The sequence below is a fragment of the Rutidosis leptorrhynchoides genome, chromosome 8, assembly GCF_046630445.1.
Source record: "Rutidosis leptorrhynchoides isolate AG116_Rl617_1_P2 chromosome 8, CSIRO_AGI_Rlap_v1, whole genome shotgun sequence".
NCBI lineage: Eukaryota > Viridiplantae > Streptophyta > Magnoliopsida > Asterales > Asteraceae > Rutidosis > Rutidosis leptorrhynchoides.
Window position 1 is genome coordinate 36094393 of NC_092340.1, and position 72089 is coordinate 36166481.

Sequence of the window (72089 nt, forward strand, 5' to 3'; positions counted from 1 at the left end):
ACGTCCTCGCGTACAATTTAATATCTTGTACTTTGCGTTTTGAATCTTGTACTCTTGTGATTTCGAGACGTTTCTTATCAATAATTGGAACCTTTTTGATTGTCTTTTGTTCTTTTGAGCTTTTTGGTCGTTTGCGTCTTCAATTCGTCGAATCTGTCTTTTGTCTTCACCTTTTATTATTTAAACGAATATCACTTGTAAATAGAACAATTGCAACTAAAAGCTTGTCTTTCTTGAGGAATAATGCTATGAAATATATGTTCGTTTTTAGCATTATCAACTTCGGATTAAATAAGCATAATAATAACTTAGCTACGAGACATTAAATTAAAAAGGTTGAATATAACTTACAATGATTAAAAATAGCGTAGCGTTACACGGACAGAATTTCAACTTACACCCTTACAACATTTGCTAACATACCCTTATTATTAGGATTTAAAATTAAAATTAAAATTAAAATATAAATTATATATATATATTACGATATAGATAGAGAGATGAAGAAAAAGGATGATAAAAATGATCAGAATTCGGTTGGCTTTATAGGGATTTGAGTTCAGGTATACTCCGCTACTCGCGGCATTTTTTGCCTTCAAACTCCGCGAGTCGCGGAGTTTGAAATTACAGCTCACTCCAATTTGGAGTCTTTCTTGCTGACGGTTTATTTTATTTATATAATATATAAATAATTATAAGAATTATTTAAATATTATATTATATTTATGTGCATAGTTGACTTGTAATTTTTAGTCCGTTGCGTCGAGCGTTGAGAGTTGACTCTGGTCCCGGTTCCGGATTTTTGAACGTCCTTGCGTACAATTTAATATCTTGTACTTTGCGTTTTGAATCTTGTACTCTTGTAATTTCGAGACGTTTCTTATCAATAATTGGAACCTCTTTGATTGTTTTTTGTACTTTTGAGCTTTTTGGTCGTTTGCGTCTTCAATTCGTCGAATCTGTCTTTTGTCTTCACCTTTTATTATTTAAACGAATATCACTTGTAAATAGAACAATTGCAACTAAAAGCTTGTCTTTCTTGAGGAATAATACTATGAAATATATGTTCATTTTTAGCATTATCATTAAGTTTACAAAAGTATAAAGTATAAATGAAATAACTTGCGACATAATAAGTTTAAAATCACGGTTGCTATAAATAGCGTATGTATGTAGACAAAAGTTTGAAACTAAAGGTGCTATCACTAGCTTATGTATGTATGTATGCTTGACCCCAAGCAAGAAATCAGAGTGTATGCAAATATGCTTGACCCCAAGCAAGTATGAGTGTACGCGGAAGCATGTATCAAATAGCCAAGTATGAACCTGAGAAACATATAAAAAACTGTCAACGAAAAATGTGTGAAATCATGGGTGTTTGTAAACGTTGTTTTTGAACCACAAGATTTAGTATTCCCATAACGTTGATTATCAAAATCGTTTGTATTCCAAAAGTATTGTTCGCGAGCACCCAATTATCAAGACTTAACGTTTCCTTCCATAGAACCCCATCATAATAGTGTTAGAACATATACTGTTTCTCGAAAATATATTTCATCCGTAGACGGTAGCGAACCATCCGAAATGAGGGTTTGTCAAACCCGTATGGCCACACAATATAAGTTCTCGCTTACTCCCTGCAAGTGTAACTAATGATAATCGAATTGAGGATTTTTGTTCTAACTCGCCGTGGAATGTTTGTTTCCTTGTACTTGTGTTCAAAGTATCAAAGTAAGTAGTACAAAATTTAACAAAGTATATGTTTCTCAGCCCACGATTTAAAAGTATAAAAAGTTGTTGAAAAGGTGGGACTATGATCTCACCTCGAGTGCACGAGTATAAATGTACTTCACAAAGTAAACGTGTGCATGAAAGTTGCTTAGCCTTGACCTAAACAAGTAAGTTGTATCAATTAACCGGTTACGACACAAGGTCGGGCGAAATGTGTTCGATTAGTCCTATGGCTCGTTACGACTCGATTATGTAGCATGTGAATCATGTTGTCAAGTTTCATGCAAGAATCAAGTATAAAATACGATTAAAACGATTTCATAAGTGTTTGGTTAAGTTTGACTAAAAGTCAAACTTGGTCAAAGTCAACGGGGTCGGGTCGGGTATCCGAAAATTTTTCCATGATGAGAAAGTATATATAAGCATGTTGGCCAAGTTTCATGTTAATCGGAGTTACGAGTAAGTCTGGCCAAGTTTCCATTTATGGCGCGCCACTCCATTTAACTGATCAGTAAGTCTGGCAGTTTTCACACTCAAGCACGAATCCAACTTCAAACAATCATAACTTGTGAACCGTAAACATTCAAAACATGTATCTTATATCGTTGGAAAGGTATTTTGACAAGGAATACAACTAACCACTTTTCATCAAGCAAAAATATCATTTACAATAACCGAAAACTCGTCAAGTGATCATTAAATGTTCAAAATCCTCGTTTCAAGTTTACAAAATGCATTTCTTGACTCGGGAATCCAATTCACACATATGATATGCCGTTTTGAAGGTAATGAAACATACATTACAACTAAACACTTACTAACAACATTTACTAGCATTCAACGCATCAAAAGTTTGTTTTAAGTCTATCAAACCCTAACCCAAAATTCACAAAAATCAATAATCATGTGTTTGAAGTTTTTTTAATCAACCTACGCATCAAAACGAAGCTAGTGATACTAGTAACACATTTAAAACATGAACTTTAACAATTTAACAACATTAACTCATCCAAAATCAAAGATTAAGCACACTCATTTTCAAGTTCATGCTAGTTACTCCAAAACAACAAATCGAGCAAACAAAACATATATTCATGTTATACACGAGCCATAGACACTAACTAACACCATTTCAAGTCAAAAACACGAATTTATAGAAATCTAGAGTTTTAGAAATGTTACCCAAACGAGATAAAATTGGTACCAAAATGCAGAGGATGAAGAGAGGATCACAAATATGTAATTTGTTTTGATGTTTGCTTCTTGATTCGGGTTTAGATGATGATTTTGTGAATTTGGTGTTTGAGTTCCAATAATGGAAGTAGAGAGAAAAAGATAAAGAGAGGTGGGATTGAATGAGTGGTGGTAGTGGTGGGTTGACTAGTTGACCTAGTCAACTAGTTTGCCCACTAGCCAACTGTAGTGACTCGAACTTTTCCATGTTTATATATATTAATTGAGATTGATATTTACATGATTAAATGTTTCCAACATGTTAAGCAATCAAACTTGTTAAGACTTGATTAATTGAAATATGTTTCATATAGACAATTGACCACCCAAGTTGACCGACGATTCACGAACGTTAAAACTTGTAAAAACGACATGACGATATATATATGGGTATACATATGGTTAACATGAGATTATGATAAGTAAGTATCTCCATAAGTATATTAACAATGAGTTATATACATATAAACAAGACTACTAACTTAAGGATTTCGAAACGAGACATATATGTAACGATTATCGTTGTAACGACATTTAAATGTATATATATCATATTAAGATATATTAATATATCATAATATCATGATAATATAATAATTTAACATCTCATTAGATATAATAAACAATGGGTTAACAACATTAATTGAGATCGTTAACTTAAAGGTTTCAAAACAACACTTACATGTAACGACTAACGATGACTTAACGACTCAGTTAAAATGTATATACATGTAGTGTATTTAGATGTATTAAAATACTTTTGGAAGACTTCAAGACATATATCAAAACACTCATACTTAACGAAAATGGTTACAGTTACTTTTCCATTCTTTTCTTTCATCAAGAATTCTAGTCGTATTCTTACCCGTATTATACACAGCTTTAAAACGTACTTACTATGAGTATATACCAATAGGAACTAGCATGGGATTTCACTCTTGATTATGTCATGTATGACTAATCAATTTTAACTTCTACCATGAGCTAGTCAACTAACTAGAACTCCTTTTAACCTCACTCACCACTCACCAATTACCACTCATCATTCACTCCATTTCACTTCAAATTCTCTTTCTAATTCTCTCTCAACACACACACACTATTATGAACGTATTTTTCCAGTAGTTAATCATCATCTTCATCAAAAATCACTTCAAGAATCAAGCTATAATCATCATAGGAAGAACACTTCAAGAACACTTCAAAAATCCCTTCAAGTTTACTAATTTACTTTCAAGCTTTCTAATCCATTCCAAGTAATCATCTAAGATCAAGAAACCTTTGTTATATACAGTAGGTTATCTTTCTTATTCAAGGTAATATTCATATTCAAACTTTGATTCAATTTCTATAACTATAAACTATCTTAATTCGAGTAAAAATCTTACTTGAACTTGTTTTTGTGTCATGATCCTACTTCAAGAACTTTCAAGCCATCCAAGATCCTTTGAAGCTAGATCATTTCTTATCACTTCCAGTAGGTTTACCTACTAAACTTGAGGTAGTAATGATGTTCATAACATCATTCGATTCATATATATAAAACTATCTTATTCGAAGGTTTAAACTCGTAATCACTAGAACATAGTTTAGTTAATTCTAAACTTGTTCGCAAACAAAAGTTAATCCTTCTAACTTGACTTTTAAAATTAACTACACACATGTTCTATATCTATAAGATATGCTAACTTAATTATTTAAAACCTGGAAACACGAAAAACAACGTAAAACCGGATTTACGCCGTCGTAGTAACACCGCGGGCTGTTTTGGGTTAGTTAATTAAAAACTATGATAAACTTTGATTTAAAAGTTGTTATTCTGAGAAAATGATTTTTATTATGAACATAAAACTATATCCAAAAATTATGGTTAAACTCAAAGTGGAAGTATGTTTTCTAAAATGGTCATCTAGACGTCGTTCTTTCAACTGAAATGACTACCTTTACAAAAATGACTTGTAACTTATTTTTCCGACTATAAACCTATACTTTTCTGTTTAGATTCATAAAATAGAGTTCAATATGAAACCATAGCAATTTGATTCACTCAAAACTTATTTAAAATGAAGAAGTTATGGGTAAAACAAGATTGGATAATTTTTCTCATTTTAGCTACGTGAAAATTGGTAACAATTCTATTCCAACCATAACTTAATCAACTTGTATTGTATATTATGTAATCTTGAGATACCATAGACACGTATACAATGTTTTGACCTATCATGTCGACACATCTATATATATTTCGGAACAACCATAGACACTCTATATGTGAATGTTGGAGTTAGCTATACAGGGTTGAGGTTGATTCCAAAATATATATAGTTTGAGTTGTGATCAATACTGAGATACGTATACACTGGGTCGTGGATTGATTCAAGATAATATTTATCGATTTATTTCTGTACATCTAACTGTGGACAACTAGTTGTAGGTTACTAACGAGGACAGCTGACTTAATAAACTTAAAACATCAAAATATATTAAAAGTGTTGTAAATATATTTTAAACATACTTTGATATATATGTATATATTGTTATAGGTTCGTGAATCAACCAGTGGCCAAGTCTTACTTCCCGACGAAGTAAAAATCTGTGAAAGTGAGTTATAGTCCCACTTTTAAAATCTAATATTTTTTGGGATGAGAATACATGCAGGTTTTATAAATGATTTACAAAATAGACACAAGTACGTGAAACTACATTCTATGGTTGAATTATCGAAATCGAATATGCCCCTTTTTATTAAGTCTGGTAATCTAAGAATTAGGGAACAGACACCCTAATTGACGCGAATCCTAAAGATAGATCTATTGGGCCTAACAAACCCCATTCAAAGTACCGGATGCTTTAGTACTTCGAAATTTATATCATTTCCGAAGGGTGTCCCGGAATGATGGGGATATTCTTATATATATGCATCTTGTTAATGTCGGTTACCAGGTGTTCACCATATGAATGATTTTTATCTCTATGTATGGGATGTGTATTGAAATATGAAATCTTGTGGTCTATTGTTACGATTTGATATATATAGGTTAAACCTATAACTCACCAACATTTTTGTTGACGTTTAAAGCATGTTTATTCTCAGGTGAATATTAAGAGCTTCCGCTGTTGCATACTAAAATAAGGACAAGATTTGGAGTCCATGTTTGTATGATATTGTGTAAAAACTGCATTCAAGAAACTGATTTCGATGTAACATATTTGTATTGTAAACCATTATGTAATGGTCGTGTGTAAACAGGATATTTTAGATTATCATTATTTGATAATCTACGTAAAGCTTTTTAAACCTTTATTGATGAAATAAAGGTTATGGTTTGTTTTAAAATGAATGCAGTCTTTGAAAAACGTCTCATATAGAGGTCAAAACCTCGCAACGAAATCAATTAATATGGAACGTTTTTAATCAATAAGAACGGGACATTTCAGTTGGTATCCGAGCGTTGGTCTTAGAGAACCAGAAAATTTGCATTAGTGTGTCTTATCGAGTTTGTTAGGATGCATTAGTGAGTCTGGACTTCGACCGTGTTTTCTTTAAAAATGATTGCTTAACATTTTTGTTGGAAACTATATATTTTTAACATATGAATATTATGTGATATATTAATCTCTTAACGTGTTTGATATTATGTGATAGATGTCTACCTCTAGAACAAGTCCCATTGACTCACCTAATAATAATGAAGAGTCAAATGTAAATTGGAATGATTCGTGGACTGATTCACAAGTTCCCGAAGAGGAACCGGAAGAAGAGTCGGAACCGGAAGAAGAATCGGAACCGGAAGAAGAATCGGAACCGGAAGAAGAAATAGAACCGGTGGGGGAAATAATAAAACGGTTAAGTAAAAGAGAATCCTCAACCAACCGACCAAGGTTAATTATGGTCAATGGTGTTTCCGCCAAGGAAGCAAAATATTGGGAGGATTACCAATTCTCCGATGAATCGGATTCCGACGAGAATTCCGATGATGTTATAGAAATTACCCCAACTGAATTTAAAAAGGCAAAAGAAAATAATAAGGGAAAGGGCATAAAAATAGAGAAATCTAATTCCAACCCCGATGAACTTTATATGTATCGTCAACCCCCGAAGTCCTTAAGTTGTAACAATGACCCGGGAACCTCTAAACCACCAGGTTTTTCTAAACCAATGTGGACAACGACGGCTCGTATTAGGGGAACATCATATATCCCTAGAAACTTGGCAAAAAGAACCAAAACCGAACAAGAAGAAACGAGCGAGTCGGAATAAGATAGTTGTATTCGTGTGGTGTAATATATGTAATATAGTGTGCTTATGTTTTATGATATATGTAAAAATTGCTTGTATTAATAAGAATTTTTTTATGAATCTAACTCTTGTCTATTTTACAGTATAAAAACACAAAATGGATAGACAACCCAATATTTTAAGAGACCTACCCAGAGACATGATTGATGAAATCTTGTCTAGAGTCGGTCAGAATTCCTCGGCACAACTATTTAAGGCGAGATCAGTTTGTAAGACATTCGAAGAACGTTCCAAGAATGCCTTGGTTTATAAAAGGCTTTCGTTCGAAAGATGGGGGATATCACATTGGGAAATCCATAAGTTACGATGTGTTTACTTTGACGCATATATTGCGGGGAACCCAAATGCTATTTTACGCAACGGGTTAAGAAATTATTTTGACTCAGTATATCCGAATATAGGACTTCGTGATTTAGAAAAAGCGGCTAACATGCAACATAAAGAAGCATGTTATGCTTACGGGTTAGTAATGTTCGCTTCTCACCAAAGTGAGAACAAGAACATCGGGCTACAACTATTAAACAAAATGTTCCCACAAGTGACGGAGTCGGTAATTGGGGTAAGAAATGAGGTTTTTAGGTTATTACGAGACTGTTGGTCATTACGTAACCCTCGTCCCTTTGACGACGTTACAACATGCTGTCTTATCAACGGCCATAACGGTTATGTTCCACAAGACCAAGGATGGGAAGTAATCCTAGTAAAACCAGAATGCATGACTTGTTTCTGGACGTATGAATTACGTGTCTTTATTGCCTTTGCTGAACGACTTGTGTACTAGCTAGAATTATCTTCACAACCATCTTGTATCAAATTTATTGTGTGCTATATTTCATGCTATATGTAAAATAAGCGGTATTGTAAGTTTGTAAAATATTGTGTAAAAGTTTGAACGCGAAATATTATTATAATCAGTTTTTCATATAGAATTGTAGTAGTTGAATTGTATATTAGCTACTAAGTATGAACTTAACGAGTAGGTACTACCCGAATTTAAACTTATAAAACGCTAATATGAAGAAAAAGCTTTTATAAAGGAGTTCATATTATGCTACGAAATACTATTAACTACTCTTAATATTCTGTATGATTAACTTGTTCCATTTGACTATTTTGAAGGAAATGGCACCGACTACTCGACACACCGTGAATATGAATGAAGAGGAATTCCGTACTTTTCTAGCTTCAAACATAGCCGCAGTACAGGCTGCGCTACATACCAACAATAACCTTGGATCTAACAGTACATGAAATCGTGTAGGATGCACCTACAAAGAATTCACTGCCTGCAAACCTTTGGAATTTGATGGAACCGAAGGACCGATCGGATTGAAACGGTGGACCGAGAAGGTCGAATCGGTGTTTGCCATAAGTAAGTGTACTGAAGAGGATAAAGTGAAGTACGCTACGCATACCTTCACAGGTTCTGCGTTAACATGGTGGAATACCTATCTAGAGCAAGTGGGACAAGACGATGCGTACGCACTACCGTGGTCAGCATTCAAGCACTTGATGAACGAGAAGTACCGTCCCAGAACCGAGGTCAATAAGCTCAAGACAGAACTTAGAAGGTTACGAACCCAAGGGTTTGATATTACCACGTACGAAAGACGATTCACAGAATTGTGCCTATTGTGTCCGGGAGCATTCGAAGATGAGGAAGAGAAGATCGACGCGTTTGTGAAAGGATTACCGGAAAGAATCCAAGAAGATATAAGTTCACACGAGCCCGCCTCCATACAACAGGCATGTAGAATGGCTCACAAACTAGTGAACCAGATTGAAGAAAGAATTAAAGAACAGACTGCTGAAGAGGCCAATGTGAAGCAAGTCAAAAGAAAGTGGGAGGAAAACGGTGATAAGAATCACCAATACAACAACAACAGCAATTACAACAATAATCGCAACAATTATCCCAACAATCGCAACATCAATCGCAACTACAACAAACGTCCCAACAACAACAACAACAACAACAACAACAACAACAACAACAACAACAACAACAGCAACTACAACAATCATCCCAACAACAATAATAACCGCAACAACAACAACAATCAGAAGCAGCTATGCCAAAGGTGTGAAAAGTATCACTCGGGGTTCTGCACCAAATTTTGCAACAAGTGTAAAAGAAATGGTCATAGCGCGGCGAAGTGTGAGGTCTACGGACCAGGGGTTAATAGAACGAAAGGAACAAATGGTGTCGGAACGAGTAATGGCGGAGCAAGTTATGCCAATATAGTTTGTTATAAATGTGGAAAACTGGGCCACATTATTAGAAATTGCCCAAACCAGGAGAACACGAATGGACAAGGCCGCGGAAGAGTTTTCAATATTAATGCGGCAGAGGCACAGGAAGACCCGGAGCTTGTTACGGGTACGTTTCTTATTGACAATAAATCTGCTTACGTTTTATTTGATTCGGGTGCGGATAGAAGCTATATGAGTAGAGATTTTTGTGCTAAATTAAGTTGTCCATTGACGCCTTTGGATAGTAAATTTTTACTCGAATTAGCAAATGGTAAATTAATTTCAGCAGATAATATATGTCGGAATCGAGAAATTAAACTGGTTAGCGAAACATTTAAGATTGATTTGATACCAGTAGAGTTAGGGAGTTTTGATGTGATAATCGGTATGGACTGGTTGAAAGAAGTGAAAGCAGAGATCGTTTGTTACAAAAATGCAATTCGCATTATACGAGAAAAAGGAAAACCCTTAATGGTGTACGGAGAAAAGGGCAACACGAAGCTACATATTATTAGTAATTTGAAGGCACAAAAACTAATAAGAAAAGGTTGCTATGCTGTTCTAGCACACGTCGAGAAAGTACAAACTGAAGAAAAGAGCATCAATGATGTTCCCATTGCAAAAGAATTTCCCGATGTATTTCCGAAAGAATTACCGGGATTACCCCCACAGCGATCCGTTGAATTTCAAATAGATCTTGTACCAGGAGCTGCACCAATAGCTCGTGCTCCTTACAGACTCGCACCCAACGAGATGAAAGAACTGCAAAGCCAATTACAAGAACTTTTAGAGCGTGGTTTCATTCGACCAAGCACATCACCGTGGGGAGCTCCTGTTTTGTTTGTCAAGAAGAAAGATGGTACATTCAGGTTGTGTATCGACTACCGAGAGTTGAACAAACTTACCATCAAGAACCGCTACCCACTACCGAGAATCGACGACTTATTTGATCAATTACAAGGCTCGTCTGTTTATTCAAAGATTGACTTACGTTACGGGTATCATCAAATGCGGGTGAAAGAAGATGATATTCCAAAGACTGCTTTCAGAACACGTTACGGTCATTACGAGTTTATGGTCATGCCGTTTGGTTTAACTAATGCACCAGCTGTGTTCATGGACCTTATGAACCGAGTGTGCGGACCATACCTTGACAAGTTTGTCATTATTTTCATTGATGACATACTTATTTACTCAAAGAATGACCAAGAACACGGTGAACATTTGAGAAAGGTGTTAGAAGTATTGAGGAAGGAAGAATTGTACGCTAAGTTTTCAAAGTGTGCATTTTGGTTGGAAGAAGTTCAATTCCTCGGTCACATAGTGAACAAAGAAGGTATTAAGGTGGATCCGGCAAAGATAGAAACTGTTGAAAAGTGGGAAACCCCGAAAACTCCGAAACACATACTCCAGTTTTTAGGACTAGCTGGTTACTACAGAAGGTTCATCCAAGACTTTTCCAGAATAGCAAAACCCTTGACTGCATTAACGCATAAAGGGAAAAAAATTTGAATGGAATGATGAACAAGAGAAAGCGTTTCAGTTATTGAAGAAAAAGCTAACTACGGCACCTATATTGTCATTGCCTGAAGGGAATGATGATTTTGTGATTTATTGTGACGCATCAAAGCAAGGTCTCGGTTGTGTATTAATGCAACGAACGAAGGTGATTGCTTATGCATCTAGACAATTGAAGATTCACGAACAAAATTATACGACGCATGATTTGGAATTAGGCGCGGTTGTTTTTGCATTAAAGACTTGGAGGCACTACTTATATGGGGTTAAAAGTATTATATATACCGACCACAAAAGTCTTCAACACATATTTAATCAGAAACAACTGAATATGAGGCAGCGTAGGTGGATTGAATTATTGAATGATTACGACTTTGAGATTCGTTACCACCCGGGAAAGGCAAATATGGTGGCCGATGCCTTGAGCAGGAAGGACAGAGAACCCATTCGAGTAAAATCTATGAATATAATGATTCATAATAACCTTACTACTCAAATAAAGGAGGCACAACAAAGAGTTTTAAAAGAGGGAAATTTAAAGAATGAAATACCCAAAGGATCGGAGAAGCATCTTAATATTCGGGAAGACGGAACCCGGTATAGGGCTGAAAGGATTTGGGTACCAAAATTTGGAGATATGAGAGAAATGGTACTTAGAGAAGCTCATAAAACCAGATACTCAATACATCCTGGAACGGGGAAGATGTACAAGGATCTCAAGAAACATTTTTGGTGGCCGAGTATGAAAGCCGATGTTGCTAAATACGTAGGAGAATGTTTGACGTGTTCTAAGGTCAAAGCTGAGCATCAGAAACCATCAGGTCTACTTCAACAACCCAAAATCCCGGAATGGAAATGGGAAAACATTACCATGGATTTCATCACTAAATTGCCAAGGACTGCAAGTGGTTTTGATACTATTTGGGTAATAGTTGATCGTCTCACCAAATCAGCACATTTCCTGCCAATAAGAGAAGATGACAAGATGGAGAAGTTAGCACGACTGTATTTGAAGGAAGTCGTCTCCAGGCATGGAATACCAATCTCTATTATCTCTGATAGGGATGGCAGATTTATTTCAAGATTCTGGCAGACATTACATCAAGCATTAGGAACTCGTCTAGACATGAGTACTGCCTATCATCCACAAACTGATGGGCAGAGTGAAAGGATGATACAAACGCTTGAAGACATGCTACGAGCATGTGTTATTGATTTCGGAAACAGTTGGGATCGACATCTACCATTAGCAGAATTTTCCTACAACAACAGCTACCATTCAAGCATTGAGATGGCGCCGTTTGAAGCACTTTATGGTAGAAAGTCTAGGTCTCCGATTTGTTGGAGTGAAGTGGGGGATAGACAGATTACGGGTCCAGAGATTATACAAGAAACTACCGAGAAGATCATCCAAATTCAACAACGGTTGAAAACCGCCCAAAGTCGACAAAAGAGCTACGCTGACATTAAAAGAAAAGATATAGAATTTGAAATTGGAGAGATGGTCATGCTTAAAGTTGCACCTTGGAAAGGCGTTTTTCGATTTGGTAAACGAGGGAAATTAAATCCAAGGTATATTGGACCATTCAAGATTATTGATCGTGTCAGACCAGTAGCTTACCGACTTGAGTTACCTCAACAACTCGCGGCTGTACATAACACTTTCCACGTCTCGAATTTGAAGAAATGTTTTGCTAAAGAAGATCTCACTATTCCGTTAGATGAAATCCAAATCAACGAAAAACTCCAATTCATCGAAGAACCCGTCGAAATAATGGATCGTGAGGTTAAAAGACTTAAGCAAAACAAGATACCAATTGTTAAGGTTCAATGGAATGCTTGTAGAGGACCCGAGTTCACCTGGGAGCATGAAGATCAGATGAAGAAGAAATACCCGCATCTATTTCCAGAAGATTCGTCAACACCTTCAACAGCTTAAAATTTCGGGACGAAATTTATTTAACGGGTAGGTACTGTAGTGACTCGAACTTTTCCATGTTTATATATATTAATTGAGATTGATATTTACATGAATAAATGTTTCCAACATGTTAAGCAATCAAACTTGTTAAGACTTGATTAATTGAAATATGTTTCATATAGACAATTGACCACCCAAGTTGACCGACGATTCACGAACGTTAAAACTTGTAAAAACGACATGACGATATATATATGGGTATACATATGGTTAACATGAGATTATGATAAGTAAGTATCTCCATAAGTATATTAACAATGAGTTATATACATATAAACAAGACTACTAACTTAGGGATTTCGAAACGAGACATATATGTAACGATTATCGTTGTAACGACATTTAAATGTATATATATCATATTAAGATATATTAATATATCATAATATCATGATAATATAATAATTTAACATCTCATTAGATATAATAAACAATGGGTTAACAACATTAATTGAGATCGTTAACTTAAAGGTTTCAAAACAACACTTACATGTAACGACTAACGATAACTTAACGACTCAGTTAAAATGTATATACATGTAGTGTATTTAGATGTATTAAAATACTTTTGGAAGACTTCAAGACATATATCAAAACACTCATACTTAACGAAAATGGTTACAGTTACTTTTCCATTCTTTTCTTTCATCAAGAATTCTAGTCGTATTCTTACCCGTATTATACACAGCTTCAAAACGTACTTACTATGAGTATATACCAATAGGAACTAGCATGGGATTCCACTCTTGATTATGTCATGTATGACTAATCAATTTTAACTTCTACCATGAGCTAGTCAACTAACTAGAACTCCTTTTAACCACACTCACCATTCACCAATTACCACTCATTATTCACTCCATTTCACTTCCAATTCTCTTTCTAATTCTCTCTCAACACACACAAACTATTATGAACGTATTTTTCCAGTAGTTAATCATCATATTCATCAAAAATCACTTCAAGAATCAAGCTATAATCATCATAGGAAGAACACTTCAAGAACACTTCAAAAATCCCTTCAAGTTTACTAATATACTTCCAAGCTTTCTAATCCATTCCAAGTAATCATCTAAGATCAAGAAACCTTTGTTATATACAGTAGGTTATCTTTCTTATTCAAGGTAATATTCATATTCAAACTTTGATTCAATTTCTATAACTATAAACTATCTTAATTCGAGTAAAAATCTTACTTGAACTTGTTTTTGTGTCATGATCCTACTTCAAGAACTTTCAAGCCATCCAAGATCCTTTGAAGCTAGATCATTTCTTGTCACTTTTAGTAGGTTTACCTACTAAAATTGAGGTAGTAATGATGTTCATAACATCATTCGATTCATATATATAAAACTATCTTATTCGAAGGTTTAAACTCGTAATCACTAGAACATAGTTTAGTTAATTCTAAACTTGTTCGCAAACAAAAGTTAATCCTTCTAACTTGACTTTTAAAATTAACTACACACATGTTCTATATCTATATGATATGCTAACTTAATGATTTAAAACCTGGAAACACGAAAAACACCGTAAAACCGGATTTACGCCGTCGTAGTAACACCGCGGGCTGTTTTGGGTTAGTTAATTAAAAACTATGATAAACTTTGATTTAAAAGTTGTTATTCTGAGAAAATGATTTTTATTATGAACATGAAACTATATCCAAAAATTATGGTTAAACTCAAAGTGGAAGTATGTTTTCTAAAATGGTCATCTAGACGTCGTTCTTTCGACTGAAATGACTACCTTTACAAAAACGACTTGTAACTTATTTTTCCGACTATAAACCTATACTTTTCTGTTTAGATTCATAAAATAGAGTTCAATATGAAACCATAGCAATTTGATTCACTCAAAACGGATTTAAAATGAAGAAGTTATGGGTAAAACAAGATTGGATAATTTTTCTCATTTTAGCTACGTGAAAATTGGTAACAAATCTATTCCAACCATAACTTAATCAACTTGTATTGTATATTATGTAATCTTGAGATACCATAGACACGTATACAATGTTTCGACCTATCATGTCGACACATCTATATATATTTCGGAACAACCATAGACACTCTATATGTGAATGTTGGAGTTAGCTATACAGGGTTGAGGTTGATTCCAAAATATATATAGTTTGAGTTGTGATCAATACTGAGATACGTATACACTGGGTCGTGGATTGATTCAAGATAATATTTATCGATTTATTTCTGTACATCTAACTGTGGACAACTAGTTGTAGGTTACTAACGAGGACAGCTGACTTAATAAACTTAAAACATCAAAATATATTAAAAGTGTTGTAAATATATTTTAAACATACTTTGATATATATGTATATATTGTTATAGGTTCGTGAATCAACCAGTGGCCAAGTCTTACTTCCCGACGAAGTAAAAATCTGTGAAAGTGAGTTATAGTCCCACTTTTAAAATCTAATATTTTTTGGGATGAGAATACATGCAGGTTTTATAAATGATTTACAAAATAGACACAAGTACGTGAAACTACATTCTATGGTTGAATTATCGAAATCGAATATGCCCCTTTTTATTAAGTCTGGTAATCTAAGAATTAGGGAACAGACACCCTAATTGACGCGAATCCTAAAGATAGATCTATTGGGCCTAACAAACCCTATCCAAAGTACCGGATGCTTTAGTACTTCGAAATTTATATCATATCCGAAGGGTGTCCCGGAATGATGGGGATATTCTTATATATATGCATCTTGTTAATGTCGGTTACCAGGTGTTCACCATATGAATGATTTTTATCTCTATGTATGGGATGTGTATTGAAATATGAAATCTTGTGGTCTATTGTTACGATTTGATATATATAGTTTAAACCTATAACTCACCAATATTTTTGTTGACGTTTAAAGCATGTTTATTCTCAGGTGAATATTAAGAGCTTCCGCTGTTGCATACTAAAATAAGGACAAGATTTGGAGTCCATGTTTGTATGATATTATGTAAAAACTGCATTCAAGAAACTGATTTCGATGTAACATATTTGTATTGTAAACCATTATGTAATGGTCGTGTGTAAACAGGATATTTTAGATTATCATTATTTGATAATCTACGTAAAGCTTTTTAAACCTTTATTGATGAAATAAAGGTTATGGTTTGTTTTAAAATGAATGCAGTCTTTGAAAAACGTCTCATATAGAGGTCAAAACCTCGCAACGAAATCAATTAATATGGAACGTTTTTAATCAATAAAAACGGGACATTTCACCAACTTTGGTCCCTCAAATTTCAAAGCGGGTGCGGGAATTAACCAAACGAATATTTTAAAAATGCTAGAGCAAACGAGTGATGTTATAATTAAATAATAGAAATATTATGAACGTTAGTCAACGGAAACCATGAATTTAAATAACGAAAGATATTATTTAAAAAAAAAGACAGTGTTAAAAATAAATTTAACGGAAAAACGCGGGATGTTACATTACATACACCTTAAAAGAAATTTCGTCCCAAAATTTAGTTGGAGATAGTAGTTGTTGTTTATTCCTCGAGATCTTGCGTTGTCGATTCTATGAATAAGTGAAGGTACTCCCTTGGGCATTTCAACAAACTTTGAAAATTGGGGTTTTACGTTGTTTTAAAGTTTGATTTCACGATTCAAAATTTCAATCGGTTTTCCTAGGAAGGGAAGTTTGTCATCGATAGTAAGCTTATCGAAAGGAATAACAAGTTCTTGTTCGGCAAGACACTTCCTTAAGTTTCATACATGGAATGTAGGATGAACGGAGCTCAATTGGGTCGGAAAGTCTAAACGGTAAGCAACAGGTACAATACACTCCAAGATTTCAAAAGGATCAAAGTATCACGGATAGAGCTTTCTACGTTTCTCGAAACAGATTGCACCTTTTCAAGGTGAGACTTTTAACGTTACGTGGTTTCTCACATGAAATTCGGAAGGTTTACGTCTAACATTGGCATGGCCCTTTCGACGACCACGGGCCGTTTTGAGTCTTTTTGGATTTGAACAATTTCTCGGTTGTTTCATGAATGGGTTCGGGTCCGGTGGTTTGCTTGTCACCTACTTCAGTTCAACGATTAAGAAAACGACAATTGAGGCTTTATGAGTTTTCGAAAGGTGTGGCGTTAATACTCGTGTGATAATTATCGTTGTAAAAGAATTCGGTTAAAGGCAAAGACTTTTCCCAAGTAGATTTGAAGTTGATAACACAAATTCGTATTATGGTTCCCAAGGTTCGAATCGTACATTTACTTTGTTCGTAGGTTCGCGGATGACACGTGGTACTTATGTCTAAACGTGGTCCCGAGACTTTTTGTAAGGCACTCCGAAATCTAGAAGTGAAACGAGGATCTCGATCCGAAACGAAGTATATCTATTAAAGATATATTTTGAACAAGTTTTTGTTTCTCAAGAATTTCGCGCCGCGGAAGATTTATCAGTTTCCGAAAACGTTCGTTAGGTCTATTCACCCTCGAGGCGAATACTAGTATAATGTGAAGAGTCTCTCTCCATTGAGAATTTAGATAAAAGATTTACTTATACGGAAGTACGAATGTAAGGCGAGAGAAGTTTCTGCCTCGATGTGAGTATAACAAGCATATTGAAGTTCGCCGATAAAACTGTGCGAAAATGAGATAGTATACACGTGTAACATATATTTGATGTTGAAAGAATTTTCCATTCGTTCGGAAGCATAAGTATGGTTCGACAATAATCGGAGGTGTGTCCCTGGTATAGTTGTTATCAGTATTCTCGGAGTTTTCGGATGTTCAAACAAGAAAAATGAAGTCATGTACATGGCACATGGTGGTGATTAGGTTGATCGAGTCCAACCACCATCAAGTGTCATTAGAACTTTGGTATGACTCACCATAATATAACCACATTGATCGAGTGTCGTTATATTATGCTAACTCATACCTCCATTCCCACATCACTCCATAACATCAAGTTCGTGTAACCGTGAAGATCTAGAATGAACAAAGTGTAACGACGTCTCAAACATGAGTCGTATTGAATCTAAAGAATTAGTGCAACTCTAAAGAAGCGTTCCCTGAGGGAATTGTATAAATGATTGTTCACGTCAATGCGGTTCAAGTCAAACAATAATGCATTTAGGCACGAAATGAGTAACGAATCATGATAACGAATGGTACGCAACCGTAGTGATAAGTAGTGACGACGATACTCACCTATAGTAGTGATGGTAGCAACACGAAATGGTAGATAGTAAGAAACACTGGTGGGAAACCGGTAGTAAGTTGAAAAGGTGGCGAAAAACAATCTGGGAGACAAAGTTCCCGAACAAGTGTGACTAATGAAGTCGTCGTCATCCTTACGCGTATGAATCTTGAATTTACGTGTGTTACCAGAAAGTGGCAGAATACGGATTCGTATGATGAAAGCTTGGTACCATTAAGAGGTTCACCTAAGAATGATACAAGTATAATGCACAAGTAGTCAAGTAAGTGCTATCTATAGTAAATGTATGTCAGAATGCAATGGCTAACTATCTGATTGTAGTCTAGATTCACTAATGCGTCCTAACGACTCTGTCAGACACACTAATGCACATCCTAGTTCCCTACAACCAACGCTCTGATACCATCTGTAGCGACCCGACAAAATCGTCATTGACTGCGCCGCTAACTTAGGTCCCGTTACGTGGTCGTAGTCCCTATATGAGACTCGTTTGACCAAAATTATGTCGCATTCATTTGAATCGCACAAGTCTTGCAAAGTTTAGTTTACCAAACGGTTCGACAACAAGTTTAAGTTTACAAAAGTATAAAGTATAAATGAAATAACTTGCGACATAATAAGTTTAAAATCACGGTTGCTATAAATAGCGTATGTATGTAGACAAAAGTTTGAATCTAAATGTGCTATCACTAGCGTATGTATGTATGTATGCTTGACCCCAAGCAAGAAATCAGAGTGTATGCAAGTATGCTTGACCCCAAGCAAGTATGAGTGTACGCGGAAGCATGTATCAAATAGCCAAGTATGAACCTGAGAAACATATAGAAAACTGTCAACGAAAAACGTTGGTGAAATCATAGGTGTTTGTAAACGTTGTTTTTGAACCACAAGATTTAGTATTCCCATAACATTGATTATCAAAATCGTTTGCATTCCAAAAGTATTGTTCGCGAGCACCCAATTATCAAGACTTAATGTTTCCTTCCATAGAACCCCATCACAATAGTGTTAGAACATACACTGTTTCTCGAAAATATATTTCATCCGTAGACGGTAGCGAACCGTCCGAAATGAGGGTTTGTCAAACCCGTATGGCCACACAATATAAGTTCTCGCTTACACCCTGCAAGTGTAACTAATGATAATCGAATTGAGGATTTTTGTTCTAACTCGCCGTGGAATGTTCGTTTCCTTGTACTTGTGTTCAAAGTATCAAAGTAAGTAGTACAAAATTTAACAAAGTATATGTTTCTCAGCCCACGATTTAAAAGTATAAAAAGTTGTTAAAAAGGTGGGACTATGATCTCACCTCGAGTGCACGAGTATAAATGTACTTCACAAAGTAAACGTGTGCATGAAAGTTGCTTAGCCTTGACCTAAACAAGTAAGTTGTATCAATTAACCGGTTACGACACAAGGTCGGGCGAAATGTGTTCGATTAGTCCTATGGCTCGTTACGACTCGATTATGTAGCATGTGAATCATGTTGTCAAGTTTCATGCAAGAATCAAGTATAAAATACGATTAAAACGATTTCATAAGTGTTTGGTTAAGTTTGACTGAAAGTCAAACTTGGTCAAAGTCAAAGTCAACGGGGTCGGGTCGGGTATCTGACAAATTTTCCATGATGAGAAAGTATATATAAGCATGTTGGCCAAGTTTCATGTTAATCGGAGTTACGAGTAAGCGGGGGTGAAAACGTGAAAATCAAAAGAATTTGGGACAGACCAAAATGGCGCGCCGCTCCATTTAACTGATCAGCAAGTCTGGCAGTTTTCACACTCAAGCACGAATCCAACTTCAAACAATCATAACTTGTGAACCGTAAACATTCAAAACATGTATCTTATATCGTTGGAAAGGTATTTTGACAAGGAATACAACTAACCACTTTTCATCAAGCAAAAATATCATTTACAATAACCGAAAACTCGTCAAGTGATCATTAAATGTTCAAAATCATCGTTTCAAGTTTACAAAATGCATTTCTTGACTCGGGAATCCAATTCACACATATGATATGCCGTTTTGAATGTAATGAAACATACATTACAACTAAACACTTACTAACAACATTTACTAGCATTCAACGCATCAAAAGTTCGTTTTAAGTCTATCAAACCCTAACCCAAAATTCACAAAAATCAATAATCATGTGTTTGAAGTTTTCTTAATCAACCTACGCATCAAAACGAAGCTAGTGATACTAGTAAAACATTTAAAACATGAACTTTAACAATTTAACAACATTAACTCATCCAAAATCAAAGATTAAGCACACTCATTTTCAAGTTCATGCTAGTTACTCCAAAACAACAAATCGAGCAAACAAAACATATATTCATGTTATACACGAGCCATAGACACTAACTAACACCATTTCAAGTCAAAAACACGAATTTAGAGAAATCTATAGTTTTAGAAATGTTACTCAAACGAGATGAAATTGGTATCAAAATGTAGAGGATGAAGAGAGGATCACGAATATGTAATTTGTTTTGATGTTTGCTTCTTGATTCGGGTTTAGATGATGATTTTGTGAATTTGGTGTTTGAGTTTCAATAATGGAAGTAGAGAGAAAAAGAGAAAGAGAGGTGGGATTGAATGAGTGGTGGTAGTGGTGGGTTGACTAGTTGACCTAGTCAACTAGTTTGCCCACTAGCCAACTTTAGTCCCTCAAGTTTCAAAGCGAGTGCGGGAATTAACCAAACGAATATTTTAAAAATGCTAGAGCAAACGAGTGATGTTATAATTAAATAATGGAAATATTATGAACGTTAGTCAACGAAAACCACGAATTTAAATAACAAAAGATATTATTTAAAAAAAAGACAGTGTTAAAAATAAATTTAACGGAAAAACGCGGGATGTTACATGAAGGGCAATATTCGGTTTAATAATCCAACCATAGAATGTAATTTTAAGTACTTGTGTCTATTTCGTAAAACATTTATAAAAGCAGCGCATGTATTCTCAGTCCCAAAAATATATATTGCAAAAGCATTTAAAAAGGGAGCAAATGAAACTCACCTAATGTATTTTGTAGTAAAAATACATATGACGATATTGAACAAAAGTAGGGTTGGCCTCGGATTCACGAACCTATATCATTCGTATATATATATATATATATATATATATATATATATATATATATATATATATATATATATATATATATATATTAAAACGTATAATCGTAATCGAACAATTTATTATATTTAAATTTATATATTATATGTTTAATTTGTGTTTATATTCAAAAGGGTTATTATGTATATAGTTATGTTAATATATCCATACTAGTTTAATATTATATTTAAAATCAATAGTTTGTTATTTGTAAGTATTTATATAAATAATATTAGTAAGTTTGATACTTATAGTTATATGAAATATTAATATAATTATAGTATACGTAATAAATATATTTTATGTACAAAATATTTATCTGCTTAAAAAAGTTGTTTTTGAGATTAATAAAGATAATATTAATAATCATAATATTTAATAATAATACCTATTTTGATAGTAATATTAGTAATAACAATAATAATAATTATTATTATAATTGTAATTAGGGTTATGATAATGATAATAATAGTTGGTAACTAGTACTTACATTAGCGGTAATAACAATAATAACTAATATTCATAATACTTATTAATAATACTAATATTAATAAAAAAATTTATTACTTAGCGATAATAATAATAATAACAAAAATAATAAGTGTAATAATAACATTAATAATAATAATAATAATCATAATAATAATAATAGTAATAATACTTAAATGATAACATTAATAATAATAATTATATTAATAATACTTATAAGACTAACAATAATAATAATATAATAATAATAATTACAATGTTATTAATAATAATAAAGATAATACTTAATAATATTAACGATTAAATTTTATGACTATAACTTATAACATTCCTTTTTGTTAAGTTTATATAATAATAACTTCGTTCTTACTACTTAATATTTTAATTATATTATTAAGCGTAATTGTAATTATTTTACACTTTTTCATGTTATACACGTTTTCATGAGCGTATCAAGTTTATATCTATACTTATTTTATCCATAACACGATAACTATAATAAAAGTTGCATTATTTTTTATAACAATAACTATAATAGTGAATAACAATAGTTTTAACAATAATGATAATTCTAATAATAATAATAATAATACTAATACTTAATAATAACATAACAATAATAATAATAATAATAATAATAATAATAATAATAATAATAATAATAATAATAATAATAATAATAATAATGATAAAAATTAAATTAAAAGTGTATATACCCTTTAATAAGCTTTTCCAAAAAAAATGCCCACAACGAGGCTCGAACTCGTGACCTCTCGCTCCCCGAACTAACACCCAGCCATCCATCCATTCTCGTTTTTCTGTATTATTACCCAATTGATTTATACTTATAGTGTTTCTGTTTTCCTTCCATCTTCTTCCTTAATTTAAATCGACCAGAGATCCTCATCCTAGTAACTAATTTAATTTCTTGATTTAGTATTTGTTAACCATTCTTCACGACCTCTTGTGATATCCTAATTACTTGATAACAGAAAAAAAAAATTGAAGTATACAGATTAGAAGCTGGGCGCTGCACACGAAGAACATATTGAACTTAGATATTGATTTTGACTCTGAGTAGGTTTGATTTAACATTGAACGTGAAACAGAAATTAATTATAAAATGTAAATTTTGAATTAATCAGACTCAAAACAAACAAAAAATATATATAATAGAAGTAAAAGCAGAAGTTGCTGCTTCGTTAAAGAGAAAAAAAAAATATGAAAACTCATTAATTGATTTCGATTTTTAGAAGGTATTAGCCAAGGATTTCAACACCAAATCTATTCCAAATCATTCCTACAATCTTTCTCATTTATCAATTTTCCCAAAAACCTCAAAGCGATTACGAATTTCTCAAGAACATATACTTTGACTTTTTTAAAACTTACACTTTGACTTTAAAATTCTTCTTTGATTCTTCAAATTAAAATCTGAAAATTTACAGGAAGATTCACGACCTGAATTAGATACCTTCCACATTTTTAGATTTTGAAAATCAATTCAGATTCGAGGTTTTGAATAAAAGGTTCAAGAACAGGGAACGGGAACTGGGTTTCTTAACTCTTTCTGTTTTTAATTCGATTTTACAGTAGATTGTGAAAGTGTTGGTGATTGATAAACGCAGTAGTGGTTGAATGATTTGTATAAAAGTTAAATTAATCAATTATATCGTGAAGGGGTGTTCGATTTTTCTATATCAGCCAAATTATAACAGAACAAATATATAAAAAAATACCATTAAATCGTACGTTCTTTTTCTCTGATTTGTACTATAATAGAGATGGGGATATCAATCTAATACAGTAGGATAATGATTTATAACAGATTTAAGGTCCTGTGATTATATTTCGCATTTATCTATATTTATATATGTTAAATCCTTATTTATCTATATATATATCTATAATTGTATATATTTTTTTTATAAGATCTGTATTTTTATATATGATATGTATTTATATATATATATATATATATATATATATATATATATATATATATATATATATATATATATCATTAGTTTTATAATCTGTTTATTAAATTTAACTAATATTACTAAGTACTAATGTATTAATGATAATAGTATTATTAACACTTATAATAATAATACTAATATTACTAACAATAAGAATAATAATAGATTTACTAAGGAATTGATAATAATAATAACATCATTACTTATAATACTTAATTATATATTAAGAATAAAATAAATAATAATTTTAGTAGTATTGATATTTATATTAATAATCATACTAATTATACTAATATTATTAATGATAATAATGATATTACTAATAACAATACTATAACACTTTATATATATCAAGTTTATATTTATAGATCATATATAGTTAAAATAGTATTAATAATTCTAGTATTGATATTAATTATAGAAAGTAATAACAATATTATTACATCAGTTATAGTTATACTCGTATTGTATTATTACTATGTAATATTTATTCATATAATATATCATTTATTAACTTTTATTGATTATTTATTATTGCTAAGATATATATAATACCATATATTACCAATCATATATATATATATATATATGTGTGTGTGTGTGTGTGTGTGTGTGTGTGTGTGTAATTTCACTTTTAAATAACAACCTAATGATTCTGTTTTATTATTTTACATTTTAACTCAAATGATTAAATTATATCTTATTATTTCAATTTATTACATATACATATATATACATACATACATATACATTTTTTTTTTATATATACATAATTGTTCGTGAATCGTCGAAAATAATCAAAGGGTAATAGATTCCATGTAAACAGTTCAAAATTTTTTGAGACTCAACATTACAGACTTTGCTTATCGTATCGAAATCATAATTAGATTAGGTGTATATATATATATATATATATATATATATATATATATATATATATATATATATATATATATATATATATATTTAAATAACAACCTAATGATTCTGTTTTATTATTTTACATTTTAACTCAAATGATTAAATTATATCTTATTATTTCAATTTATTACATATACATATATATACATACATACATATACATTTTTTTATATATATACATAATTGTTCGTGAATCGTCGAAAATAATCAAAGGGTAATAGATTCCATGTAAACAGTTCAAAATTTTTTGAGACTCAACATTACAGACTTTGCTTATCGTATTGAAATCATAATTAGATTAGGTTTAAATTTAGTCAGAAATTCCTGGGTCGTCACATTTAAGAAAATCTTCGAAATCTGTAAGATATGATTCTTCGGTAAATAAGGAAATTAGGATCTCTTTAATTAAATGCGATGATCTGCCTCGATTGCTCTATCCGAGATTTTCACTATAAATTAACCACTACCGTTTCATTATTATCACCATTCCTATACTTTCTTCCTTAATCCATACTTCTAAATATTGTAACAATGCTTAACCCAGTTCTGATCCTTATCCTTATCTTGACTATCGCATCAGTCATTCTCCTTTTCCAACTTCCACTGGAGGATTCTGTTAACTTCTACTATTACCTCGGGGTTATAATGTTTTTTATTCTTCCGTGTATTTATGTTGCTATACACATTGATATGCACGGTTTGTGATTTTGATATTGTTGTTGGGATTTATATTCTCCCTTATATTTTGGAGCTCCATGCTCTCGTTTTCTCTTCCCGACTTTAAGTCAAGAGAATAATGGTCCAGAATTCGTAGATATAGAGTTTCGAATGATTATAACGTTCCAAGCACGAAGGAACGTATTCTCACGATTTGATTTATCAAATTACCAAATTCACTGAGGATAGAACTATCAAGAATATATTTTCTTGATATGTTCGGAGATTGAACGAGTCGTGTAACATGGCACATGATGACGTTATGATCTGTAAATCATCATGTTTCATTAGAAACTCAGCATGACTTACCGTAATATAATCACGTTGATCAAGTGTCATTATATTATACTAACTCATGCTTCAGTTCCCAACACTACTTCAGAATTCATTCATAGTTTATACTTAGATTTTACAGGAATTTCCAATGTAATGTATTACAGATAGCACGAAGAGGTATATAATTTTGGACGAGAATATTTATGAAAATATCTTCAAAAGTATCGAAGATATTTATGATGATATTTTGAAATTTCTAAGTTCGAAAGTTGATAAGGAAAGAAAATTTCCTCAAGATTCTAACATGACTTCGTAGCAGGATATTCTCTAAAGATTTCATCGGATCCAGAATTACCTGGATTCTTTGAATATAGGGTTTGGTCCTTGTATTTATCCTTGGTCTCCTTCATGGTTAGCTCAATCTGTTTTTCAGTACTAAATTTTCTATCGAGCGTTCCCAACATTCCATTCTTTATTATCAAACTTTTGGCCGTTTAGACCATCTACAATTTTGCTGTTTCCTCTGCATTTAATGCTAACATATCTGAATCATCGGTTGTAAATCCGAGGTGGTTTCAAGATAATTGTGTTTTTAGATGATTAAACGCTGATGGTAATATGGTGGAATATAAAAGGTTCCCCGGTAACAAAAAAAAGAGCACGCATATATATATCAAAGTTATAATAAGGTTGTTTCGAACGAAAAGTCGAAGTTGATTTGCTGGAGCTATGACAAATTTGACTAATTTGGACAGGGATTGTAAAATTATTTTCGGTAATAACAACGCCAAAGGAGTTATCACAGATACTTGTTAACGTTTACTCAGTTTCCGAGAGTTTTTCAGGTGCATATCTATATGCATAAATCTTTCCTTCTGTAGATGAAGTGCGGTTGGTTCTTCCTCTCGATTGAGGTGTTTTCAAGAATCATGAAGGTTTGAACACAGATTGTAATCGTCAAGATACAAATGAGGTTTGAGATGAAATCAAGTGGCAAACTTGAAGAAATATTTAGTTTCATATGTTATAATCAATATTTTAATTCATTTTAATTGTCCAATGTTGGTAGTCCAAAGTTAATAGTCCACAGTTAGCAATTCAATAATTCATATATAGTTTAATATATAATATTTGAATTAATTAATATGTATCGTGACCCGTGTACATGTCTCAGACTTGATCACAACTCAAAGTATATATATTTTTGTAGAATCAACCTCAACCCTGTATAGCTAACTCAAGCATTACTGCATATAGAGTGTCTATGGTTATTCCAAATAATATATATAGATGCGTCGATATGATATGTCAAAACTTTGTATACGTGTCCCGATATTTAAAGTGCGTAAAATAAATAACAGAAATTAAATGACGATAAATAAAATTGCGAGAATATAAATTGCGATAATTAAATTGCGATAAATAAAACTTAATCAGTTAGCTAGGAACAGTTAGCGTGGATTCTTAACAAATTTTTCTCGTAGTTAATTTGTTTGTTTCTAACAAATTTTATTTTGTCCAATGTTTTCTTCATTATGCCACTTGTTGGATTTCTGGTAAGTCACAATTCAAATATGAAATTGAATGAAAATGGTTATTCTGTGATGAACGAATTCGTATATATGCGGATGTAAGTAGGATAGTAAATGACTGTTGAATCAGATTCGAAGGATGTACAGGGTAACTTATTAATGTGAAATCTAAATATTCATCGGGTATTACCTACCCGTTAAAATATTTTCACCATTAACAGTTTGTACGAAAGAGTTTTTAATTACAACCTTTATGAAAACATATATACATATATATTTTCTTCAGATGTAATCATGGATTAAACGAGTCAATATGATATTAGACTCATTTGATTTACCGTTAGAACAAGAATATATAATCTCTAAAACATTAGAGATTACATAATCACCATGAAGAACGAAGACAATTGACGTAGAACGGTACGTAGAACGATGATTATACTCGAGGTACAGAATGAGATGTTGAGGCATGGATTGTTGATGGTACTGGTGCTGTTATTGATGGTACTGTGGGTGCCGGTGATATTGCTGAAGCTGTTAAGTTTTGCACCATATTCTCCAAATTGATTACTCGAGCGCGAAGTTCGTTAATTTCTTCTATTATTCCTGGATGATTGTCGGTCGGAACGAGCGGATGAATAAGGTTTAGAATTTTAGATAGAAGATAATCGTGACGAGCTATCCTGGAGATGAGACTAAAAATGGTGTTTCGAACTGGTTCGCCTGTAAGTGCTTCAGGTTCTTCGCCAAGATTGCAGGTTGATGGGTGGAAAGGATCGCCTTCTTCTTGTCTACATTGATTAAGTCGACTACGAACCCATCCCCATTTCATCCAAAATAGGTGATGGCTATAAACATAAGATAATTCGGGTGGAATTAGTTTCTTTTATTTTAATAAAATTATATATTTACACTTTGTACCCCTGAAAAAGTGTAAATTTGAGGGGCTGTTGTGTAAATATAGTGGAAGTTGAGAGACCGTTTGTAATGTGAACGCAAACTCAAAACGACAGTCCGATGTAACTGAAGCTACAACGTCGGCCACCATTTTTAGTTTGTAAGTCGGCCACCATTTTTAGTTTGTAAGGGTTAATGAAAGGCTGAATTTTTGGAAATTATTCATCCAGTTAAACACTAAAACACATAGGTCTTACATATAATTAACACATAGGTCTTACATATAATTAAGTTAAAAACCAAGAGGTAAACATGTATCTTTAAGTAAAAGTTTTGTAATGTAATTAAGGATGAAACTATGAAGAATGCTAAACGTCACCCAAAATACGTTTTAGTATAACATATATAATTTCATTTCTTTTTTTTCTTTTTTTGTAAATAAAAGTTAACCTGAACTAATAATAAACTTAATTTATATAAGAAAAGTCAGTATTAAAAGAGATATATTACCCAAAAAAATGTTGGATACCCAAATTATCAAAAAGAAAAAAAAAAGATTAATTTAATTGAGTTGATAAACTTATACTCCCTCCGTCCCAGATTAAATTCAACAAAAAAATTTCAATAGTTTAGTAAAATGTCCACTTTACTCTTCATTTAAAAAGTCATTATAATTAACTAACTTCTAAAATAATGTAAAAATGAGACAAATATGAAATCATTATTAAAAGTTTTGCTGACTTTTATATATAAAAAGAGTGTAATTGGAACTTTAGTGACTTTTTATTATTATTTTGAGTAATAAAACATTTACTTTGAAAAATATATAAATAGTAATGTGAACTATTTTTATGTGACGGGAAAGTATATACTTAAATATAAAAATGGTATATATTCGGTGAAAAAAAAAAAATAGGAAATTAGATTTCCTGTCAATTGTTTCAAATGTTTGTGTTAATTTGAGATTGTTAATTCCGGAATTTTGTTTATGTGAAGACCAACTTTTTACCCAATTTCAATCGGTCAATTTTTCAGTAATACAGTTGATGGTGGACTATAAATAGTTTTCAACATAAATCTGGAACTGCGGAGAAGTTTTGTAGACAGTTTTACACCAAGACTACACAGACTTCATTCAAGGCATTTGTATGATGATGTGCAGGTTGTCAATGCTATCCTATTTATGACCTTTTTGATTTGTTTTATTCTGATGCACTGAAGGCATTTAAGATGTTATGTTTACAAGATAATTATCTTTACCAGTGGTGGTCAATGGTCCAAACCTGGAGTAGTACCTAATTTTGAAAATATTGTTAACTTGGTTCAAACATAAGCCTAATTCAAATCAGTTTGCTTAGATAACAACGCTACTGTTAGGACATAAGTAAATCAGCAGCCCATGTCCAGTTTTAGCTCGGCTTCCTGATATCAAGGGTTTAAAGATCGTTAGGCACACCACATCATCATTTGCAGTGTCAGATTGTGATCCCAAGCACTAGACGTGGTCACACCTATAACGTAAGTATTTAAATAGATCTCAACAAAACTTATACTTGAATTCATTATTTAGTTTGTCCCCATATTTAACAGGTACAAAAACAACTGAATTCTCACTGAGCTGAGAAAAGTAGCCTTGTTGTACAACAGAGACTTAAACAAAATTGTATCTCCTTACCAAGTTCAAAGGAATGCAACAAAAAGCATTTAATAAACAAAATAAAAATAGCCTTATGAAAAGTCAATCAAGCTTAAGCTCGAATTCAAACATTTAAAAGGAATCTCAGATTATATTTAAAATGGCAGAAAACGCAAAGATTTGTCGGCGAATCTTCCTAAATGCCAACCATGAAGAACACCCAAATCCATACTTCAGCTGCAAAACCCAGTCAAAGTAATTAGAGGTTAGACAATTGGATAGACGAGACGTCCTCACGTCCATAAGGGAACTAAAGGAATAACAAAAAAAACACAAGCATCATTACATAATGGAGAATGAATAACGTATGGTTAGTGCAACAGGATGGAAAAGATGGGCCATAGAGAAGCAACGTATAGGTTCAAGGCTATATGTGGCAATTTCAACCCATTTACTCATGATCGGGTCAACTCGGGTCATCTTTAATCTCTGACGGGCCAAATGTATCAAACATCACCCAAGATGTACTTTAATAACTTGCTAATCCCTTTATTCAATAAATTAGCAATTAGCAATAATAAATATTTAACACATCTTGTAGGTAAACTATGAACTATGGTCAAATAAACCATATAAACCAACAATATGTGTTCCAAGCACAAATCAGATTAAGGATTTTATAATTTTAACTGATCATCATAATTATTAGCAAAAACACCTTGTAATTTCAAGGTTCAAACTAAGGATTACAGTATTACACATGCAGACAGGTTAACAATGACAGGATGGACCAACAGACTTGGTCTCTTATAGATCCACCCAGGCCAACGTTCTCAAAATAGAGTTTGAATAGTCTCTATTAGTTTCCGATTGCTACATGTTTCAAAGCAAATTCAAGTTTGTAATATTTGTTTCTAAAAGATACAGACGGTCCTAACATTATGCTGCTTGTTCATATACCATTAAAACTAGACTATCATACTAAATACAACTACATAATATCAGTCATGATATTGGTTATAAAACATGAGTCAAAGGAGGCAACTTTGAAGCCAGCGAATAGCCAATTCTCAATTGAACGACAAGATACAATTCAGAATCACATAATACCTACACCATAAGAACTACTATAATATATTATTCCGAGATTTCCTTTCGACTATAATTTATTTATTCCTAGATTACTTTTCCTTCTTAAAGGGAGTTTGTAACCTAGTAACTGTTAAAACACATTGTCATCCTTTTACATTATAAAGTAGACGTTTTCAAGGATCGCATTAAGTATTAAACAAATCAAATTAATCCCATCCAGCACATTAATTTATTTAATCTATGGTAAATCAATTTAGCACTCCGAATACATACACCATCAACGATATTAAAACCTAAATTATCAAAACAAGCATCCATTAATAGATCTAAACACTGAAAATTGGAAAGTTGACTTACTTCTTGTGCCTCTGAGCAAAAGTAGAGTTCTTGCGGTCTTCCTCTGCAATCATTTCAATTTTCAGGTAATCAAATACAACGTGATTGATTGATAGATATATATCGTTGAAAGTGTTTAATTACCGGTGAGACCGAGAGAAAACTTGGTGATGATAGTGCCGGTGACGGCGAATCCAACGAGGAACGGCCAGCACCTTTCAAATTCGCGCTTGAAAAACACTCCCCATGGATCGAATTTCCTCATTTTAATTTGTTTGTATCGTTTTCTCGTTTCTGTGCCCTAAAAATGTGATTTTGCAAAACGTCGTTTCTCTCAAGTCTATATGAGTATATGGGTTGTGTCGGGTCCGGTTGGGTTTTTACCCAAGTTACAAATTTGAGCAAAATCACCCTCTTAAGTTTTTGTTTCTAAAATTCAAGTACCCCAAGTTTTTTTTATTGGTAATACACGGGTAGATTATTTGACTTTTGTTAGATTTTTTTTACCAATCAATTCAATATTAGTTATGTATTTAACATTTAACAATATGACATTCAAATATATTTAAAATATAATATAAACAAAATACTAAGTTTTAATGTAGTTATCATTATACAAAGTACATTTCCAAATATATTTTTTTCCCAAGGCAAAAATATATTAATTTTCAAACACATACAAACCTGGACAGGGAATATCCTAATCCAACACTACAATACAAAACCAACCCAAAACTACAAACATTCAAAACAAAACAATCAAATATTGTTATATACAATTATATATTAAATATTAAATATTAAATGCAGTAGCAGAGTTAGGAGAGTGACTAGGGGGTGTTAAGCCACCCTCAACCTCCCTAACTTTTAATTGGTATGTATGATAATTTGGGAATATTTACTCATAAGCCACCTCCAATAACTAATAGTTAAGTATAATAATAACAATATATATATACGTATATACAGGCAATAACCATAACGTCCAATAGTCCATTATATTACCATCTGTATCTGTGTTTTCATTTTACTAGGTAATAACTTTATATTCATTTTGTTCTTTTTCCGTTACATTGTTTAATTTAAAATTTTCTTTTGTGACCAAATAATTCCATGTTTATAAAATTCCGTTATACTAACTTTTTTATTCAGAGATATCGTGGACTTAAATTTTGAAATCTTGATTGCTTAAAATTAATCTTAGATACCATTTTGTATAATTTACATGTTTAAGAGAGTTTTTTTTGAAATCTTGAAAGATTGGAAGAGGAATAGAAATGTGATTACATGTTAAAATTACTAGTATTTAAGTTCTTTATTTATTTATTTACACCAAGTTAGATTCTTATACATAGTTGTCAAAAATAATTTTAACTTACATTCATATAACTATAAGATTATGCGGAATATGATTTTAATGATTTTATTGTATCGTTTGAATTAATATTATCATATTACTATATCATAAAAGATCAAGCCACCCCTAGTTCTAATTTTTAGCTCTGCCTCTGATTAAATGTAATTACGTATAATGTCATTCTTGAAACATACTCATATTGATAAAAGTTTATTATGTGAACCTATTTTTTCAATACACTAAAAGTTCAACTTATCAATATTACACTAGACTCCTTATAGATTTGCAAACTTTCATCTATCAAACTAATCTCTTTGAATCCATGTGAAACAAAGGGGCTAGATTCCTTATAGATTTAATAACTATCAACTATCAAGCTAACCCCTTTAATCTACGTGAAACTAAGGGACTGTTTACTTTTTTCTGAATTTATCTTTGTTTCTATTTGCCTCTTATAATGGAGGGATGTCTGATTCCATGACTCCTGTAAATAGACCAATTTTTAGATTAAGTGGTAAATTAAGTGACAAAGAAATAATAATTTTACTTACTGAATTAAGAGCTGTATAAAAAGTAAAGACATACTATTAAGTGATAATTAAACATGCCCTAGTTAAGTTATCAAATTGCAAAATATATATCGCACTATTTTAACTTGGTTTACTTGTACTGTTTTTATATTTTTATATTTTGACATTTGAATTTATTTTTATTACTCTTACAAGAAACAAGTAATTATGTTTAATCCAATTATGGTGTCTTTTTTCCTTCAAATACATACATATATAAGCTTATTTTTACATTAACTTATATATACACAATAAACCTATATATTTATATCAGTATTTTATTCATTAAAATTCCAACCATAACATAGTTAATGTTTCACACTCTATATATCTTATACAATATTTGACATTACACAATGACTCTTATTTTTATATATTGTCGTTACTATTCGCAAATAACATATGATGAAATTTTTTTATTTAAAGAAATGTTGTGGCCAATCTTATGTGTTTATGTTGGTGCGTTAATCCACAGTTCTATTATTTGCTATTTTTTGTAATAGTTCTATCGTTAACGTTTGTTACATTTCAGTCATGTATGAATATTGGTTACCGTTTAATAATGTTTAATGTGTTTAACCAATGTCGTAGGATGGTTACGAGTTGTTTGGTTGGCAACTCAGACCATCGACCGATGGAAGGCACCATCGGTCGAGGGACAAGCACCATCGGCCGATGGTCAGAGAACATCGACCGATGGTCACTGCAAGAGTATATAAATGGAGGTGTCGGGTTTTTTGATTAGTTTACGAACCCTACATCTCCTAGATGACTTGTTAACTCATGTTATCGTCCCTAACTATACCCCAACCGATTACAAACCCTTAGGCGTCGATTTCATCAACAATTCGTTGGTTTTCTTCGATCCCGAAGGGTAATTGTATTCGTCTCAACCTAGATTAGTGTTTTCCGCCTCTAATCCTAGTTATACGTTTGTTCTAAGATCCATACATCGTCTACAGTTTCATAAAATAAGAAATTATAAATAAATAGAAAATTTAAACCACCATGAGTGATCCCAAACCGTATAAAAAATTATATTTGATCTGGTTATTATTTTAGAATTAGAATTAAAATTAGATAACCGAGTTTCTAAGTATATTAGAAAATGAAGGGGGTAATTTGTCGATACATGAAATATGATCCTTGAAAGTAGGGATGACAATGGATATCCGATTCAGTGGATATCCATCCGATCCACCCGATTATTCGTGAATATGGACGATCTAAATGGATATGGATATGGATGAAAAAATTTCATCTATTGATGAACCCGCTTCCACCCGAAATAACTAAATATATAAATTTATCACTCAAATTAGTATCATTTATGTAGTGATATTTCATTAATTATATTCATATTCATCTTTCGTTATATTTTTTCTAAAAATATAACTTTATTCTTATATTTTGTTTTGTTTAATTTAAATGTATTTATCGTACTTTGGTGGTTTAAATGTGATTCCATGTAACTAAAAGTAAGCAACTTACATGTCGATATCTTTACACATTTAATAGGCTATTTATTGAATATTTGTATATATAGATTAGTAAAAATGTGACTTTCGGTCGCATAAACTATTAAAATTTTTACTTTTGATCGTATATAATGAACCACCGCTTATAATTGTTAAAAATAAGATAAATTTAAACGGATATGGATAATTATCCATTAACCCACTTCACCCGACGAATATGGATATGGATGAATGAAAACTAAAAAAAATAAATGGATATAGATATGGATACGGTACTTTAAAGTATACAACTGTACAAAACAGTCGAAGCCACAAAATTCACAACACTGCACAGTCCGTCCTCGGCCGTCACCCGCTCGCCGGTCTCCGTCGTCGCTCCTTCTGACCACCACTGTTTATCGACTTACTCTATTGTTTTCTTCACACTTCACAAAATAATCGTAAGCATCACGATTTCTCAGTTTATTACTATTAGCATTTGCTTAATTAATCAGTTGATAATTTAATTTATATACTTAATACATAATTAATACTTAATACTTATATACGCCGTAGCTGTTCAAACAAATTCAACGAAATGTACACTTTTTCGTTCACCTAAGGCTAATTAATTTTCCAAATTTAAGTATTTTTAAACAAATTCGTTTCGATCGATTATCAGGAATCAGAATATTTCATTTGTGTTGCAGTAAATGTCAGTTGTAGCATATAATCAACTGGTTTTCAGTCAGAGCCCTAATTCTCATAGTTTACATTCTTTACGCCAATCGAAGATTGGCCCCTTCAGAGCTCTAGATATCAGGTCTCTCTTACTTCAATGATTGTTTCATTCTCATATTCTTCATGCACTTGTTGTTTCTCCGCCAATGGATTCCCAAAATTTTACTCATTTCGGTCGTTTTTGTTATGATTAGTGACAACCAAATGACAGCCATTTGAGTGATATGAACAGACAAAATTTAATCTGCAGTTGTTCAAATAAAACATGAATTTTCAAGCTCTTCTGTATATATGTGTGTGTATTGTATTCCTTGTATAAAACTATAAATAGCCTAAACCCTAGTTCTTTACTTTTGTTTATTTTCAGGAAACGGTTTTTTAACGGTCGTAGAAGCTTTTTACCAGGTAAAACTGATGCATGTTAGTAATTAGATTCTGTAAAATACTAGTAATAGTTAAGCATTAATGTGAATCGGCCTTTTCATTTCAAAACGTTAACACGTTGGTTTTGATGCAGTGACCCTTTCTAAAACAGTTACGTGTGCAATGAAATCGTATAAGTTATCTGACCTAACGCCGTCGGAGGTCAATAATCTTAAAGCGCGACCCCGAATAGACTTCTCTTCCATTTTTAGCACGGTGAGTTGCTTTATTCGTAAGATGTATTTTGAGCTTTTCTTTAATCTGCATATATTTAGAGAAATTATCTATTGGTATTTGAACACAGGTGATACTGAAAATTGTTTTGAATCTCAGGTCCAGCCCATTGTTGATGACGTTCGTAACAGAGGTGATGCTGCTGTTATAGAGTAGGTGCTTCTAATTTCTTTTAGATCTTCTATTTGTATATCTGTTTAAATATTTTGGACTGTTGGAGTTGTTTTATGGAACTATCACAATTCATTTTCTTGTACCTAACTGGTGATTTATATATTCTTTTGCAGTTATACTTTACGATTTGACAAAGTTGAATTAGAAAAGATAATTGAAAATGTTAATGATCTCCCAGATCCAGAGGTATTTGTATGAATATACCTATTTATTGCCTTACAATGTGATCAGCTTTTTAATGCTTTTTGCAACACGCCTTCATATTTTTGCAAGTAAACTTGAAACAGATTTATTTTAAAAAAATTCTAGCTCTAACTCCATTTCAGCTTGATGAAGCTGTTCGTCAATCGTTTGATGTGGCATACAGCAACATCTATGCATTTCATGCTGCACAAAAACCAGTTGAGAAAGTTGTTGAGAACATGAAAGTAAGTTATATAGGTCATACCAACATTGTTATTCATGAACCCTGAGTTAATATTAATCTTTTGTGTTATGTGTTATACAGGGTGTGAGATGCAAACGAGTAGCGAGGAGCATTTCTTCTGTTGGTCTGTATGTTCCCGGAGGGACTGCAGTTTTACCTTCAACCGCTCTTATGCTTGCTATCGTAAGATATGATAATTATCTTGATCATAATATCTAAATAAAGGTGGCAACTTTGAACTATTTATGGGTCAATGGGTTGACTACTCGACTAGAGTTGTATTTTCTTTTTCAGTCAAATCAAAAAGTTATGATTAAATAGGAACAGGTCATACGGGCTGAAAGTTGCTCAAAACCCCTATTCAATGCATACATCAGTCTTTAAAATCTATTTAATTTCAAGATTTAGATTTGATAGTAATGAAGTTGATTTTGTAATCATAGTTAATGCATTCACGTTGTATAGAAATAGAAATCTACATATTGGACAAAAGATTATATCAGGTTAATAAAACCACCTGACCCGCCCATTGTGCCATCTCTAATTATGTCTATGTTGGTGAAAGCTAACTTTTTAGCGTACTGGGTTCCTCAGCCTGCACAGATTGCTGGGTGTAAAACTGTAGTGCTCGCAACTCCACCTTCTAGTGATGGAAGCATCTGCAAGGTAATTGCCTCATCTGAATGAAGTTTTTAATCATAGATTAGTTAAATATTAAATATTAAACTCATTTTTAAAGTCTAATATGTGACATCATGTAGGAGGTACTGTATTGTGCGAAGAAAGCTGGAGTAACCCACATTCTCAAAGCTGGAGGAGCTCAGGTTTTAAATTTTTCTTATTAGAAGATAGTTTTCTTTTTTGAGTGTTTCCTATTGAGTATCCATTTCTGTTGGTTGTGCTTATTGTAGGCAATCGCTGCCATGGCATGGGGAACATCATCTTGTCCTAAGGTATAACATTTAATCATCTGACTTGTTAAAAGAAGCAATTGTTTTACTTGATAAATGAATAAATTATTTCTTAGTTTTGAACTTCTTAATTTTAGGCTGAGAAGATATATGGGCCTGGGAATCAATACGTGACAGCTGCAAAAATGATTCTCCAGGTACAACGTCTCCTAAACATTTCATGTGCCTTGGTACACAATGGTGTACACGAAAGATTAACACTCATGCTGTTGTGAACTATTCTTGTTTCACAGTTTATATAACGCTTTTTTATTTTTTTTATTGTGTGTTTTTACAGAACAGTGAGGCAATGGTGTCTATTGACATGCCTGCAGGACCATCGGAAGTGCTTGTCATCGCTGACAAATATGCTAGCCCTGTTCATATAGCTGCAGATCTGCTTTCTCAGGTCAAATTTCAAATTTTATTTTGTACTAGAAGCAGTTTTCTTTATTCTTTTTAGCAAAATGTTTTTGCTTTTAAAACTTTTGTGATGAAGACGGTCATTATCATATTCTTTTCATCTCATATCCCGTTTTCCATTTTCAGGCAGAGCATGGACCCGACAGCCAGGTGGTTCTGGTAATTGCAGGTGACGGTGTAGATATAAATGCAATTGATGAAGAAATCACCAAGCAGTGCTACAGTCTCCCGAGAGGAGAATATGCTTCAAAAGCCCTTGGCCACAGCTTCACTGTGTTTGCACGTGATATGGTCGAGGTTCGTGTTTCTTTGTTAGTGTTCTACACAGTCAAAAACATTCTTTACATATTCCAACTGGTCTATATGAAGTATTTTGCTATCAGTCTTACGTGACTAGTGTTCAATATCTGAACTTGATCTATCGTGACAATTTTCAGGCAGTTACATTTTCCAACCTGTATGCGCCCGAACATCTGATCATTAATGTTAAAGATGCTGAGAAATGGGAGAGCTTTATCGAAAATGCAGGTAAAGACTTCAACGCTGTAGCTTTTACCCCTTTTTGTTTACACGAATATTATGTTTCCTACCAGATGAATTTTTTATTCAGCAACTTCTCTAAAACTAGACAACTTATGTGGGCCATGCTATATAAAATTACTGCAGATATCGTAACATAACTTATAAATCAATTGTAAAGACTGAGTATATCTTCTGTTTGTAGGCTCTGTATTTTTAGGGCAGTGGACTCCGGAGAGTGTGGGAGACTACGCTAGCGGAACGAACCATGTTCTTCCGACTTATGGATATGCACGAATGTACAGTGGAGTATCTCTCGATTCATTTTTGAAGTACATAACAATCCAGTCTTTAACAGAAGAAGGGCTCGCAAAACTTGGTCCGTATGTGGCAACCATGGCTGAGGTCGAGGGATTGGATGCTCATAAAAGAGCTGTAACTCTTCGGCTTTCAGACATCAAAGCAAGACAGGTTGTATGAGTAACTTGTTCTACGAACTGAATTGGGTGGGGTGTGTAAGAGAACTAATTTGGTGTTATTTGTACCTGGAAAACTTGTTTGGTAGGTTGTTTTGTTTGTCCTTGTTATATCAAAATGATGATCAGTTTTGAGTTTGTAGTTGCCAGGTTGTTGATCCGGTTAGACCTGGATTTCGAATTCAATAAATTATACAGTATTACACTTATCAAGTTAATCATCTATGTATTTCATGATGGTTTGCCAAAGAATGTCTCTTCTTCTTTATCACCTTCGTCCCAGGCGTTATATTTAGAATTAGTTTATTCTATTTAAAAATTTTCATGAAATGGTTTATATCATTCGTCAAAAGGATTGACTTCTTCTTCATCGTCGTTTCAAATCCTTGAATCATACTATGTTTTTTCAGCGAGTTGAGTTTGATCTCAAGCTCTCTTACTTGTTTTCATAGGTCTTTAAACTCTATTGGTTGTATTTTTGCCTCGACGAGCGAATATACAATTAACAAGATGATATCTTTCCATGTCAACAGTGAATCCGTTCGCCATCTATACATTCTAATACCAAATGATGAAGAATCGATGTAAATACTTGGCCTTACACATACAAACATAGACTTCATTCGTTCCAAAATAACTCTCATTTTGACTTTTGAAAATGTTCTTTTTCACCTTTGATTTTAAATATTATAATTTGTGTTGGATATAGATAGAAAATATGTCAATGAAAGACATTCAAAAGTAAAAAATTGAACCGTTATTTTGAGACGCGGTGAGTGATAAGTATATAAAATTATAATCACAATGGTTTTGTCAAAGAGATTTTTAGTGCCATGTCAGACTCCTTTTTCGAAAATAGACATACGGACCGCCGGAATGTGAAATATATCCGGCAATAAGCATTCGCCATACATGATAAATCAATATAGTAAGAAAACCAAGAATTTGAATCGGTACTGCCGGGTGCATATAAGCATTCCGGCGGCAGAGGGTTACACGTGTTGATTGGTGAGTGGTTAACGCTGGTACTGCTGAATAAATTTCGCATTCCGACGGTCACTACGTCTATTTTCGAAAAAGGATTCTGATATGGTCTTTTGCAGTAAAAAATATAACAACAAAACCCAATCCTGCATATGCAAGGTATGGGGGAGGTGAGATGCAGAAAATCATTCCCCTTTCATAGAATAAATACAAGTCATTTCTCTACCCGAATTGAAACACTCCCAAGAATAGAGAAAGTCATCCCTCTCAATATTCAATGGATAGAGAGATTGCTTTCAAAAGGACTTCCGACCCATAAGTAAGAAAAATTATAAAAATAAAAAAATGAGACACCATGAAAATTGTAGAATCAAATTTTCACGGGTTTTAAATCCTGCCTGGAATTCAATTTAGCCTCTAACCAACAATCAAGTCGCTAATAAATCGACGTTTGACTCGATTAATATCGCCATCTGCAGTAAAAAAAATCTTTTTGTTAAAATTATACAAAATCTGTAACAATATTCATCCAACTCTAATCCCTAAAAAGTAGGATTTACCACAATGAAAAAAGTCAAACATAATTACCGCAATGAATCTTTTACGTTATCATGATGATTGCCTCCATCAGTCAGTCGTATATATGTATAAACATTTACTTTTGAACAATTTATAATCTTAATGGCCTTTTAATACATTTTAAACTACTTGTTGCTTATATACTTGTATTAAAGTAGTGTTAAAAATGTACGTTCACACACCCACTAATGTGGTACAGGCAAAAGACAAAGTAGGGTAGGAATTAAGTGAAAGTTGAGCCAATAAACTATTAGAAATCATTGTATGACAACCATATGTTATCATCAACATTTGGTTGTGGTATGATTATTTCGATTGTGTGTCTAAAAAACAAAACAAGATAGCATTGACCCTGACTACATGATAGGTTTGGTCACAAGTACTAGCAATTGTGATGTACATTTTTAAATGACCAACCCTTCTCATGTCGGGTCTCATTCGCCTTTAAAAAAGGTTTGGTCTTTTAAACATGTGAAATCGTACATTATGTGTCATTGAAACAAAATATACGTTTTTGTATCATAATAAAAACAAACTAATTGAACACACCACGACTATTTTTGTGTATATAAAACTACTGAATGTGAAGCTACACTAGCATATATTCGTTGTTACTACCCAATAAAAATAAGCATTTTTTTAAACTGTTGTTTGAAGTCACTGGTAGAGAAGTCAAACGTGATGTCAAAGCTCACTCAACCGATCAAAGTTAGTGGTCTACTGTATGATTTTCAAAGTAATTTATAATAAAAATAAAAATAAAGATAGTAGGGTCATGAGACCCCATTGCCATGCCCATAGATACGCCTCAGATTGCAGGGCATAAACTTTCACTATCTGTTAATATAAATAAATGGTAATCAGTTACCTGTTAAACCGGCAAAACTAATTTTTTGACATTTATAGAATTTTTCATGTGACATTTTTGAATAGCTAGGAAAAAAAAAAAAAAAAAGAAAAGAAAACAATTTTCAAAAATAAATCTAAATATTTATTGTTAAAAATTTATAATAACTATATTAAAACAAAGTGTTATATTTTTTTGAAAAGAAAACTCACACACACTTTACACGAATATTTACAATAATTTACGAAATATGTCTATAACAAGACTTAACCCTCAACCTCTTGGTTAAAAATGCATCAAGATACCGCAATACCAATAACCTTTTGATAACAAAGTATTATATTTTAACTCAAACATATTTTTTTAATTTATAAAATAAATTACTCCATCCATCATTTTAAATGTCTACTACGAAATCATAAAAAGTTTTAAGAAATTTCATCAACTTTATCCTTCACCAATAAAATTCTACCAAAATATCACGTATAGTCGTATACTTCAAGTCATCACCAAGTAAGTCTAACAAAATCTATCATGTCAAAACTTTATATACATTGACAATAACACATAAACAATAAATTTATAGCCTATATTACATAAAAAGATACTACCTCCTTTACAAATCTATTATTCATTATTTTATTTTGAAGTGTCCTAAATTAATTGTCTATTTTTATAAATGAAAAAAAAAACTGTGATAAATTTTTTTTATGCCCCTACTTATATTTATGTAGGACAAAAAGATACTAAATAAAAATTAAAGAATAAGATGAAAGTTAAAAAATATATATATATGTAACAAATTTTTTCTTATGTTTTTTGTGGGGATAAAATAAATTTGAAAAGGAGGGATTATAAAAGGGGGATGATTCTCACACACACTTTTTTGATCCTCACACATCTATTTTAACTTTTTACTCTTCTAATAATACTCAATTGGTGTGTGAGTATCAAAAAAGTGTGTGTGAGAATCATCCCCCATTATAGAATAGGAGTAATAATAAATCAATCAGCAATGACACATACTTCGGTGCACCACCAATCGGTAACTAAAGGTTGACACGTGTCATATGTCGTGAAGCTGACGTGGAAATTATACCAGCTGGGACCCAACCCACCGCTATACTACAAATACCCTATATGTTTCCACCAATTTCCAACAGATATAATAATAAACGGGTGGAATGAAGTGAAATTACATCCACAAAAATTATCGGAATTACCAGCCTGTCTCCGGTTGTGAGCGACACGCGCGTCATATTGGTTACCGGAAAACATGGGGATGTCGTGGGATGACGTGGTGTTAATAGAAAAAGGTAAGACCTGTAACGACCCTACGGTGGTTACGGTTAACTGCCCCGATAAAGCCGGGCTTGGTTGTGATCTGTTACGTGTTGTACTTGAATTCGGACTTTATGTTACTCGTGGAGGTACGTCACCTGCTTAATTTCACAGTTTTATAAATTCATAAAGATTTTCAAAAATTCACGTTTTGTTTGTTTCAATTCTGTGATCCAATTTTATAATGGATATGTGTATGTATTTGTGTTAGATATATTATTATTGTTCAATTGTACGTACGTTGTCCTTATTTCAATTACAATTTTTTATTTTTATTACTGGAATTAATTAATGGCTCACAATTGTATGATATATATTTTTGTTAGATTTTTCAACTGATGGAAGATGGTGTTACGTAGTACTGTGGGTGGTCCCACGGCCAAGGTCACTAAAGGTTAACTGGGAGAGCTTAAACAAGCGTCTTCTATCTTGTTGTCCTTCATACTTGCCTGCATTTTATCTCAATCAGCTCACTACTTGTTCTAAGCCACCTCAACTCTATCTTCTGACTGTTTTCTCCGTTGACCGAAAAGGGTTAATCCATGGTGAGCAATTTTAAAATTTTGCAAACGGTTTTGTTCTTTTTTTGCAACAGGTTTTGTTGTTCTTTTCACTTTTTAAGAGTTAGTATACATTTTATATACTCCCTGTTTGACTATTTGTTTGATTTGAGATACATTGACGAATTGTCTCCTTCATTTAATCCTCTTATAAAGTTAATAAATTAATTGCTATATTTAATGTTAAATAAATTTTCAATCATAAAAAGGAAAACTTTAATGATTTTAAAGTAAGGGACAATCTTTGATAAAATGGTAAGTTGGACAGTTTTTATGGGATGGAGAGAGTATATGTTTTGTTCTTTTTAAAGACAACTCACCCTCCCGATACGATTTTTTTCAAGAATATATAAATATTGTACCCTCGACTTGAACTCCTAAACACGGGCGCATAGACCTTGATGCCGCTAAGCCAATCATCCTTTAGTTATATAGTATATGCTCTAATTTGGACGTAACTTTTGATAGATGTCACTAAAGTCCTTTCGGAACTCGAGCTAGCAATTCAACGAGTCAAAGTAACAACCACCCCAGATGGAAAGGTTTTGGACCTATTTTTCGTTACAGATGAAATGTAAGTCGTCTTGTTCTTGTTTTACTACAATAGCTGTATAATTCAGTTTATATATAATCTAGAAAATGTAAATCTGTCGGCATTTTTAATATTTCTTTTTACATATGCTACTTTGACAAGTAAAACTGTGTGTTGTATGTTTCACAGGGACCTACTTCATACGCGAATCAGACGTGAGGAAACATGTGAACATCTTAGTGCCGTTTTAGGAGAGTATTGTATCAGCTGTGAACTTCAGTTAGCAGGGCCCGAGTACGATATTCAGCAACAACATTCGTGTATTTCTGAAGCTGTTGCTGAAGAATTGTTCAGCAGTGACCTATCTGCCAATAAAGATCGCTCACCGGCCCTCAGTGCTGATGTGTCGAAAGTTAAGACGGCTAATATTACTGTTGATAATCTGCTAAGTCCTACTCATACTTTACTTCAGATACAGTGTCTTGATCAAAAGGGCCTTGTTTATGACATTTTGAAGATCTCCAAAGACTGCGATATACGAGTATGATTCACCTTATAGTCTTTATATTTTCTCCTTCCAAAAATAAATGTCACATTTGACTTTTAAATGTTTTTCTTTCACAACTTTGACTTTAAATATTTTTGCTTGTTATATGCCATATTTGATGAAATTTATATGAATGGATTAGGTTTTAAACATGTTTTCATTGATATGATTTTCATTGAATACAAACAACAAAAATATTAAAAGTCAAAGTTTAAAGAGACTTCAAAAGTCAAATTGTTATTTTGGATGACCAGAGTACATGTTTTAGCAACTTGGGAATGTATGTGTTGATGTAATGTTCATTTAATTGGTTGGGTTTTTTTTTTTCCAGATTGTGCACGCAAGAATCTCGTCTAGTGTTAAGGGGTACAGAAGCATGGACTTGTTTATTCAAAAAGAAGATGGAACGAAGATGTTAGATAAAGATAATCAGGCAGGTTTATGTTCGCGATTAAAGGAGGAGATGTTACATCCGCTGAGAGTTGTAACGACTAATCGTGGTCCTGATACAGAGCTTTTGGTTGCTAATCCCGTCGAGCTATGTGGGAAGGGGAGGCCTCGGGTATTTTATGATGTCACACTCGCGTTAAAGACGCTTGGGATATGTGTCTTCTCGGTGAGTATTTTTAAACAAAATAACACAAACCAAAGGTGGCAGTTTCTACCCATTTTTTAAGATATGCAAGTAGCAATTTCTACCCATTTGCTTATACATTAGCGCCTCGGGCATGTTTCATTTCTAAAGACCAAGACAAGTAACAAAATGATAATAAAATCATGAACTTCTACATTATTTAATAAAATGCATGCTGCTGCTTCTAACATAAAAACATATTTGTATTCTCGATTTTACTCGAGAAGAAGACTAGATCGTGATTTCTTTTATTCTGTGGTTGTGTAGGCAGAGATAGGAAGGCACTCAACATCACAACGACAATGGGAAGTATACAGGTTCCTTCTGGATGAAACTAGCGGGTTTCCATTAAGTAGCAATCGGGCTAAAAGTGATATCGTGGACAAAGTCAGAAGAACACTTATGGGCTGGTGAACAAATATTCTACACATCCTCTGTCTATAAGTGATCATGAGGCATATGCAAATTTCTGCAATCTACCGATGACCCGACCTGAGATGATGAGATCGCTGGAGAACTGTTGACTGCGATTAAAGAGCAAAACTCAAGACAAGAGGTTGATCAAAATGAGTTAAGAGTGTGTATATACACACCCCAACAGGCTTCAATTTTTTATTGTAATAATCTGTGATTAATACGGTAAAAACATAATGTATTTATAATGGTAACATATACTTGCTGTTGTTTATAATGGAATTGCATTTGTAATAGTGGCGCAGACAGCACACCTTTGCTTTAAACATTGCATTGCCCAGTGTTCAACTCTACTTATTTGATGGATCTGTACATTGAGTTGCACATAGTTTTCAACCCAAAATTGTGTATGTTATACAATCTCTTTTAAGCTGTAACATGAGATTTAGCGGTGGGTAACGCTCCTAATAGCCATAATGGGTTTTGGACAAGTCTTCCTTAACGAATCGGAGTTCAATAGACTCAAAAATCTTGGTTAAGTAGAGAAAATGATTAATCATACGATCCACCAGCACAACTTTATATCTTTAAGTTCCAACAGTTAACAATATGCATAACGTGTGGCCATTATCTGCCCCAAAAGATCAGCGGTAACTCATGATCACGAGGATGGATTGAAACCTGATATACTGAGTAACTGGTCCAGTGAAATATCTCACACGGAAACAAAAATTGCCTGTTTATAGGCTGGTTTAAATACAATTTATAGTACCAAAAAATTCAAAAGAAAAGTAATTGTTCAATAACCGACAATAAAAAGTATACATACGAGTTCTCTGGCTAGATCTTAAAGAGACAGACATAAATAAAAAGCAAGGGACTAATCTTAATGTAGAGCAATACCTCCGCCTGAATACTCAACTTCATGTGCAGGGGGTAAAGACGAAACCCAATCAGATGCATGAGTCGGAAGAAGACCAAGTGTGTTCAGCTTCCATACACCAAGCAACATACCACCCAAATTAAGGGCAATGTATATTAACTTGGGTAAAAGTAGGTCTACTTTATTATCCTTGTACGGTTCAAAAACCTTCCCGACCCCTTGAAGGGCGCTTAACGGCTGCCAAAGAGCTGAAAACGTTATTCCTATGCTAAACAAATGAACAGTGCTTCCAGCCATCCACATCATGAACCCCATCATCAACAGATTCTTAAACGGAGCCTGAGCCACTTCCCATGCTTTCTGAGACTTCCAGTTTGCTTCAGCATCTTTCTTTTGGCGACTCATAGTTGAATCATCTTGATCATGTGAGGCACGAGTGAAACCTGGTGGGTCCGGAATGTCACGAGACGAAGGTGCCGATGAATTGTCTGTGAAGTCAACAGCCCATTTCCTGTTTCCCATCACTCCTTTCCCCTTATCCATCTGCATAGTCATTTTACGTAGTACTATAACTTATTAGATTATGTATTAACACGTTAGAGACAGGACGAAACAAAACCTAGAATTTGAATCATTCAGAAACAAATGGGTTAAAATTGTCATCTAGGATAAACAGACAGTACTATAACAATTTTTTATTCTCTAATCATGCTATCATCAATTCACTCTCAGAAAATACTTTAACGAACCAATCAAACTGAAAGTTGCATCTTAGGTAGCTGTTCATTAAAATCGATCGCGTAACAGAACCATGCTTTATCAGTAGCACATACACTATTTAGTAACAGAATTTAGCTAATTTAGTTCAGTTTCTTATTCAAAGTCACCAAAAATAAATTCAAACCCTAGAAAGATCAAAGTTTCAACCTGATTTCAATTCAACAGAACCAGGTTAACATCATGTAACTGAAGCGGTTATATTCTACTTAGAATAATAATTCAAAATCAAACAAACAATAAAGTGTTGACGTTGGATCGCATACTTATTTCGATTCGATTCAATTCAATTAGAAAAAAAAAGTAAGGTGATCTTACAATCAAAACAAACAATAGAACTCAAACTGACGGCAAAATTCTAAGGTATTTTAAAAGCGTGATTTGAAGTAATTATGTATCAAGTTATTATCAATCGATTAAGGGGAGACAGATATACGTACCTAAAATAATGAGAAATAGAGAGTAGAGATAGAGATGTGATCGAACGGGGAACGGAGTGGTCGAGATCTACCAACAGAAAGTAAAGAGGAATCGACTTCAACTATTAAAATAACAAAAGAGACCATCAACTATATGGTATCTTACATTTTAGTCCTCAAAACTTTTTTTTTTTTTTTACTAATATGAATTATTTATGAGTGTTTATCGATTTGATTTTTCAGTTTTAGATTTTTTTCATTTTATTTGGATCAGTTTGTGTTGAAAGATTTAGAGGTAAAACTACCATAGAACAAAAACCAATGGGGGATCAACCAACTCGTGATCATCAACTAACCCAAGTCAAGAGAAGAGAACACGCATCCTGCAAAAAAAAAAAAAAAAAAAAACACTGACAAAAGAACCACAAGGAACTGAGCTCAATCCTCTAAACATTTAGATGTTACACATCAACTAACATGTTAATAGTAAACCGCAAGGTGTTGGTGCATTGGTGGTGACCTGACTTCTCATAAGGGAGGTCAGTGGTTTGACTACATGTGCTGCAAAAATATTTTCCTTGTGGTTATCCGCTCATTTCATGGGCCTCGTAGATCTAGGACGTTTATGCGTTTGAGCCTCACCCAAGGGGGTTCTATCACATGCGATGCACATATGTATTCGCCGTGGGAGTTTCCTTGTGAAAGGCAGTAGGACTGCTAATGTTTGTCCAGTAAATGATCGAGTGAGTGGGTTCAAACGTCGCGTTCGGACCCTCATTAGTGACTCCTAACCGGTGTTAAAAATCACATGTAAATAGTAAGCCACCATATTGATCTTCAAATACAAAGTTTTTTTCTAACATATGATGGCATGAAGTTTTTTGGAGTTTTTAGTAGCTTTTACCAGTATCGTTTATGACAAAACTCATATCTAATAAGACTTTCGTTTGATTAGAAAAGTTTAAAACTTTTAGCATGAGGGAAGAAGCTAAAATCTAATAGAATTAGTGTTTGAGTAAAACTTTATAGCCTTTTCTCCTTTTACTCTTTATTTTAATAGTTTTCGATACTTCATCAAATATCTAAATACTCGCGGAATTATCACATCTTTCGAAGCCAAGTATGGGAACATGATTCTTGGTCATGGACGATGGGTAAAAAGGTCACTTCACTACTAAACGACTTGCTGACATCATTGACGAGACTGTTTTATCAACACCAATAACATGCCAACCTTTCATGCACAACAATCTTGTACCTAAAAAACTCGAGATTTTCGCCTGGAGATAAAAACTTAGAAGGCTGCCTATTCTAACCGAGCTCGACAAGAGAGGTATCGATCTAGGTTCAGTACGTTGTCACACTTGTGATGACGGTGTCGAAACTATAGATCGTGCTCTCATCTTCTGTAAACACGTCGTGGACATTTGGGACTAAGTACATAAGTAGTGGAAGATTGACCCGGTAATAAACCTTAGTATTGAAGACATCTTCTGTGGTAAAAATAGGAAAATACAATCAAGTTGGAGATGTAAGCTATGGCAAGCCGTGTAATGGGTAAGCGGTTATTACATATGGTGAAATCGCAATTGTGACAACCCGGAAATTTCCGACCAAATTTAAATTTTAATCTTTATATATTCCCGAAACGATAAGCAAAGTTTGTAAGTTGAATCTCAAGAATTTTAAACTGTGTTCATACACGCATTTAACCTCAACCAAATTCCAATGATTCACGAACCAATATATGAACGAACATGATTATATATGTATATGTGTATAAATTATAAGTTGAAAATATTAGCAAAGTATTAGACGTATAATACTTTATATAAACGTATTTGTTTCAAAATATATTCTAATAGTTATCAATGGAATTAAAAGATGATATCAAATAATTAAATTATTAGATACATTGAATTATAATTACGAGTCTCTGTTGAGAGGTCCACTATGATTTGAGAAATTTATTCTTTTTAACGGTATTCGTAATAATTGGTAAAGTGATTTATTAGAAGGAACAAAAGTGTCAATTAACGGGAACTAGACAAGGGTTAGTGGAGATTCCCGTTTGATTTTCAATTTATGCTTTACAATAATTGTCTCGTAACTTTTGATAAGTTAAACTATTAAAATTGTATATTAATTAACGTGAAAGTAAAATTGTAGAATATATATAACTTAGAAGATGGATATTGATAAGTTAAATAGATCGACATTTTACATTAAGATGATTCCTTACGTTTGATTTTTCCTTTAGACTTAATACTATGAGTCATGATTAAAATGGAAATTAAAACCTTGAAACGTGATATGATTCATATATGATTTTACTTTCTTAAACGAAAACGTCTTTTTCGATATAATAGACTTTTATTATTAAAAACGTCTTATGACATAACAACTTCTACTATTATAACCTTTGTAATAAAATAATTTTTGAATATAAAATAATTTGGTTATTAAAATGTTTTATGAACGATTGTATATAAATGAACTATATCAATTTTAAACTTTAAAATACAAAGGTTACGAAATAGTAATTCTTAATATTTAAAAGATTTCTAAATATATAAGTTTTGAATGCATTAGTTTTGAAAAACTATATTAAGAAAATAGTTCAAATTTATATTTCGAAATGAAAATATAAATATATATAACTTAGTCATAAAACATCTTGATTTAAAATAATATATTTTGATAAACAACGAGTCACTGATTTATAGAAGCAAATGACCACAACGCTCAATTTTATAAGTTACATTTTTTATAAGTTAATTTATTGATGAGTAAGTCAAATTATTAATAATGGTACACGTCACGTAACGTAAAAGGCTAGTTTTCTAAATGTATGAAAGTGCGTTCGAAAAACCTATTATGAATATATATGATTATACTTTTCTAAAACGTTTTATGATATAACGATTTCCATTATTTTAACCTTTAAACAAAATGATTCTTAAATATATTTAGTTTTGGAAAACAAAATTATCATATTTATTTGATTTAGTTTCAAACGTACAAAAACGTTTTCAGTTTAAAAAAAGAACTTTATTCATATTTATTTGATTTAGTTTCAAACGTACAAAAACGTTTTCAGTTTAAAAAAAGAACTTTATTATTAAAACGTATATAACTTTTATAAATATCTAGAACCACTTTTGACAACTCATTACTTAACTAGTATGATAAAGATAACGATATTTATATTTTATTTTATTAAATATATATAACGATTTAAATTAATATTATATATATTTATACGCATATTATACGTACATAGTTTTATACTTTTACTATACTTAAACTTTACCTTTACTTTATTTTTACTTTATTTTAACTTTAATAATTCACTTTAATAATTCATACTTTAATAATTCACTTTAATAATTCGTACTTTAATAATTCACTTTAATAATTCATACTTTAATAATTCACTTTAATAATTCAAAAATCTATTATAAATAGAATTCAATAGGTTTCATTATTTCATAGAAACTTGAAAATATTTTTCTCTAAACTCTCTCAATAGATGTATATATATATTTACTCCATATTATTTCAAGATATTATCAGTATACATAAAATAATACGATGGAGTGCTGTCCGAGTGATTTCGAAATTGTTCTTCGAGCTGGATAGAGCTAAGGAAATTATGGGTTATAGCTATGGAGGTTATGGGTATGGTTCGGGAGTATTGCTCGTGAGTCAAACTAGTATTTATCATCCCCGTTGCGTCTACGTACCTTTCCTGCAATATTGAATCTCAATATTGATACGTGAGTACTCATAATTTAATTTTTTACATACTAATAGTGTATCCCTGACTAGTGCTCGAGAATATAGGATTATGCATGCTTGTACTTTTGATATTGCCATTAGATAAGATATGTTGAATCCTGAATTAGTTACATATGCGATTGAGATAAGGTATAAGATATGTATGTCGTTGGAAAGCTAGCGAAAAATTAAGACTTTTCATTTAGATATTGAACGGTTTCGATGAACGGATTTGAAGTTATAGTCAATCGAATTTTTGTATTAGTATTAAAAATGATTATTATTATCGTCGTTATTATCGTCGTTCTAGTTTTATCTTATTATTATTATTATCTTTATCAATAAAAGGATTTATCAGTAAAAATTGTTATTTTTATTATTATTACTATCGTTATTATCGTTAAAGTTATAATTAGTATTATTATTATTATTATCTAATTATTATTATTATTATTATTATTATTATTATTATTATCATTATTAATATATATATCATTATTTAAAAATGGTTATTGTTATTGTTATTATTATTATGATATTATCATTAAAATAATTATTAGTATTATCGTTAATAATGTTATAGTAATTATCATTATTAGTATTATTGTAATTAAAACTAATATTAGTAACACCTAATTATTTTGATTACTATTATTGTCATTATTATGAACACGATATAAAAGACGATTAAAAGCTATTAAATGAAACGATTAGGAAATAATAAGTAAGAGTATCTTGATGAAATTAAAATATTATAAGATATTGATTTAGATAAAATTATCGTTCTTATTATTTTTATCATTACTATTATTATTAAAAGTATCGTTAGTATTAAAACTATCATTTTAATAAAAATTATCATTTTAATAGAAATGTCATTGTTATTATAAAATACCACTATTATTATCATTTTAAATAGAATTATTATTTTAAAGATAATATTAAAAAGTGTCGTAAATATTAAAGTTATCATAACTAGAATTATCATTTTATCATAATATCATCTTAGTAATTATAAATATTGATATTTTTATTAATAAAATAATAATTATTATTATTACAAAATAATACAACTTTTACTTACTATTATTATGAATATTATTTTATCAAATAAATATGTGATACAAACATATTTTACTACGTGTAATAAAATTTCTTTAATAATACCTATCATATTATCTTTATGATATTAAATGAACTCTATAAATCTTATTACTTAATATATATAAAAGTATATTTTATTATATAAATTTTAATATAAAATTTTATTTATTAATAAATGAATTATATTATTTACTCTAATAATTTTTTTTTTAAATATTTAAAAATATAAAACGACGACATTTAAACTATATATTAATTATGTATAGATTTTAGAAATCATTTTGAGTCAAATTGACTTTTGTTGACCTATGCATATTAGTCTCGAGCATTAGGATTATGGTACACTATGACTTGACCTAATTTGTTAGACAAACATTGACCAACACATAAATATATATAATTAATATAGGTTCGTGAATCCGAGGCCAACCCTGCACTTGTTCAATGACATTACATGTATTTTTACTACGAAATACAGTATGGTGAGTTTCATTTGCCTTTTTACCCTTTATATTTTTGGGCTGAGAATACATGCGTAATTTTTTATAAATGTTTTACGAAATAGACACAAGTAATTGAAACTACATTATATGGGTGAATGATCGAAGCCGAATATGCCCCTTTTGCTTGGTAACCTAAGAATTAGTAAACTGATCTACTAATTGACGCGAATCCTAAAGATAGATCTATTGGGCCTAACGAACCCCATCCAAAGTACCGGATGCTTTAGTACTTCGAATTCGTTTTTATCATGTCCGAAGGATTTTCCGGAATGATAGGGGATATTCTTATATGCATCTTGTTAATGTCGGTTACCAGGTGTTCACCATATGAATTATTTTTGTCTCTATGCATGGGACGTATATTTATAAGAACTGAAAATGAAATTCTTGTGGTCTATTAAAATAATGGAAATGAATGTTTTTGATAAACTAATGAACTCACCAACCTTTTGGTTGACACTTTAAAGCATGTTTATTCTCAGGTGTTAAAGAAATCTTCCGCTGTGCATTTGCTCATTTTAGAGATATTACTTGGAGTCATTCATGGCATATTTTGAAATACGTTGCATTCGAGTCATTGAAATTCACCAAGATTATTATTAAGTCAATTATAGTTGGATGTATTATGAAATGGTATGCATGCCGTCAACTTTCGTTGTAAAGAAAGTTTGTCTTTTAGAAACGAATACAATGTTTGTAAAATGTATCATATAGAGGTCAAATACCTCGCGATGTAATAAACTATTGTGAATCGTTTATAATGTATACGAACGGGTTCTTTCAGTTGGTATCAGAGCGGTGGTCTTAGCGAACCAGGTCTGCATTAGTGTGTCTAACTAATAAGTCGTTAGGATGCATTAGTGAGTCTGGACTTCGACCGTGTCTGCATGTCAAAAGTTTTGCTTATCATTTTTAGTCGGAAATCATCTGCTTATCATCCTTAGGAAATTACCTGCTTATCATTATTAGTCTAGACACGTCTTGCTATATTAATTGCATGAGTAGTGTATAGACAAAATTCATATCTTAGCGTATCTGCTAAATCATATCTTATCGTATCTGTTACTTTAAACTTTGCCTGACATATCCCGCAAATTCCCCCGTAATCTATGAAATCTTTTGTTCTATATCTATGGATATTCTATGTAATTAGAATACCATCCGATAACCGAAAATCATTTCATATCGAAAAATCCTTATTCAATCGTACGAAATGGAATTCATCATTAATTCAAGTTCCTCGGATTCCGAAATGGAATCCCACTCCAGCTCCGAAAGCAGTTTGACCGGAATGGATCAACCAATTAGCCATCATCTATTCTGGATGAATTGGGGATGGGTTCGTAGCCTCCTTAATCATTGGAGACAAGAAGAAGGTGATCCCTTCCATCCATCACATTGCCCTCTTGACGAAGAACCTGAAGCACTTACCGGCGAACCTGTTCGAGACACCATTTTCTCTCTCATTTCCTGAGTATCTCGTCACGATTACGTACTACATCAAATTTTAGATTTTATTTATCCGCTCATCCGAACCGACAATCACCCCGGTGTAATAGAAGAAGTCAACGAGCTTCGCGCTCGGGTAGTGGCTTTAGAGAATATGGTGCAAAGGTTACAAACACCAGCAGCAGCACCAGCAGCATAACCAGTACCACCATCATCAACGCCAACAGTACCATTTCTATATTCAACCACAACCGCGTCGTAAACCTCAACTGAAATGTCCCGTTCTTATTGATTAAAAAGGTTCCATATTAATTGATTTCGTTGCGAGGTTTTGACCTCTATATGAGACGTTTTTCAAAGACTGCATTCATTTTAAAACAAACCATAACCTTTATTTCATCAATAAAGGTTTAAAAAGCTTTACGTAGATTATCAAATAATGATAATCTAAAATATCCTGTTTACACACGACCATTACATAATGGTTTACAATACAAATATGTTACAACAAAATAAGTTTCCTGAATGCAGTTTTTACACAATATCATACAAGCATGGACTCCAAATCTCGTCCTTATTTAAGTATACGACAGCGGAAGCTCTTAATAATCACCTGAGAATAAACATGCTTAAAACGTCAACAAAAAAATGTTGGTGAGTTATAGGTTTAACCTATATATATCAAATCGTAACAATAGACCACAAGATTTCATATTTCAATACACATCCCATACATAGAGATAAAAATCATTCATATGGTGAACACCTGGTAACCGACATTAACAAGATGCATATATAAGAATATCCCCATCATTCCGGGACACCCTTCGGATATGATATAAATTTCGAAGTACTAAAGCATCCGGTACTTTGGATGGGGTTTGTTAGGCCCAATAGATCTATCTTTAGGATTCGCGTCAATTAGGGTGTCTGTTCCCTAATTCTTAGATTACCAGACTTAATAAAAAGGGGCATATTCGATTTCGATAATTTAACCATAGAATGTAGTTTCACGTACTTGTGTCTATTTTGTAAATCATTTATAAAACCTGCATGTATTCTCATCCCAAAAATATTAGATTTTAAAAGTGGGACTATAACTCACTTTCACAGATTTTTACTTCGTCGGGAAGTAAGACTTGGCCACTGGTTGATTCACGAACCTATAACAATATATACATATATATCAAAGTATGTTCAAAATATATTTACAACACTTTTAATATATTTTGATGTTTTAAGTTTATTAAGTCAGCTGTCCTCGTTAGTAACCTACAACTAGTTGTCCACAGTTAGATGTACAGAAATAAATCGATAAATATTATCTTGAATCAATCCACGACCCAGTGTATACGTATCTCAGTATTGATCACAACTCAAACTATATATATTTTGGAATCAACCTCAACCCTGTATAGCTAACTCCAACATTCACATATAGAGTGTCTATGGTTGTTCCGAAATATATATAGATGTGTCGACATGATAGGTCGAAACATTGTATACGTGTCTATGGTATCTCAAGATTACATAATATACAATACAAGTTGATTAAGTTATGGTTGGAATAGATTTGTTACCAATTTTCACGTAGCTAAAATGAGAAAAATTATCCAATCTTGTTTTACCCATAACTTCTTCATTTTAAATCCGTTTTGAGTGAATCAAATTGCTATGGTTTCATATTGAACTCTATTTTATGAATCTAAACAGAAAAATTATAGGTTTATAGTCGGAAAAATAAGTTACAAGTCGTTTTTGTAAAGGTAGTCATTTAAATCGAAAGAACGACGTCTAGATGACCATTTTAGAAAACATATTTCCACTTTGAGTTTAACCATAATTTTTGGATATAGTTTCATGTTCATAATAAAAATCATTTTCTCAGAATAACAACTTTTAAATCAAAGTTTATCATAGTTTTTAATTAACTAACCCAAAACAGCCCGCGATGTTACTACGACGGCGTAAATCCGGTTTTACGGTGTTTTTCGTGTTTTCAGGTTTTAAATCATTAAGTTAGCATATAATATAGATATAGAACATGTGTTTAGTTGATTTTAAAAGTCAAGTTAGAAGGATTAACTTTTGTTTGCGAACAAGTTTAGAATTAACTAAACTATGTTCTAGTGATTACAAGTTTAAACCTTCAAATAAGATAGCTTTATATGTATGAATCGAATGATGTTATGAACATCATTACTACCTTAAGTTCCTTGGATAAACCTACTGGAAAATAGAAAAATGGATCTAGCTTCAACGGATCCTTGGATGGCTCGAAGTTCTTGAAGCAGAATCATGACACGAAAACAAGTTCAAGTAAGATCATCACTTGAAATAAGATTGTTATAGTTATAGAAATTGAACCAAAGTTTGAATATGATTATTACCTTGTATTAGAATGATAACCTACTGTAATAAATAAAGATTTCTTGAGGTTGGATGATCACCTTACAAGATTGGAAGTGAGCTAGCAAACTTGAAAGTATTCTTGATTTTATGTAACTAGAACTTTTGGAATTTATGAAGAACACTTAGAACTTGAAGATAGAACTTGAGAGAGATTAATTAGATGAAGAAAATTGAAGAATGAAAGTGTTTGTAGGTGTTTTTGGTCGTTGGTGTATGGATTAGATATAAAGGATATGTTATTTTGTTTTCATGTAAATAAGTCATGAATGATTACTCATATTTTTGTAATTTTATGAGATATTTCATGCTAGTTGCCAAATGATGGTTCCCACATGTGTTAGGTGACTCACATGGGCTGCTAAGAGCTGATCATTGGAGTGTATATACCAATAGTACATACATCTAAAAGCTGTGTATTGTACGAGTACGAATACGGGTGCATACGAGTAGAATTGTTGATGAAACTGAACGAGGATGTAATTGTAAGTATTTTTGTTAAGTAGAAGTATTTTGATAAGTGTATTGAAGTCTTTCAAAAGTGTATAAATACATATTAAAACACTACATGTATATACATTTTAACTGAGTCGTTAAGTCATCGTTAGTCGTTACATGTAAGTGTTGTTTTGAAACCTTTAGGTTAACGATCTTGTTAAATGTTATTAAACCAATGTTTATAATATCAAATGAAATTTTAAATTATTATATTATCATGATATTATCATGTATGAATATCTCTTAATATGATATTTATACATTAAATGTCTTTACAACGATAATCGTTACATATATGTCTCGTTTAAAAATCATTAAGTTAGTAGTCTTGTTTTTACATATGTAGTTCATTGTTAATATACTTAATGATATGTTTACTTATCATAGTATCATGTTAACTATATATATATCTATATATATGTCATCATATAGTTTTTACAAGTTTTAACGTTCGTGAATCACCGGTCAACTTGGGTGGTCAATTGTCTATATGAAACATATTTCAATTAATCAAGTCTTAACAAGTTTGATTGCTTAACATGTTAGAAATATTTAATCATGTAAATATCAATATCAATTAATATATATAAACATGGAAAATTTCGAGTCACTACAGTACCTACCCGTTAAATAAATTTCGTCCCGAAATTTTAAGCTGTTGAAGGTGTTGACGAATCTTCTGGAAATAGATGCGGGTATTTCTTCTTCATCTGATCTTCACGCTCCCAGGTGAACTCGGGTCCTCTACGAGCATTCCATCGAACCTTAACAATTGGTATCTTGTTTTGCTTAAGTCTTTTAACCTCACGATCCATTATTTCGACGGGTTCTTCGATGAATTGAAGTTTTTCGTTGATTTGGATTTCATCTAACGGAATAGTGAGATCTTCTTTAGCAAAACATTTCTTCAAATTCGAGACGTGGAAAGTGTTATGTACAGCCGCGAGTTGTTGAGGTAACTCAAGTCGGTAAGCTACTGGTCCGACACGATCAATAATCTTGAATGGTCCAATATACCTTGGATTTAATTTCCCTCGTTTACCAAATCGAACAACGCCTTTCCAAGGTGCAACTTTAAGCATGACCATCTCTCCAATTTCAAATTCTCTATCTTTTCTTTTAATGTCAGCGTAGCTCTTTTGTCGACTTTGGGCGGTTTTCAACCGTTGTTGAATTTGGATGATCTTCTCGGTAGTTTCTTGTATAATCTCTGGACCCGTAATCTGTCTATCCCCCACTTCACTCCAACAAATCGGAGACCTGCACTTTCTACCATAAAGTGCTTCAAACGGCGCCATCTCAATGCTTGAATGGTAGCTGTTGTTGTAGGAAAATTCTGCTAACGGTAGATGTCGATCCCAACTGTTTCCGAAATCAATAACACATGCTCGTAGCATGTCTTCAAGCGTTTGTATCGTCCTTTCGCTCTGCCCATCAGTTTGTGGATGATAGGCAGTACTCATGTCTAGACGAGTTCCTAATGCTTGCTGTAATGTCTGCCAGAATCTTGAAATAAATCTGCCATCCTTATCAGAGATAATAGAGATTGGTATTCCATGTCTGGAGATGACTTCCTTCAAATACAGTCGTGCTAACTTCTCCATCTTGTCATCTTCTCTTATTGGCAGGAAGTGTGCTGATTTGGTGAGACGATCAACTATTACCCAAATAGTATCAAAACCACTTGCAGTCCTTGGCAATTTAGTGATGAAATCCATGGTAATGTTTTCCCATTTCCATTCCGGGATTTCGGGTTGTTGAAGTAGACCTGATGGTTTCTGATGCTCAGCTTTGACCTTAGAACACGTCAAACATTCTCCTACGTATTTAGCAACATCGGCTTTCATACCCGGCCACCAAAAATGTTTCTTGAGATCCTTGTACATCTTCCCCGTTCCAGGATGTATTGAGTATCTGGTTTTATGAGCTTCTCTAAGTACCATTTCTCTCATATCTCCAAATTTTGGTACCCAAATCCTTTCAGCCCTATACCGGGTTCCGTCTTCCCGAATATTAAGATGATTATCCGATCCTTTGGGTATTTCATCCTTTAAATTTCTCTCTTTTAAAACTCCTTGTTGCGCCTCCTTTATTTGAGTAGTAAGGTTATTATGAATCATTATATTCATAGATTTTACTCGAATGGGTTCTCTGTCCTTCCTGCTCAAGGCATCGGCTACCACATTTGCCTTCCCCGGGTGGTAACGAATCTCAAAGTCGTAATCATTCAATAATTCAATCCACCTACGCTGCCTCATATTCAGTTGTTTCTGATTAAATATGTGTTGAAGACTTTTGTGGTCGGTATATATAATACTTTTAACACCACATAAGTAGTGCCTCCAAGTCTTTAATGCAAAAACAACTGCGCCTAATTCCAAATCATGCGTCGTATAATTTTGTTCGTGAATTTTCAATTATCTAGACGCATAAGCAATCACCTTCGTTCGTTGCATTAATACACAACCGAGACCTTGCTTTGATGTGTCACAATAAATCAAAAAATCATCATTCCCTTCAGGCAATGACAATATAGGTGCCGTAGTTAGCTTTTTCTTCAATAACTGAAACGCTTTCTTTTGTTCATCATTCCATTCAAATTTCTTCCCTTTATGCGTTAATGCAGTCAAGGGTTTTGCTATTCTGGAAAAGTCTTGGATGAACCTTCTGTAGTAACCAGCTAGTCCTAAAAACTGGCGTATGTGTTTAGGAGTTTTCGGGGTTTCCCACTTTTCAACAGTTTCTATCTTTGCCGGATCCACCTTAATACCTTCTTTGTTCACTATGTGACCGAGGAATTGAACTTCTTCCAACCAAAATGCACACTTTAAAAACTTAGCGTACAATTCTTCCTTCCTCAATACTTCTAACACCTTTCTCAAATGTTCACCATGTTCTTGGTCATTCTTTGAGTAAATAAGTATGTCATCAATGAAAACAATGACAAACTTATCAAGGTATGGTCCACACACTCGGTTCATAAGGTCCATGAACACAGCTGGTGCATTAGTTAAACCAAATGGCATGACCATAAACTCGTAATGACCGTAACGTGTTCTGAAAGCAGTCTTTGGAATATCATCTTCTTTCACCCGCATTTGATGATACCCGGAACGTAAGTCAATCTTTGAATAAACAGACGAGCCTTGTAGTTGATCAAATAAGTCGTCGATTCTCGGTAGTGGGTAGCGGTTCTTGATGGTAAGTTTGTTCAACTCTCGGTAGTCGATACACAACCTGAATGTACCATCTTTCTTCTTGACAAACAAAACAGGAGCTCCCCACGGTGATGTGCTTGGTCGAATGAAACCACGCTCTAAAAGTTCTTGTAATTGGCTTTGCAGTTCTTTCATCTCGCTGGGTGCGAGTCTGTAAGGAGCACGAGCTATTGGTGCAGCTCCTGGTACAAGATCTATTTGAAATTCAACGGATCGATGTGGGGGTAATCCCGGTAATTCTTTCGGAAATACATCGGGAAATTCTTTTGCAATGGGAACATCATTGATGCTCTTTTCTTCAGTTTGTACTTTCTCGACGTGTGCTAGAACAGCATAGCAACCTTTTCTTATTAATTTTTGTACCTTCAAATTACTAATAAGATGTAGCTTCGTGTTGCCCTTTTCTCCGTACACCATTAAGGGTTTTCCTTTTTCTCGTATAATGCGAATTGCATTTTTGTAACAAACGATCTCTGCTTTCACTTCTTTCAACCAGTCCATACCGATTATCACATCAAAACTCCCTAACTCTACTGGTATCAAATCAATCTTAAATGTTTCGCTAACCATTTTAATTTCTCGATTCCGACATATATTATCTGCTGAAATTAATTTACCATTTGCTAATTCGAGTAAAAAGTTACTATCTAAAGGCGTCAATGGACAACTTAATTTAGCACAAAAATCTCTACTCATATAGCTTCTATCCGCACCCGAATCAAATAAAACGTAAGCAGATTTATTGTCAATAAGAAACGTACCCGTAACAAGCTCCGGGTCTTCTTGTGCCTCTGCCGCATTAATATTGAAAACTCTTCCGCGGCCTTGTCCATTCGTGTTCTCCTGGTTCGGGCAATTTCTAATAATGTGGCCCGGTTTTCCACATTTATAACAAACTACATTGGCATAACTTGCTCCGACACTACTTGCTCCGCCATTACTCGTTCCGACACCATTTGTTCCTTTCGTTCTATTAACCCCTGATCCGTAGACCTCACACTTCGCCGCGCTATGACCATTTCTTTTACACTTGTTGCAAAATTTGGTGCAGAACCCCGAGTGATACTTTTCACACCTTTGGCATAGCTGCTTCTGATTGTTGTTGTTATTGCGGTTATTATTGTTGTTGGGATGATTGTTGTAGTTGCTGTTGTTGTTGTTGTTGTTGGGCCGTTTGTTGTAGTTGCGATTGATGTTGCGATTGTTGGGATAATTGCTGCGATTATTGTTGTAATTGCTGTTGTTGTTGTATTGATGATTCTTATCACTGTTTTCCTCCCACTTTCTTTTGACTTGCTTCACATTGGCCTCTTCAGCAGTCTGTTCTTTAATTCTTTCTTCAATCTGGTTCACTAGTTTGTGAGCCATTCTACATGCCTGTTGTATGGAGGCGGGCTCGTGTGAACTTATATCTTCTTGGATTCTTTCCGGTAATCCTTTCACAAACGCGTCGATCTTCTCTTCCTCATCTTCAAATGCTCCCGGACACAATAGGCACAATTCTGTGAATCGTCTTTCGTACGTGGTAATATCAAATCCTTGGGTTCGTAACCCTCTAAGTTCTGTCTTGAGCTTATCGACCTCGGTTCTGGGACGGTACTTCTCGTTCATCAAGTGCTTGAATGCTGACCACGGTAGTGCGTACGCATCGTCTTGTCCCACTTGCTCTGGATAGGTATTCCACCATGTTAACGCAGAACCTGTGAAGGTATGCGTAGCGTACTTCACTTTGTCCTCTTCAGTACACTTACTTATGGCAAACACCGATTCGACCTTCTCGGTCCACCGTTTCAATCCGATCGGTCCTTCGGTTCCATCAAATTCCAAAGGTTTGTAGGCAGTGAATTCTATGTAGGTGCATCCTACACGATTTCCTGTACTGCTAGATCCAAGGTTATTGTTGGTATGTAGCGCAGCCTGTACTGCGGCTATGTTTGAAGCTAGAAAAGTACGGAATTCCTCTTCATTCATATTCACGGTGTGTCGAGTAGTCGGTGCCATTTCCTTCAAAATAATCAAATGGAACAAGTTAATCATACAGAATATTAAGAGTAGTTAATAGTATTTCGTAGCATAATATGAACTCATTTATAAAAACTTTTTCTTCATATTAGCATTTTATAAGTTTAAATTCGGGTAGTACCTACCCGTTAAGTTCATACTTAGTAGCTAATATACAATTCAACTACTACAATTCTATATGAAAAACTGATTATAATAATATTTCGCGTTCAAACTTTTACACAATATTTTACAAACTTACAATACCGCTTATTTTACATATAGCATGAAATATAGCACACAATAAATTTGATACAAGATGGTTGTGAAGATAATTCTAGCTAGTACACAAGTCGTTCAGCAAAGGCAATAAAGACACGTAATTCATACGTCCAGAAACAAGTCATGCATTCTGGTTTTACTAGGATTACTTCCCATCCTTGGTCTTGTGGAACATAACCGTTATGGCCGTTGATAAGACAGCGTGTTGTAACGTCGTCAAAGGGACGAGGGTTACGTAATGTCCAACAGTCCCGTAACAATCTAAAAACCTCATTTCTTACCCCAATTACCGACTCCGTCACTTGTGGGAACGTTTTGTTTAATAGTTGTAGGCCGATGTTCTTGTTCTCACTTTGGTGAGAAGCGAACATTACTAATCCGTAAGCATAACACGCTTCTTTATGTTGCATGTTAGCCACTTTTTCTAAATCACGAAGTCCAATATTCGGATATATTGAGTCAAAATAATTTCTTAACCCATTGCGTAAAATAGCATTTGGGTTCCCCGCAATATATGCGTCAAAGTAAACACATCGTAACTTATGGATTTCCCAATGTGATATCCCCCATCTTTTGAACGAAAGCCTTTTATAAACCAAGGCATTCTTGGAACGTTCTTCGAATGTCTTACAAACTGATCTCGCCTTAAATAGTTGTGCCGAAGAATTCTGACCGACTCTAGACAAGATTTCATCAATCATGTCTCCGGGTAGGTCTCTTAAAATATTGGGTTTTCTATCCATTTTGTGTTTTTATACTGTAAAATAGACAAGAGTTAGATTCATAAAAAAAAAATACTTATTAATACAAGCAATTTTTACATATATCATAAAGCATAAGCACACTATATTACTTATATTACACCACACGAATACAACTATCTTATTCCGACTCGCTTGTTTCTTCTTCTTCGGTTTTGGTTCGTTTTGCCAAGTTTCTAGGGATATATGATGTTCCCCTAATACGAGCCGTCGTTATCCACATTGGTTTAGAAAAACCTGGTGGTTTAGAGGTTCCCGGGTCATTGTTACAACTTAAGGACTTCGGGGGTTGACGATACATATAAAGTTCATCGGGGTTGGAATTAGATTTCTCTATTTTTATGCCCTTTCCCTTATTATTTTCTTTTGCCTTTTTAAATTCAGTTGGGGTAATTTCTATAACATCATCGGAATTCTCGTCGGAATCCGATTCATCGGAGAATTGGTAATCCTCCCAATATTTTGCTTCCTTGGCGGAAACACCATTGACCATAATTAACCTTGGTCGGTTGGTTGAGGATTTTCTTTTACTTAACCGTTTTATTATTTCCCCCACCGGTTCTATTTCTTCATCCGGTTCTGATTCTTCTTCCGGTTCCGATTCTTCTTCCGGTTCCGACTCTTCTTCCGGTTCCTCTTCGGGAATTTGTGAATCAGTCCACGAATCATTCCAATTTACATTTTGTGATGACCCGAAAATTTTTGACTTATTTAAACCAATTCTCTATACGATTTATTATTTTAACACGCTAAACAAAGTCTGTTAGATTGAGTCTCAAAATTTTAGAACTGTTTCATATATACAATTACCTTTGATTACTCTCGACGATTCATGAACAATTATATGTATGTATATATATATATGTACAAGTAAAAAAGACTTTCCTACAGTAAAACCCTATTTGCTACAGTAAAAATTACTTTGCTACAGTAAAACACAATTTGCTACAGTAAAACACTATTTGCTACAGTAAACCGTATTTTGCTACAGTGCTACAGTGATTTGCTACAGTGAAAACAGTATTGCTACAGTAAACACTATTTGCTACAGTAAAACACTATTTGCTACAGTAAATACTATTTGCTACAGTAAACACTATTTGATGTCGACGAACTAGCAAACAAAAACAGAAAAGGCGGCCATGCGATCGCATGGCAAAAAACACTGAAAACTCATGCGATCGCATGAGCTACAGTAAATCGAAAAGTACTATAAAGGTCAGTTTTGCTCGACGAATTTTTCATAATAATTTCTTTACATAAATTTTATATTTATAATTATAATTATAATTTTAATTTTAAGTTTAATAATAATAAAGTATATTCGAGGGTATTTTTAATTCGGGTTTCAAACCGTTTTAAAATAAGGAAATTTTGGGTATTGTTCGGGGTATTGTTCTTGAATCCAAGACCAACCATACAGTCGTCTACCATCATTACGTCTACGCAATTTGCCTACAATATTGAATCGCAATATTGAACTGTGAGTTATAGTCTCCCTTTTTAAATACTTTAAATATTTTTGGGCTGAGAATACATGCAATTTATTTTAAACGCAATAAGACACAAGTACATACAAAATTCTACACTGAGTTAAACCGAAAATCCCTTAGCTTTGGTAACTAGTAGCTGCCAGTACATAGGATATGGACTGGTGGGCGCGAATAATTGTATATGGATCCATAGGGCTTGACATCCCCGTCCGAGCTAGAGCGCTAGCCTTTTAACGGATGTATGTTATTTGAGTTTAAGACACGTTGGTTTACGTGTATTAAAACGAATGGGGTAATTATCACTATAGCGTTAAGTTTAGTTACCAAGGTGCTCTGTTACGTAGAATCTATTGATAAACTTTTGATGAAATCTTGTGGTCTATCTTTATACATGTTTATGACTCGAGCAATTAAACCTATAACTCACCAACATTCGTGTTGACTTTTTAGCATGTTTTATTCTCAGGTCCTTAGAATGCTTCCGCTGTGATGTGCTTGTTGCCTGCATGGAGTCTCTCATGCTTTGTACAAAGTTTATTGCATTCAAAATAAAACTGCGTTGTGTAATAAATAATTGGACTGTGATGTCAACCTGTAAATTAAAGACTTATGTATTCTGGGGTTTTGCTTATACCTAAGCACTCGCCCACATGTTTATAACTTTCTATGTTTAGAAAGTCACTTATTTTAATGAATGCAATATTTTATCAAAACGTATCATATAGAGGTCAAAACCTCACTGTGGAATCAATGATTAACGCGCCGCGTCAATAGCGATTTTGACGGGTCGTTACACATTTGACTCTTCATTATTATTAGGTGAGTCAATGGGACTTGTTCTAGAGGTAGACATCTATCACATAATATCAAACGCGTAAAGAGATTAATATATCACATAATATTCACATGTTAAAAATATATAGTTTCCAACAAAATTTGTTAAGCAATCATTTTTCAAGTAAACACGGTCGAAGTCCAGACTCACTAATGCATCCTAACAAACTAGATAAGACACACTAATGCAAAATTCTGGTTCTCTAAGACCAACGCTCGGATACCAACAGAAATGTCCCGTTCTTATTGATTAAAAACGTTCCATATTAATTGATTTCGTTGCGAGGTTTTGACCTCTATATGAGACGTTTTTCAAAGACTGCATTCATTTTAAAACAAACCATAACCTTTATTTCATCAATAAAGGTTTAAAAAGCTTTACGTAGATTATCAAATAATGATAATCTAAAATATCCTGTTTACACACGACCATTACATAATGGTTTACAATACAAATATGTTACAACAAAATAAGTTTCCTGAATGCAGTTTTTACACAATATCATACAAGCATGGACTCTAAATCTCGTCCTTATTTAAGTATACGACAGCGGAAGCTCTTAATAATTACCTGAGAATAAACATGCTTAAAACGTCAACAAAAAAATGTTGGTGAGTTATAGGTTTAACCTATATATATCAAATCGTAACAATAGACCACAAGATTTCATATTTCAATACACATCCCATACATAGAGATAAAAAAATCATTCATATGGTGAACACCTGGTAACCGACATTAACAAGATGCATATATAAGAATATCCCCATCATTCCGGGACACCCTTCGGATATGATATAAATTTCGAAGTACTAAAGCATCCGGTACTTTGGATGGGGTTTGTTAGGCCCAATAGATCTATCTTTAGGATTCGCGTCAATTAGGGTGTCTGTTCCCTAATTCTTAGATTACCAGACTTAATAAAAAGGGGCATATTCGATTTCGATAATTCAACCATAGAATGTAGTTTCACGTACTTGTGTCTATTTTGTAAATCATTTATAAAACCTGCATGTATTCTCATCCCAAAAATATTAGATTTTAAAAGTGGGACTATAACTCACTTTCACAGATTTTTACTTCGTCGGGAAGTAAGACTTGGCCACTGGTTGATTCACGAACCTATAACAATATATACATATATATCAAAGTATGTTCAAAATATATTTACAACACTTTTAATATATTTTGATGTTTTAAGTTTATTAAGTCAGCTGTCCTCGTTAGTAACCTACAACTAGTTGTCCACAGTTAGATGTACAGAAATAAATCGATAAATATTATCTTGAATCAATCCACGACCCAGTGTATACGTATCTCAGTATTGATCACAACTCAAACTATATATATTTTGGAATCAACCTCAACCCTGTATAGCTAACTCCAACATTCACATATAGAGTGTCTATGGTTGTTCCGAAATATATATAGATGTGTCGACATGATAGGTCGAAACATTGTATACGTGTCTATGGTATCTCAAGATTACATAATATACAATACAAGTTGATTAAGTTATGGTTGGAATAGATTTGTTACCAATTTTCACGTAGCTAAAATGAGAAAAATTATCCAATCTTGTTTTACCCATAACTTCTTCATTTTAAATCCGTTTTGAGTGAATCAAATTGCTATGGTTTCATATTGAACTCTATTTTATGAATATAAACATAAAAAGTATAGGTTTATAGTCGGAAAAATAAGTTACAAGTCGTTTTTGTAAAGGTAGTCATTTCAGTCGAAAGAACGACGTCTAGATGACCATTTTAGAAAACATACTTCCACTTTGAGTTTAACCATAATTTTTGGATATAGTTTCATGTTCATAATAAAAATCATTTTCTCAGAATAACAACTTTTAAATCAAAGTTTATCATAGTTTTTAATTAACTAACCCAAAACAGCCCGCGGTGTTACTACGACGACGTAAATCCGGTTTTACGGTGTTTTTCGTGTTTTTAGGTTTTAAATCATTAAGTTAGCATATCATATAGATATAGAACATGTGTTTAGTTGATTTTAAAAGTCAAGTTAGAAGGATTAACTTTTGTTTGCGAACAAGTTTAGAATTAACTAAACTATGTTCTAGTGATTACACGTTTAAACCTTCGAATAAGATAGCTTTATATGTATGAATCGAATGATGTTATGAACATCATTACTACCTTAAGTTCCTTGGATAAACCTACTGGAAAAGAGAAAAATGGATCTAGCTTCAACGGATCCTTGGATGGCTCGAAGTTCTTGAAGCAGAATCATGACACGAAAACAAGTTCAAGTAAGATCATCACTTGAAATAAGATTGTTATAGTTATAGAAATTGAACCAAAGTTTGAATATGATTATTACCTTATATTAGAATGATAACCTACTGTAAGAAATAAAGATTTCTTGAGGTTGGATGATCACCTTACAAGATTGGAAGTGAGCTAGCAAACTTGAAAGTATTCTTGATTTTATGTAACTAGAACTTTTGGAATTTATGAAGAACACTTAGAACTTGAAGATAGAACTTGAGAGAGATTAATTAGATGAAGAAAATTGAAGAATAAAAGTGTTTGTAGGTGTTTTTGGTCGTTGGTGTATGGATTAGATATAAAGGATATGTTATTTTGTTTTCATGTAAATAAGTCATGAATGATTACTCATATTTTTGTAATTTTATGAGATATTTCATGCTAGTTGCCAAATGATGGTTCCCACATGTGTTAGGTGACTCACATGGGCTGCTAAGAACTGATCATTGGAGTGTATATACCAATAGTACATACATCTAAAAGCTGTGTATTGTACGAGTACGAATACGGGTGCATACGAGTAGAATTGTTGATGAAACTGAACGAGGATGTAATTGTAAGCATTTTTGTTAAGTAGAAGTATTTTGATAAGTGTATTGAAGTCTTTCAAAAGTGTATAAATACATATTAAAACACTACATGTATATACATTTTAACTGAGTCGTTAAGTCATCGTTAGTCGTTACATGTAAGTGTTGTTTTGAAACCTTTAGGTTAACGATCTTGTTAAATGTTATTAAACCAATGTTTATAATATCAAATGAGATTTTAAATTATTATATTATCATGATATTATCATGTATGAATATCTCTTAATATGATATATATACATTAAATGTCTTTACAACGATAATCGTTACATATATGTCTCGTTTAAAAATCATTAAGTTAGTAGTCTTGTTTTTACATATGTAGTTCATTGTTAATATACTTAATGATATGTTTACTTATCATAGTATCATGTTAACTATATATATATCCATATATATGTCATCATATAGTTTTTACAAGTTTTAACGTTCGTGAATCACCGGTCAACTTGGGTGGTCAATTGTCTATATGAAACATATTTCAATTAATCAAGTCTTAACAAGTTTGATTACTTAACATGTTAGAAACATTTAATCATGTAAATATCAATCTCAATTAATATATATAAACATGGAAAAGTTCGGGTCACTACATCAACTTCACAATCTGTCCCACGAGCATCAACGTCATACGCTCTGTAGATACCAAGAGATACCACCAACAACAAACGATGAAGTGTTGATTCATAACTTCATTGGAGAAACATTTTGCAACGATTATATAATCTCTAAAGTCTTAGAGATTATCTATACTAACCCTAACCAAAAATCAGATGAGTAAACCAAAATGATAGAAGGAAGAGTAGAAACCCTGACAAGAATGATGCGTGATTCACAAGCTAGACTTGTTTTACCAACAACATCAACAGTACCGTAGCATCACCAGCACCATCAGTATCGTCAGCTTCATCAGCCCTAGCAACACCTATAACATCACAAGCTCCGACAGTTCAAGAATCACCATGGACATTATTACAAATCAACAACAAGTATGTCATATCAACAAAATATGAAGTAGTAACTCATTTCCACTGAAGGATTTATATGTATATCTTATATATATAAATTTCCAAACCATAATAAATCTTTCCTTACTAAGCTATTATGTGTGAATCTTAACTACGCGGTTAATTCATATTACAAATATGGAATAATGTACGTCCTTCGCCCACAACTTAACCATCGTTAACTACAATCTCTGTCCCAATTCAACAAATTCCAATTTCTAATAAATCAAGTATATATTTGATTTTACACTTTCATCATCGATGTAACCGAAACTTTTCAGATAACATCATTCGTACTTTGCGAAGTTCACAAGAATTTAATGAAAACCAACATCACACTTCAACAAATAACAAAGTATTGATTCATAATTTCAATATTATTGAAGAAATACTTATGTAATCTCTAAAGCCTTCAAGGGATTATTCAATTCGGGTTTCAACCATAAATCGAATGAGTTTAATTTAGTATTGACTCATTGAAATCTATGTTACATGTGAAGAGAATATATTGTGAGAACCCGTCCTTATCCACCTGGACGAAGACATCAACATTTGGTCCCATTGCGAGGCGTTGACTTAAATATGCCATGAATGACTCCAAGTAATGTCCTTAAAATGAGCAAATGCACAGCGGAAGGCTTAATTCGTACCTGAGAATAAACATTCTTAAAAGTGTCAACCAAAAGGTTGGTGAGTTTATAGGTTTATCATAATAATCATTTCAATATATTAATAGACCACAAGATTTCCGTTTATAAATATATGTACACTCGCAAGTGTATAAAAGTATTCTATAAGTTGTAGGCACCCGGTAACAAGCCTTAACGTTCATGTTTTACCCTCTGAAGTACACCAGATCAGGTGTGTTTAAAATAACCTCGAAGTACTAAAGCATCCTATAGTCAGGATGGGGTTTGTCAGGCCCAATAGATCTATCTCTAGGATTCGCGCCTACCGTACATAGACAAGTAGTTTAATGTTACCAAGCTAAGGGTATATTTCTGGTTTAAACCCACATAGAATTGGTTTTAGTACTTGTGCCTATTTTGTAAAACATTTATAAAACAGCGCATGTATTCTCAGCCCAAAAATATATATTGCAAAAGCAATTAAAAAGGGAGCAAATGAACTCACCATACTGTATTTTGTAGTAAAAATACATAGGACGACATTGAACAAGTATAGGGTTGGCGTCGGATTCACGAACCTATATCATTTATGTATATTAATACATGTAATGGTAATCAAATAGTTATATATTATATCTTAGATTATATATCTTATATATTTAGTTGGTATATATATTTAACATAATTAATATTTATATAGTTTTATATATATATATATATATATATATATATATATATATATATATATATATATATATAATTAATATCATATTAAAAAAATAAATCATTTGTTATATGTAAATTTTTATATAAATAATTTTAATATATATAATTATATGTAATATTATGGTAGTTGTAATAAATATACTCTTATATAGAAAATATTTATTTGTAATAATAATATTGTTAATATGAAAATAATAATCCTAATGATAATAATAATAATAATATTGATAATAATAATAATAATAATCTTAATGATAATTTTAGTAATATTGATGACTTTAATAAAATGATAATGATAGTAATAATAATAATAACGATTTTTAAAATTTGAAAACTACCTCAAACAATTTCTTAAAAAGAAATGCCTCAGACGAGACTCGAACCCGCGACCTCTCGTACACCGCCCACTCTCCTAACCACTCCTCTGTTCTTACTTTTCTGATTTATTTGCATATAAATTCGATTTAACTCAGGAATAGAAACGATGGATTTCAAGCTCTTGGCCCAACGTTTCATCACAACCCAATGGATCTTTACGACCCAAACTGGTAACAAAGTCCACTACGTAAATCAAGCCCAAATAATTGACTAAGCCCAAGTACAAATGTGGGATTCCTTTTGTGAGTTCTGTTGTGTGACGGGTTTTAAAAAGGAAAGACAGAAACACAAGATATTTGTCGACAATAATATCCCAAAAGACCCTACAATTTGACCTCAATTTATTTCTTCCTTCCACTTGCAAACCGACAGAAAAATAAGTGATTCCATATTTTTTTTTATAGCAATAGCAATAATTGACGACAAGATGTTCAATCAGGAAAATATGCGTAGCATCATCATTATCTTATCATGATTATAATCATTCGCATATTATATCACCACCGTTATTATCATCTTTGTTCTGTGCTACTGTGAAAGGACCCGTCCTAATCCATCTCGACGAAGTCACCAACATCTGGTTCCATTGCGATCGACTCCAAATAATGTCTTTACAATGAGCAAATGCACAGCGGAA

The 72089-nt window shown here is 32.7% G+C and overlaps 4 protein-coding genes across 5 annotated transcripts; 2 read left to right on the forward strand and 2 right to left on the reverse strand.

The window, feature by feature from the left end:
* Positions 1-31242: 31242 nt before the first annotated feature.
* Positions 31243-31560, reverse strand: LOC139865041 (ATP synthase small subunit 6, mitochondrial-like). The gene is made up of 2 exons (XM_071853594.1): positions 31370-31560; positions 31243-31289 (listed from the first exon to the last, which is right to left on the reverse strand). Exons 1-2 carry the CDS (start codon positions 31488-31490, stop codon positions 31243-31245), a joined length of 168 nt encoding a protein of 55 aa, XP_071709695.1. The 5' UTR covers positions 31491-31560.
* A 3761-nt stretch (positions 31561-35321) lies between these two features.
* On the forward strand, positions 35322-39193 carry LOC139862030 (histidinol dehydrogenase, chloroplastic-like). The gene is given in 14 exon segments (XM_071850577.1): positions 35322-35463; positions 35849-35988; positions 36106-36158; positions 36294-36366; positions 36507-36608; positions 36689-36790; positions 37202-37273; positions 37369-37431; positions 37519-37560; positions 37656-37715; positions 37856-37966; positions 38107-38277; positions 38418-38508; positions 38705-39193. Coding segments are annotated over 14 exon segments (1497 nt in total). The 3' UTR covers positions 38980-39193.
* A 3366-nt stretch (positions 39194-42559) lies between these two features.
* On the forward strand, positions 42560-45753 carry LOC139863072 (ACT domain-containing protein ACR9-like). Its single transcript, XM_071851716.1, has 6 exons — positions 42560-42815; positions 43053-43271; positions 43755-43860; positions 44008-44359; positions 44697-44981; positions 45267-45753. Exons 1-6 carry the CDS (start codon positions 42662-42664, stop codon positions 45411-45413), a joined length of 1263 nt encoding a protein of 420 aa, XP_071707817.1. The 5' UTR covers positions 42560-42661; the 3' UTR covers positions 45414-45753.
* A 371-nt stretch (positions 45754-46124) lies between these two features.
* LOC139863073 (uncharacterized) lies at positions 46125-47647 on the reverse strand. 2 transcript variants are annotated; one of them, XM_071851717.1, is made up of 2 exons: positions 47514-47647; positions 46125-46839 (listed from the first exon to the last, which is right to left on the reverse strand). In XM_071851717.1, the coding sequence occupies exon 2, from the start codon at positions 46837-46839 to the stop codon at positions 46300-46302; it is 540 nt and encodes a 179-aa protein (XP_071707818.1). In that variant the 5' UTR covers positions 47514-47647; the 3' UTR covers positions 46125-46299. The 2 variants fall into 2 exon arrangements, with proteins under 2 accessions (XP_071707818.1, XP_071707819.1); XM_071851718.1 differs by lacking the exon at positions 47514-47647 and adding an exon at positions 47392-47480.
* Positions 47648-72089: the final 24442 nt, after the last annotated feature.

What these genes read in the sequence shown, in the direction of transcription:
- LOC139865041 (XM_071853594.1), bottom strand. Translation starts at nt 31,490, where the DNA reads ATGAGGAAATTCGATCCATGGGGAGTGTTTTTCAAGCGCGAATTTGAA. An exon ending in GTTTTCTCTCGGTCTCACCG is followed by an intron (nt 31,290 to 31,369) that starts GTAATTAAACAC and finishes AAATGATTGCAG; the next exon opens with AGGAAGACCGCAAGAACTCT.
- LOC139863072 (XM_071851716.1), top strand. Translation starts at nt 42,662, where the DNA reads ATGGGGATGTCGTGGGATGACGTGGTGTTAATAGAAAAAGGTAAGACC. An exon ending in CCAAAGACTGCGATATACGA is followed by an intron (nt 44,360 to 44,696) that starts GTATGATTCACC and finishes TTTTTTTTCCAG; the next exon opens with ATTGTGCACGCAAGAATCTC. An exon ending in TTGGGATATGTGTCTTCTCG is followed by an intron (nt 44,982 to 45,266) that starts GTGAGTATTTTT and finishes GTGGTTGTGTAG; the next exon opens with GCAGAGATAGGAAGGCACTC.
- LOC139863073 (XM_071851717.1), bottom strand. Translation starts at nt 46,839, where the DNA reads ATGGATAAGGGGAAAGGAGTGATGGGAAACAGGAAATGGGCTGTTGAC.